This window comes from Falco punctatus (assembly GCF_963210335.1).
Source record: "Falco punctatus genome assembly, chromosome: 3".
In the NCBI taxonomy this organism is placed as follows: domain Eukaryota; kingdom Metazoa; phylum Chordata; class Aves; order Falconiformes; family Falconidae; genus Falco; species Falco punctatus.
Genome location: NC_137582.1, coordinates 49,363,010 through 49,435,098, shown reverse-complemented (window position 1 = coordinate 49,435,098; position 72,089 = coordinate 49,363,010).

Genomic DNA, 72,089 nt, shown 5'->3' with positions numbered 1-72,089 from the left:
CAGCAGCTCCATAATTTCTAGACTGTTACAGAAAGGCAGAGGGAGGAGATCAAAAGTTGCCTTATTGTACCATATAGCCTCTTTCATTTTTATGACAGTCATCGATGTAATGTAGCACCAAGGTACCTGGCGACTAAACAAGACAGGAAAATCTTCACCTTCTGTATTTCACGGGAAATGCTGTGCACAAGACTCCAGTCAGAGGGGCGGCAGCAGCTCCTCCTCGCTTTTTCCCCTTGGGCTGCACAGGAGGAGCCATACCTTCAGTGCCACTCCATGCATGCAGCAATGCAAGAGCAGCTTGGAGGCAAACACAGGTACAGAAATATGTCATTCAGTTTCCTTTGGTGCCCAAGTGATCCCTTTCTCCAGGGAAACGGTGGGGGTGACCCGTGATCTGGAAAAGTGTACTGTAAGATGAATGCAAAACTGGTTTGGAAACAGCCTGTGTTCATCAGCGGAAGGATGCACTGAGAGGGATTGTACAGGACTGTTCCTTGTGCAGCACTGATGTCAGTACACTTTTTAATCTGAAAACTGGGAGGGAATGTAAGTCAAATAATAATTCAAAATATTCTTCACAAATTTCAGAGATTTACTGAAATAAAAGGATGTAATTGGATGGCGACAGCTACATAGCAGTACACATAAAGCATGTACATAAAGTGCTGTGAAGAAATATAAACAGGAATAGTATGTATGAAATGTGAAGAAATCCTTTACTCAGCATGACTGAGGTCAAATTAGGATACTACATAAAGAAATTGTAAAAAGGCTAGAGAAGAATATGAAAGGGGACTGGAGGCCTAGAAAACACATTATTTTAGAAAATACTGGGTTTATAATCCAGGAGAAAAAAAAAAAAAAGAAGAAAAATAAAGATATTACACCAGCCTCCAAAATGTAAAAGAACATCAAAAATAAAAAAAAAAATGTTATTCTTAATTCCTGTGGCTAAAAAAAAATGTAGTCTTAAAAGCACTAAAATAGATTATCTAAGGTTAAGGAAACCCGGTACCTAGAAGCTTTAGATAAAAGATAAAACTTCAGTGAACCACTGTTTAGATACAGCCAGTTATTCTCATGCTGCACTGGCTTTCTCTGTGTGACTTCAGTAGCCCTGCTTCTTCTCAGAATTAAACTGTGAAATCAGTGAATTAAACACAGACCCACAAGGCATCCTACATGACTCTGCTCTCCTAAGCAGTTCTTTCATGTTTGCATGATCCCCAGTTTATCATAGATGCCATGTGTATCTTATTAACAATTAATTTCTACTGCCTCAGAACATCTGTACTTGTAATGCCACCTGCCCATGAAGATGTGAATGAGGAGTACCACCAGGAGAATGAGGGTCAGTTCAGAGTCATCTGTGGCCTGTGCATGGAACATCGTGTGGGAGGAGTAGATCCAGCAATTCTCTATCTCATTGACCAATAAAAACATTCTAACCCAGCTGCAACCTATGTATTCATGAGAGATACTATTTTTGTACCGGTAGCTTGCCTCCTAATGAAGCATCATGACCAAACTAACAGACATGAATCCCACTCTGTCATTCTGGAAGCTCTGCTTGATTATCAGTGACTAAAAATGCCCCTGTAATACAGGATATCCATATGTTTAGACATTTTGGGATTTTACATTATACTCAAACGGCTGTAAGTACAAGCTCTGGTGTCCACCTGTAGAATTGGGTGATTACTTACCCTCTGATGTAACAATGATACACCCCGACCTGAAAAAACATGGGTGAACAACAGAATTTTAACTGTTGCTGAGCTCCAACAGTGCAGCTGTGGTGAGCTTCAGCCATGTAATTATAAAGCAACACCCCAGCACTCCCAACAGGGTACATCCAGTTCTACAGCACTGTACCTGTTCAGTCAGCCAGTGGGTACACCTGCCTCTGGAACAGCCCCAGTAGGATGTAGAGCTTCAGCCCACTTTCCTACGAGCTTTAGGTAACTGTCCCAGCTCCTGCAAGGAAAGGGCAATTTCCAAAGCAGTATGCCAGGCAGCTCTGCATTTAATTGAAAGCACTGAAGCTTGAGTTACCATACACCTGAGTACCTTATAAAAGCTCCTCTATCATCACCTATTAAACAAGTCACTTTCCTCCACACACATCAATGTTGTTGTATGAGTATCTAGACCCTTTTTATGGGTATGTGGTAATGTATTCAACAAGCATCTGGGGCTTTCAATGTGCTCTAAAACTACAGAAAATCTCTGAAATTACTTCTTTGATTTTTCATACAACATCAGGTAAGAAAGCAATGACTGTGGTTGGAACTCCTCGCCTCACAAGAAGAAATTGGAGAGGGTGCCTATAATAGTTCCTAAGTCCAGCTCTGAGACTGTGAACAACTGAAAAGCATAACCGTCGCCCAGCCAGCTCAATCAATTCCATTTGAACAATACCACAAAGAAGGAAGCATGTTAACTGATATAAAACCAGGGATGCCAATTCATTAATATTATTAACTTTAACCTTTCCAATGAGGGAAGGAGGGAAGAGACAGAGAAAAAAGACCAAATAAAATAAAAAAGAAAAATATAAGGAGCAGTATGTTAGAAAAAGCTTTAGGGCCTTCTAATTGAGACATACGTTTGCCATGTGTCTATAGATATTAACAAAATCTATAAAAAGTCACAAGTGAGTCCATCTCATTTGAGATTGCTTCCATTAAAATCCAAGTTTGAGCAATGTCTTCATTCTGTAAAACCTGTATTTATGAGAACAAGTACAGATTTTATTGAATCAACCATCTACATTATATATATTGGGCATAAAATGGATGATTACCACATAACTTGGAGACAAATTTGAATTAAATATTGATTCATTCAAACTCTTAACAGCCAGAAAACAGCCCAGTTGTCATGGATCTTGAAGACTCTAATGGTTTAGATGAACGCTATAACACACATAAAGGCAGATTATACAGCAATAAAAAATAGAACACAGGGTTCCAGGGTTATTTGTTTGAAGTTGTAAAAAATATAGCAACAGCTGTAAGAAGTTAAAATCTAATATGTAATAGCTAAGTTTGAACAGTTTGCTGTTCGGAGCAGTGTTTAGCACTTGGATGAATGAAACCAGTTTCTAATCCTTCTGGTATAGATGAAATGCATCAAGTGAACAAGATTACACAGGGAAAAGGTGACAGAATTGATGTTATTTTTTAATTGATAGCATCATCTGTGGTGGATGGTTGGTGGGCAGTTTTGCTTTGTGCTTTCCTTAGAGCCTTGAGAACAATAAGCTTTCTGTCTATATATAGAAGAAAACATAGGTCTTTCTTCTGCCTTCCAAGGTGTACTGCAGATATCCAGAAATTGAAATAACTTTATGAGTTACAGGAACAGCCAGGTGTCTTTATCCTACACTCTTCCTCTGTCTGGATTAGTTCATTTTCCAGACACTACATAACAGAAGATTTGCATGTTCTCTGCTGTACTAAGCCAAAGGGGACAGAATGTGACCTGTATGAAACAGCCAGCTTCTGCATATCATGAGGAGCAAGAAGAGCTGATGTAAATACAACAAATTCAAATCACAGTGAAGCTGAGGTGAGATAAAAGGAGTCTGAATTGCTGACTAGTGTCTGGATGTAACTGGTTGGTAAATCTTTCTCAGAGCTGTGATGGTAAAGCAGCTAAATGAGTATTCTAGTAAACTGCATTCACAACCCACTATTTCTTTTCCCAGAGCACTTTCATCCAAAAATACATTGGCTTGGAAACAGCTTTTACTGCCTATTTCTGACTCACACTTTGACTTTGACTAAGGGTTGGGCTTAGAACCAGCTTCACCAACATTTATCCTTCCAGTTTAGAAGCTGACCACTGAAAGCTACCAACTAAATCAAATTTTCCAACGAGGTGATTACCCACCAGTCAGTTGCTTCATCTAGACTTTATTTCCATAGATTACTTGCAAGAACGTCAGATGGAAGTGTGTGAAAGAGAGTGTGTGAATTTAAACAGTCATCCAGTACTGCTGCCCTAGCCAGAAGGACTGACAACAACATGTCACAAGAAATATGTTAGCTAAACTCTGTCAGTACCTGAAAAATCTGTTCTTAGCCCCTAGGTGCTTATAGATCAACTATTAAAACATCTGCTGCAAGAAATCTGCTTTCTGAAATGTTGAAATTAGCCCAATTAGTACATAGCTCTGAAGCTACCTTTTTTTTTTTTCCAAATAGAAGTATGGACATATAAACCTTTATATCTTTCATGTTCTCCACAATTTTTTGGATATTGTGGTTAATTATTCCACATCATATTTTGGCTTAAATTCTTGAAGGGCTCTAGGATATGTTTTACTGAGTGTCTGTTCAACAGAACACCATCAAATTTGCTTATTATATTTAATCAGTTTTTCCCTAATCTGGTCTATGTGCACATGTAATTACTATTAAATGTATTAAGCTTTCTGTCATAAAAAAGATGAATCTAAAATATTTTCTATAGGTTTGTGCTTTTAACATTTAATATGTTAATTACATTAATGTTAAAGCAGTCTTTGGCAGAACCTGAAATGTTCAAAGCTTTTATATCTAAATTGATCAGAGTCAATTAATATGTTTTTACACAAAAACTGTTCAATTTTGAAGCTGTGTTCAATTGCACGATGTGAAATGGAGTATCAGAAATTCTACAAAAATATAAAGATGTGCAAGAGTAGTTATGGTTAGTGATTAAAATTTTAAGGGAAGGCAATGAAAGCAGAAACAGAAAGAATCACCTTATGCAGTCCTTTTTCAAAATTAAGCAACTAGGTGTAAAACACACAGAACTGAAATATTTGTCATTGGTTCATTAGCCCAATCACATTTTGCTGAACTGCATTATTTTCGGTAAGTATAAATGAAATGTGGCAGGCTTTGAATAAATTGATTTGCACTTGAATAACACGTTTCTGATGGTTTTTAAGTTTTAATAACTAAAAATCACAGTTTAGCTATTCAGGGTCATCAGAGAGAGGTTTCTGTTTTGAGTGACAGGTTTGCAGATTTTAATGCCCTTCAGAGATATTTCTTGAAATCTTCCAAATTTGGTTACTATTCAAAAGCCTGTAAAAAAGAAAAAAAAATACATTTCATCTGAAATAAATCAACATAATTAATAATACAGATAATCTATTAATACACATTAGAGCCCTGTGCAATAATAATAATTTTATGTATATTGTCAATTAACATAATTTATGCTTTTAAAACCACTGGAAATTTTAAAAACAGGTTTTAACTAAGTGGGGTTCTTTTATTTTTTTCCTCATAATGAAAATCCTTTTCTAACCATTACACTCACAACGTGATTCACATCAGCCAGTAAAATTGATCCCGAGAGGAATAAGTTGGACTTAAGTGATAAACATTTCATTACAAAATTATTAACCTGCTATTGAAAACATTGTGCACTCCTTGTCTGGCAAATGAAAGTAATAATATTTCTTTAGTAGGGGCATATTATTTTTATCTAAGGTTAAAATGCTGTCCAGAACTGACATGACTGAAGCTGAGGGCAATATTTACTTGGATCAGATTTTTATCCAAGGCATTTGCATACACATAAGAAAACTCCTGTAGATCATCTTCATCACTTTTCATTCTTGAATTCTCAAATATAAATTGGTTTTTTATATATATATTCAGAAATTTTTAATTTAAGTTCCCTATTTGGTTACAAATTGACATATCTGTGGGAATGCAAAATAGCCAAGATAGATCATCATCACTTTATTTGGGAAAAGAACAAATTGAGTAGCTGTCCTTACTCCTGCAAAACCAGCACTATAGCCTAACAAAATTGTTTTTCATGTCATACAAACCTTAAACATGGAAGTTTCATTTCTGTCATGGTTATCATTTATATTGGTATGTAATTTCAAAAGGAGAATCAAGGTATTCTCTGAGGGGTAGATGATACTTTAGACCTCAGAGCTGGGGGAAATCTACTGAGTTCTCTAAAAAAAATAGGAAAAACATTTATTGTCATTGTAAGAAGGTACATAAAAGCATCATTGGTAGAGAAAAATAGTGTAAAGTGTGGGAAGGAAAAAAGAAAAAAAAGCAGTCCCTCTTTCGCAGTTATAGATAGATGCAGAAGTTCCATCTTCTGGGATGAATTAGAGCATCCTATTTTGCAATTTTGGTATGCATTTATGTAAGTATATGAAGTGTCTTAAGTATATTTTGATGTTATGTTTGGCTTTGTATGTCAGGTTCTGCAGGTTTTGGGGTTTTGGTTGCTTGGGTTGGGTTGGGTTGGGTTGTGGTTTTTTTCTGTATTGGGCAAGCACTCGAAGGACAAATTAGCTTTATTCTTTTTAAAAAAAAGTTAAACAAAAAATTTAATAAATGCTGCTGTTTTCTGACACATTATATCCTCAGCTTTCATAGGAAAGCTGAAAGATCAGATTTCTGTCATCAAAATAAAGTGTACCACTTACACCTACTCAGAAATGTTTGTCTCCTCAATAGAAACATGATTTTGAAAGAGACACTTGGCCTTCAGTTTTAACAGGACTTTTCCATATCTTCATTTCGAATTAATAAATTGCTCATCAGTCTAATGTTATATAAATAAAAAGAAAAGACATGGCAGTAGGAGTGAATATCCTTCTTTCAATGAATAATGGCTTGAAACAAGGTGGGAAAAGGAACAGAGAAGAGATCTCCCTTACTGCGATCTCCTGACAAGCAAGACATCAGATTTATACCCATGAAGACAGATGACCTTGCTATAAAGATAAAACTATCATTTCATTTCAACTGGAAAAAAAAAAGTAAAAAAAAAGTTATAAAATAGGAGCTAATTAGCTTTTTATGTAGATATTACACAGCTTAACATTTCTGCAGTTCTAGTTTCATCCCTCTACCTTATCGCTTCATAGTCAGACCAAGGGGGAGGGGATGGCTTTTTTGTTCTTGAAAAAATAATGATTCCAGAAAAGACTTTGAAACCAGTGTTCTTTAATGCATCTGCATATGTGTGCACACATCCACAATGCACACAATTTATCACTTTTGTTCTCTGACCTTCCTCTTACACTTACCTTTGCATTTACAGAAGGCTTCACTAGACAGGCTCCAGTATTTGATCACTTCTGGAGCATGTTAAGATCAGAAGACATTTCTTACCACACGAGGTGCTCTTAACTGCACAAAAACCAAATAGTGGTCTAATTTTTTTTATAAAGTTCTCTCTCCTTTTCAAAACACTACTGTATTCAGTAACCTTTTGTGCTCACCATCAGGTTATGCATTACCTTTCAGATATCTGAAATCTAGTAGCTGGATTATCTAGTTATACTCCCTGATGGATTCCAAGATTGCATTGATTTCACAAGTTGATAAACTGGGACTCTGAAACTAACATGATTCTCAAAATAAAACAGTAATTTTTGCAAGGTGCACAGCCCAGCGATCATGTCTTGCCGACCCTAAATTTGCTCCCTGCAGGTACAGTTCAGATACCCCTGCACATCCTCCCTGATCCTGAACCCATATGAAGCCCTGCTAACACACACACAGCCTCATGTTCCAAGTCTGACAACATTTATTTGGCTTGGGTGGATCCCACTTTATATGCTGGGAAGAGAGTAAAAGTAGGGTTCAGCTCTCCAAGCTCTGGATGTTTGCAATACTGATTGCAATTCAGAAATGAGAAACAGACTTCAGATCATTACCCATGTCATTCTGTAACAGCAGGCTACAATCAAGAGACAAAGATAGGCACATCTTAAAGACAGCCTAGATGTTCCCACTGGTGAGCTAGGCAAGATGTGTCCCAGCTTGTATGTTTCTGCACAGTGCTTTCAAATACTCCCTAATGAAAACTCTGAGCCCTTGCTTTGCACCCATTTCACTCCTACAGGATCTTAACCTAAAGCAGCAGCCAACACATTATTGGCTTATTATTGGTTTCTAGAGGATAATCACTCCAAACATTGGATTTGCTGGTAATTAAATAATCTTGATTTCTCATTCCAGGCTCGCAACATGGTTTGGGATTAGGACACTATCAGTAGCTATTGGCATCAACATGCATCAATGCATATGCTAAAGGAGAAATCTACACAGACGTGGGTACGACTAGGATTGCTTTAGTCACAACCCGGAGTTGGGCCACCACCCCAATGAGTGGCAGAGAACAAATGAGTATAGCACAGCTTATATACACTTATCAAATCATTAGTTAACATCTGAAGTTTTTAGAAGTTTCCTTTGGTCTTATCAGTCCTGTGAATCCATCACCTGACTCTGTCCCAGCTGATACACCTATTTGTTTCCAGTCTCTGCCTCGGTTCCAAGGTTCTCCTCGGATCATGATCTTCTTTCTGCCTGCTTTAACTCACACAATCTGAACAAGCAATTCCTATTCACATATACTAATTTTTTTTTTTCTAGAAACACCTGCATTTCTGAGAGCACCTGTGTACACAAATTGATCATCTATTGTTTTTCTATTCTCCTACTGATTAACTTGTCTGGGTTTTAAACCAGCCTTGGATTAGGGCTATATAAGGGCAGAGGCCTTGCTATGCCAGTTAGCAGCTTCAGCACTTTAAATTTCTTAATTAAAATAATCTTAATTAAAATTTCTTTAACACACGTTGATATCTGTTGACACCAATAAGGCTGATACCTATTGGAAGGCATCAACACCTATCAGTACCTACGGGTACGCATACTGACAGCCGTTAGTGCCTCTGTGCAGGCAATGACATTTGTCAATGCCTGTGCCTCCATCTCAGACAGCAGGTATTTCTGGTCCGTGTTGTCCTGCCTTGTTTAGATTACAAGTTTTAACTCCTGTTAAAACTTGTCTCAAAAAATAAGAGCATATATTTCTTATTAACTTAAGAGTTAATAACTCTTATTACTGAATGCAGCTGCTTAATCTAATGAACAGACTTGCTTAAAAATAAAAATATAAAAGTGATGATACTTATAATAAGAATCACAATTTCTGTTTAACAAGGATCTCAGTTAAATTCAAAAATATTTGAAGGCATAGCGAGACATGTGAAGGCCATCACTGTTTACCATGATTAAGCCACTTTGATTGTCATGATGACCACAGAGTGGATCATCAAGAAAACAAACAGGAATGAGCTATTGTACATGACCTGTTCATGTAGGGTGTATCCTTTAGGGAAGAAAGGAACTATACTAACATACTAGAAAGCAGTAAGTGAATATACAAAAGAAACATAGTCAAGAATTAATAGTGGCCACTTTGTTGTTGTTGTTCATTTCTATAAAATAACTGTTAATTAAAAAGAAAAAATTATTCAGTCCTGGGTAATTCCTTTTCATGGTTGTTCGATCATACATTCCACACAATATTTTTTTTTTTCTTTTTTAAGAAGCAGTGCCTAATGGTATCAGTAAAGAAAAATAGTTTTCTGAGGCAACCCGCTTTCCTTTAGCAGTGCATTGTGCGCTGTTCATTTCAGAGCATTCACATCCTCTTTTCATTTCAGAGTGAAGGAAGTAATTTATTCCATTGTACATGGCTCTCTCCCACCCCTCTCACTCCTCTTTTGCCCTTTATTTTATTGAACTGTGCTCTGTATATTTCTATCTAACAGCCATAACAAAACCCCAATTGTCTCCTTTAATACGTTTGCCTGTCGTGAGAGCCGGACGTTGCAAACCAGCTCCCTGTGAGTCACCTGCCACACAAGAAATCAAGCAGGAGGAGGTCAACCTTTAAACCACAGAATGACTCAGAGTGAAACTGCCGATCACAGCTTTGCATCTTTTCAGGGCTTCAGAGGCACAGTGGGTCTACTCTAAATTTGGCAGTAAAGTCTACTAGAAGGTCAGCGCACTCTTGCTATGCATTCATTCTCTGCATTTTCCTCCTAAAGAAACTGCTTGTATTATTCCTCAGAACAATTGATGCTACTGTGCTCCAGATGATGGGCAGCAGGCAAGACACTAAGCAGAAAAGTCATCTCTTATATGCAGTATATCCCTATATACATATAAGTAAATTTTTTATATATATATATATATATATATATACACTCATATATATATTGCATAGACAAGGAATAAATCTGTGAGCTAATGACTGCAGGCCAGATTAAAACTCTGTTACAGTAGAACAACAACGATGAGTACTGTACCTGAATATCCTTGAGTGAGAACAGAGCAATGTGGATTCTGTTTTTTGACACAGGCTAGATGAAAAAATCCTTTTTCCCCCTGCATTAATCATCTGTACCCACCGACAGTGGCATGCAGAAAAATCATCATTTAGAAGGATAAGGAAATCTGTGAAAAAGACAGTAATAGAATTTTGGATTATGGCTTTGCAATTATAATGCACAAGAATATCTAAGCTGATTTCTCATTAAGAACAATTAAAAAAGAACCTAAAATTATGTTAGAATATTACTTCCAACTGATAATTTTTATGATTATCTGGGTTATTTTTCAGCAAACATTGCAAAGTGAAAATTACAGGCACATTTCTTACCAATAGTAACAGAAGATACAGTGGGGAAAAAAGAACATGTACAACATTGAAAACATATTGCTCAATGAAGGCAAATCAGAGATATATTGAAAAAACATCACAGTATTCTTTTCTTTTGATTGCAAAATTTAATGATTCAAGCAGAATGAATGTGAAAGTAGTTATTTTGCAAATGCCCTAAACAGTAATCCGTCATTCTCTGACAACCATGTTTATTCTAACTTTTCAAACTTCAGCAAACTGTAAGTACAGGAGTACACAGACTTGTAACAATGTAAAATATTTATAGTGAACACCTGGAAAACACATTCTATTTATAACATAATATGAAGTCTATAGTTACACCAAACCTCTAAAAATCCTCTGGAGACACTATGAAAAATCTCAGGAGAACTCATTCTTATGTTTTAATCCAGCAGCAAAAAAAGCATTAGAAATGCTTGTGACAAAACAGATTGCTGCATTTTGGCACCACCACTGTCCAATTAATTCAGTAATATTTAAATATATTTTTTTTACTTTTTGGGTTTTTAACAAAGTGAGTGAATAAGACATTTTTATATCTGTATGTATTCAGATAACTCTCACAATTTTAATTTCTGCCTGCGTTTTTGTTATCGTATGAAAAATGCAAGCACAGACATAAAACACACAACAGTTGCACAAGGGAACAAATAAGCAGATTTCCCAAATAAAACCACAGGGGTAAGCATTAGCTGAAATGAGCACGTGTAAACAAGCTATGTAACGCATTAGTGTTTGCCTGCAGCTTATAGACAACTCTTATGATATGCCTGTGTTTAGCATTAAGCATGTGCTAAACTGCTTTGGACTGATGGCTGTTTAAATAAAAAAAAAGTCAGTTTTATACCTAAATTTGCTGACTATAGAAACTCATTAAATATGCCCACCTTTAACCTGTCCTTCCTCCCCTGTTCCACTCCAGAGATCATTATTTCTCTTCATTATGAAAGCAGGTCACAGCACATAGAAGAAGGAAAATGGTTGGAGGGCAAGAGAGAGAGAATGCTGAAAAGTACTGAATGCCTGCTGTGAACTTCTGCATATTTGTGGAAGGACCCAGTCACACTTCAGTATTGATGTTCAGGCCCTGGGAGGCTGGAATTCAAACAGAAGAGGGGAACTGGAAGCATTAATGCATCTCAGGGCTTGGTCTGAGGTCTAGAACCTAGACCATGGGCACATATTTCCCAAAAGAACAGAAACACTAGGAATCTAAGCACCTCTGAACTCTCAGTTTTAAAACATTTTCTTGCCATGAAATCACAGAAATTAGAAAATGACCACAGATAAAAAGGGAACTGAAAGAGATATGGGAATATGATTACTCATCTTGTGTGCATACTTCTGTCACAAAAACTTTGATATGACACTCCATAGTATGGTGTTCAGTGTTTATCCTGTATTTTTAGTACTGATGGTTAAAGAAATCAACCCTAATGTGGTGTTCATATCTGACAGTAAAACTAACATCAGAATTAAGAACAAACACTTACGTGTTGACAGCTTATGCAAAACTATTGTTCATTTCAAAATAAAACAGTTTAATAACAGTCCCACCCTCATTTACTCTAAGTACACAGTTGTGGTTTTTGGGAAGGCAAAACGGTTTGTTTGTTTGTTTGTTTCCAGGAAGCCGATGACATCAGTTGTTCCTAAAAATGATCAGAGGCTCCATTCATCCTATCACCTTTCCAAAAGTACCCAATCACCTTCTTTTAGATATACAGTGGGAACTCAAATACCACATGATGCTGGTTTAACACTCAAATGAGATTGTCCACACGTGACAAAAGAGCTGGAAGACTGAGTATATTTCATCCCTGGAATCAGTAAACAGGCTAACACAAAAACAGGCACACCTGAAATTGCACTGGTGAATTAAAAAAGAGAAGCTAGGAACTGTCTCTGTTAATTACAGTTTAAAGAGCTTGGAGTTAATCCAGGTGTTTAACCACATGCTTAGTCTACCCTGGGCCTGAGCATTTCTGTGGAGAAGCATCCTGCTTTGCTGCACCCCAGCAGGTGTTTGCCTTCACCTGCAGGCACCTGTGAGCACAGCTCCCCATCACTTCTGGGGAGCGGCTGAGCCATTTTCCCTTGCCAGACAGGCCAGGCCATAGGAAGGGATTTTTTGACCTATGTCCCTTTTTCTGCCACAAAACAGACCAGTCTCAGGCCAGATTAAAACATAACCTGGTTTCTAGCCTGTACGTGCACCCACATATAGTCAAGGCTGACTAAGCGCTTCCCAAACTCCATCAAGCTGGTGGCAAAGGCAGGTTAAGATTCAGAGAAGTCCAGGTTGCTTCTCTAGTAAAGACATCGTGTGCCTGTGAACATCCCACTTTACTCTGACCCTGGCTAAGACAGGATGTGTTTTGTTTGTTTCTTAAGATTCAAAAAATAAAGGTATAATTTGCCTCCTGTTTTGTTCCTCAGTCTAATGTGCTGTTAAGGAGAGATGCTTCAATTTTCTTTCCACTGCTAATGAAGCAAGTGAGTATTTGGCTTGCTTCTTCAATCAGAGCTGTAATAATTAAAAGGAAGTGGGTTGAAAAATACAAAAGAGGGCTCTTAGAAGAAGATGAATGTCCTGGTATGTCCCAGGCCTCATTGTTTTGTAAACAAGCTAGTCAGATACTGGTTCTATAGGCTGAATTGCACAGTGAAACTGAGACAGTTTTGCTCAATATCAATACAACTACTTATATAGTTATTTCTTATTAAATGTGAGAATATCTTCATCAAGAATAGTTGTGTTTTGCAAGTGTTGTGCTTAATGTTTGATCCCTACGAGGGTCTAAGTCAATTCCATTTAAATCTGTTAATTCTGTTCAGTTAATTCTGGAAAATTAAATTGCTGGTGTTTCATCACTGATGTGATGAAAACTGTAACAAGAATTGCTTTGATATATGTAATCATCACACTGTAAAAAGAATGCTGGCACAGAAGCCAAACAAGGGACAGAGAACAGTTAACCTCAATGTCTGTAGTCCAAACAAGTAATGAATTAAATCTGATAGAAACCAGACTTTCCCCAGCTGCAGAGAGAGACTGAAAAAAAAAAAAGTATTTCCAAACCAAAGCAAAAGTTCAAAGGAGATTCAGAAAAGGAAAAATTACTTAGGCTTACAGAATTGCACGAGAAGCTTTGTAAAGAAAAAAGATTAAAGGTAAGCTTTTTTCTGCCAGCTGAAAAATCAGCTGTAGTCAGAAAAGGAAATCTGAAACAATGAAAAGACCACCAAGTTTATATACTTCTCTCAGTAATACTACATAAATTATACCAATACAAAATTCACAGGTTATACAAGAAATAGATTATAACTAAGAATCTTTTTTTTTTACTTATTTATTTTTGTCTTTACCTCTTACCATGAAAAAAACTCACTACAAAAAGTCATTAATATTATTACATCTTTAATGTAAAAATTATTTTCTGCTCAGTGCTTATTTTCATGACAAACTTTTATTGTGTTCTTTTAAAAAATAAAGTAAGCTTTCCTCCATAACACCAGGCTTACACTCAGCCTACTACAACTACTTTGGACAGCCTGGTAGTTTAAGTTATCTCAATTTCCTCTAAGTAAAGCAAGATTATGGGGACCATAACTACCTAGGTAAACAGTGTTTTATATGCAGTGGAAAAGAAAGGAGGAATTGGAAGATTATTTGAATTGCATTCTTAAAGAGGTGATCTTTCTCTCATAACATTTATGGGTCTTGTTACCTGCTGCAGTTTGCAAATTTACAAATGCAGAGCACCGGGTGGAAAGTTCAGGTTAAAAGGGTCCATATGAAGTGATATTGTTTTCAAAATCCAGGAAGAAGATAGAATACCTAGAGACATAGTACCCTGACAAGAGATTGTGACTCTAAAAAGGTCCCAGTCTGTTTCATTTTGTGCACAAATGAAATTAAAATTCCTCTAAAATGTCTGCTGCTATTTCAACATAATTTAAATGAGTGATCACAACCAGCTCCCACCAGCAGCTCTCAGAGTGCAAGTACCCTTTTACTTCTGTGTCTCTGCATGCTTTTTCTCTTCTTTAGAGACAAACTAGTTAGAAGAGAAAACCAGCTGTTCTTTTCCTCCTATAACTACTACTGTTTTGCAGTAGGACAGCAAGAACATGCAAAACAAACCAGCTAACAACTTGTACATCTTCCATGGATTTGCTGAGAAGTAGATATACAGCAACAGGGAAATTACTTTTGTTGACTTCTACATTCATAAATTGTTTTTTTAAAAGTGGCAGACAGCAAATTTTCTATTACCTCAGACACTGCCATGATATGCTTTATTTGTTTGCATATTCTCCTTTTGGCTTCCATTCAGACATATGGAAAAGATTTACAATTCAAAAATACAGGTTATCTTATACAGTGCAAATAACATACTTCTGCAAAAAGAACAACTGCAACCACATTGATAAGATTACAGAATAATACACTAATTATCTAGAGTACAAAAAAAAAAAAAGTCAGTGTTGTGGTTTAATCCCAGCTGGCAGCTCAGTCCCATATTGCCTCTCACTCACTGTCCCCCAGTGGGATGGGGAAGAGAACTGGAAGGGTAAAACTCGTGGGTTGAGATAAAAGCAGTTTAATAGGTCAAGCAAAAGCTGCACATGCAGCAATGCAAAGCAAAGAATTCATTCACCACTTCCCATCGTCAGGCAGGTGTTCCACCATCTCAGGGCAAGCAGGGCTCCATCAGATGTAAGAGTTACTTGGAAAGACAAAAGTCAAGAATTAATTCTATCCCAGCTGAAACCAGGACACAAGAGACCCAAACGGGGGGTGGGGAAAAATCTCATTTTCATATCTTTACTTGTAAATCTTTCCTCAAATTCATAAGTGTCTTCTTGAAAGAAACTTTTAAAAGAAACAAAAGCATTAGACTAAGAAGTCTGTCTGGCAATAAGCATATTTGTTTTTAGAAATCATGCAAATCACTCACATAGTACTTGACAGTTATGAACAAAGAAGGTCTCTGCTCCAAAGTGCTAAATGTCTAAGGCTCATTGGAAATAGTGCAAATATTTGTCACTGAATTGATACACAATGGAAAAAGCTCCTGTCATCAAAAATAGACTGTAAAATATAGAAATTTGTGTGATATATTGAAATTAGTAAATTTTACAATACAGCCTGCATCTTCCTAGCTTCAAATACTGTCCTTTCATGTTCTAATCCTTACAATGATAGTAAGATAAGATGAAGTACAAGCTAACACGTTACAGGAGGTAAGCAGAGCCAATGAGCAGGTTGAGCTAAAATGATACCACACTTGACAGTAGATTAAAAAAAATATAATCCCTAAGTATATTCTTGTTTCATAAGACTCAAGTAACAAACAAAAGAGGATGAGCTTCTGGCAGGATATAGAGACCTGAACGTTTATTAAGCAGTTCTCAGCACTGAAAGGTAACATAAAAGTGTGTAAATGTCAAGGTGCCAAAAGGCATGCATTGCCTCTGAAGGTGAGAGCAAAACTACCAGTAACACAATAGCAAATCTTATGGCAAAAAGTATATAAAACATCAAATATAGTTACAAAAATTGTAGACCACGTGACCCAAAGCAGTGATGGGACACAAAGCAGGGCAGCTTGGCCAGCCAGTCAGGCTATGCAATGCAGCAAAACACAGCAGGCACAACTGCTAGAAGTTGGAAATCAACAACAATGTTTTAATGTTGGGCATGGGACAGCTCAGTTCCAGCCTACTGATGAAGGAGACATGAAAAAGCACCAGTTATGTCTCCCACTTGTCCAGAAGGAACAAGTGATGGCACAGCAAGACACTTCAAGGCATTGATAAATGGCAGTTACAACAGGAGTACAAATATTTTGAAAACTATGTATTAAATATCAATTTCTTATAGCTAATTGTAACACACAAACTAGAATATTATTGCAGCTGATGCTTAGGGAGTAAAATTACATGCTTTTGATACTGGTATGTTAATCTGGTTCACATCTTCTATGTGAGAGCCTAGCAGTCTATAGAAGAGATGCCATTTTCTGGGAATCATTTGCTCTCTAGGTCTGTAAAGGCCTCCTTTTCCATCAATATTTGTACAAGCATAGATAGCAGAGGTGAAAGACTAAAGACTATGGGTCCCAGTCAGACTGTATTTAATTTTAAGCAGAGATAGTTAGTATGTGCTGTTTTCTATTAATGTGTTCCAATTATTGTCACAGGTGCCTGTAGCTGTTTACACGACCCGTATGGTTTCTAAGTACGTTGAGACAATGCTGAATTCACAGAGGAATTCATAGCATCTAAAATTCATTACTAGTGTTGATAACAATTCATGATCCTTTGTTACAGGATCCTTGGTCAAGAGGTCCTATATACCTCAGAAGATTTGTATGGGCAAGTATCTTCAAAAACTCCTATGGAATAAATGCTAATTTGGGCCCATAATTTTTACATTTTTCTTCCTGATTTGTTTCATGTTATTCTTCTTAAGACAGGCTGATATGTCACACACAGAGAAAATCACTGGTAACAATCAAAGTAAAAACTGAACCCCAAAATACACCAGTTCCCTAAAGAGCTGAAATGGCTGACACAGGGGGAACAACACGTAACTGAGGTAGCTGATGATACAGCCCTTTGGGAAGAGCATTCTTTTGTTAGCAGAATCCCTGTAAAGCAAGGATTAAACAATTTACTATCTCAGCATGTATAATAATATTCTGCAAGCCATCACCAGCCATAATTCTCAAATCTGTAAAGCAGATAGGAGATACATCAACACTAAAGTACATAACTGTTAAATAGAACTCTCATCTCTGGATGTCTTAGTTGCACCTGAGCTGGCGGGTTACTAGTTCATTATACCTCTTTTAAAATCTGTTTTCTGAATCCTTTTTTTTTTAAAAAAAAAAAATCACTTCTATTGTAAATATTTGCTTTCCTGTTTAAGACAAAAGGAGTGGGGAAGAGAGATAGCTGAAGTCTCTGTGCTTGAAATTAGCCCAGACCACCTGGTACCAAGACTTTCTACCCTCAGGGCACTTAAACACCAGCAACTGAGCAGAGAAGAGGGGGAAATAAAAAGGTACAGAAGGTTCATGAAAACAGTAAATGCAATGAGGCTTAGAAGACAGTGAATTACTGGTTGCAAATTAATCTTATCTGAAGGTCAGAGTAATCCTACTGTTTGTAGATCATGTGAAAATTGATTCCTGTTTCTGTCAATTTGTTATTCTAAGTATTCACTGAATGAGCCAAATAATTTATTTTCTTCTAATGCAATTTTGTCTTTTTGACTTCTCACTACATGCAGGGTCTGACCTGGACAGAACAGTGACTTCCTCAGAGGTAGATTGAGTTTTGGTTTGAGCAGTCTTTTTGTCCATACGTAGCTACTTCTGCTGTCATAAAGATCTTAGGCACAAACCTGGGTGAAATGGCTCTTCTTAGTTTGTGCTACGTTTACAAATGGAGAAAAAAGGTCTCCACAATTAAAAGGCATAATTTCAATAGTATTTTTTCAATATAGTAATAACCTGTTTTACTAATGGGCAAAGCTAAAAAAAAAAAAGAGGCTAGAAGAAGCATTAAAATGCTTACATACATATGTATATATGTATTTAATTTACATACACAGACTATATAACACAAAACTAAATAACTTCAATTCTCAAAAATAAAAAAGAACACTTAGAATGAAAGAGTCTTCATTTAAGATTAACAATGTTAGTTTTCTCTATTTTCATATGTTATGAATAGAAGTGCATACATTTTCTGTCTGCCCTGATTAAAAAATAATGATGATGATGATGATAATAATAAAGAACGAAACATCTGTATTTTCCTGAATTCTCTTCTTCCTCCTGACAGGAGGAAAGTAGTGAAAGAGTTAAAGTTTTAACTATTTTTCTCTTAATTGCTAAGTACTGAAAAGCAGACTAAAAAAAATCTTATTTTTGATTAAAGGTAGAGAGAGGGAACCCCTCCACAAAATTTTGTTGAAGGTCTTAATTTCAATGATATGACTTTTTAAAACATAATCATTTCATATAATGAAAACTCATATTGTTGGGACCTCTTGAGTACTGCATGGCACATACTGTCTGCTGCATAGAGTTCACCCTCATTTGATGTGGAAGTCAGAGATATGGTGGAGGAAGGTGGAGGAAGGGGAAGGAGAGGAAGTATGCCTGCTTATGAAAGGAGTTGGAATACGACCCAAGAGAGCTGATTTCTACTCTTGCCACCTTCACAGGCTTTTTTTTTAATGTGTGGTTGAGATAGAGAAAAGCATTTAAGTGAAGGATTGTACTGAATCTACATGGGCAGACTTGACTCATGCATTTTTCTGCACAACTGATTAGGTTTCATCTTCTACTGAATATGAGGACTATAAAGGTTGCATGTTTGGCATTAACAGTCAAAAACTACCACTTTTCAGGGCTTATAAACTACATATAATTGTATCATGCAAGCATATGCATCTGAAAGAATTTCTACATGTTTTCAGTATTATCCCGTATGAAGTACAAGAAAAACTATATCAAAGGACCAGCTCTGCAGATACCACTTAAAGTGTGATGTCTTGTATTTGCAGAGACTGGTTCAGAATAGGAAGCTGATTTAATTTAATAACTAGTCTTTGCAGCACAGGACTAGAAAAACAAGGCTTATTCACTGTAAAAAAAAGTAGGCAAAAAACAGATCCAGAAATCCCTGCTGTGCACATTTTTAATTTGCTAGTTTAAGAGATGGGATCTTCCTGACAAAACAGTGCAGTCCTACATGTTTGGACAAGAGCTCGGGAGTAGAAATACTCCTGCAGCAAATAGATAGCAGTTATTTTCCTTTGATAGACATTTTTATCTTTTAAACACACTGGGAAGGAATCCCTAAAGTCAAATAAACAAAAAGCTATTTACCATTTGGACTTATCAGTGTTTACCTGTAATATCACATGCTGTGGTTTATTTTCTATTCCACGGTGTAATACTGCTGCTTCATGACAGCCCAGACTGGCAGCATGGCTTTTCTGCCTTCAGACCTTAGAAATGTAATGTTTGAGTCTTACTACAAGGATTTCCACTTTTCAGACACTACCTACTAAAGGGGGAAATGGTATCTACACAGGATCAAATTTGTAATGAAAGAAAACTGATTTCTTTTCTTAAAAGCATCTTACTACCCTAAAAGTATCATTAGACACAGCTTTTGGTGGGGTGCTGTTTTCCTGAAATCACAGCCTAAAGGTTACCATGTGAAACAGAGAAACTTTTAATTTAATAGTTATATATATTTTGGAGTTTAATTACCAACATACGTATGAGAACTGAACTTGAGCATAGGTTCTGGTTATACAGTAAATAAAATAAATCTCTGACAAATCTATCAATATTTTCAACTTATGATTTCTGTAAATCAATCTGACCATTCTTCTGAGCTCATAAGAAAAATACTTGCAATCAGAATTACTGAACAACTTCGTTGACATGCTTAAACATTAATAAAACTATATGCCTTTTCCTACATCATCTCTTTAGACAATTTATGAGCAAAACATATTAAGCATTCACTCATATGAGTAAACAGCTGCTTCCTTAAGCCACCACAACATATATAATTTTTGTATAATCCCATTACAGAACAGTCTGGACTTGAAATATAAAAGTTGCCACTCTACTGATCTTTATAATCTACTTCCACCTCAAGAATTTACATTTGTAACAGGGAACTTCCTCCTCTCATTTATTCATGACCTTGTGAAGGCTTCACATAACTGAAAACTAGTTTATTTTTCCCAGCTGCATCAGTAGGTAAAATAAATGATATTACCTACTTGAATAAACTCTGTTATATCATTAGACCATCATGACCACAACATCCTAGTTGATTTTAACAAATGCAGTCAACTTGTAAAACTTCATGTTTATTGTAGAGGCACTTTTAGTGAAGGAAACAAAACAAGAGTCGTCTTCTTTGTAACTAAAAAAGCCCAGACATTGAGATTCATTAAAAATATATCCAGTTCTCACAGAATTAGTACTGCCCAAAGCTAAGACAAGCTGGTCTGCTCAAATCCCCGATACTTTGACAATACTACTTTTTTTTCTAATATTTATATTACTTAATGAAAATTTAACGTTTTGTTCAAAGCAGCAGGTTTATACAAAGTTACCTTATGCTAGTTGAAATTATTCTTTTCAAAAACCTTTCAACAATCTTTGCTGTGATAACAGGGTTTAGAGGACACTTAGTGCTTCACAGTGGTAAGCACCACATCACTTGTCCATAGTATCCAGAGAATGTAGGCAGGAATTTGATGTTACCTCTGTGGACTCCTCCTGCCCCATTCCTTCCAGTGTTATGGGGAACCAGAGGTGTGACATGCATTTGTCACCAAGGTCTTTACAAAGTCCAAATCAGTTACTACAGAACGAGGCGAACTTCTCCAGCACTTTTCAGTGAGGTATGGCCATTTTTGCACCAGCACAAGACTAACGCCCACCAAACAGAAAAAGGGTTCTACAGGATTAATCACAGAATGAGCTCACCCACATGGGGCAGAGGGGGTTGGTAGCAGGAAAATGAGCACTAGTCTTGACCAAAAAGAAAGAATGTGAAAATGCAGACAAGAACAGAGAAACAAGCAAAAGGACCACACTTCTCAGTGGCAGCAAACTGTTTACATCAGCTTTGCTCTACAGGGAAAAGAGCATTCCTGGCTAAGCAACAGATGGCAAGTGCTGGAGGACTGCTGTTTGCTGAAGTATGGCAACAGTTCATGGTCAATACTGGCTAGAAAAAGATGTATTTTGAATCACGGATCAGGACTTATTTTTTCTTATGCCAGTGAAGAAATATAAGTTTGTAAATAATAAATCAGAATTCATGTATAGATGAAATTGGGGATTAATTCTTAGGGTAAAAAGGCAAGTAGCTCAGCCATCCAACTAATTTTATGAAGATCTAGCTTTGTCTTAGCTGCACTTTATCAATTTTTGTTGTGCCTCAGATCTCCACTTTAAAAACTAAGTTGATGGTTTATACTTGACTGTTTTGTTAAGAGTATTTAAAACCAAATAAAAATTAAAAATAAAATAAATGGACCAGTATTTTAGTGTCTTGTGTCAATGACTGAAGAAAAAATCTAGAGGCTAATACATGCAAACTGAGCCCAACTCGTAAAGACTATTCAGATATTAATCACAAAGCACCAGAAACAGTCTTGATGACAAAGTAAATACCCTCTGACAAACATGATTTGAAAATCCTTCACTCTGCATTTCAAGTTTCCATGCAAGCTTAGTAGAAAACACATGACAAAAGTCTACAGACACTTCTGGAGTAACGGTATAGAGGACCAAAACTCTGGCAGTTCAGATAACTTGATGACTTTAGAATGGGGCACTGGAGTTGGCAACACCAACAAAATAGCATAACAAAAACGCATAAAGTGCTTTGCGATTTTCTGGTTGATTGCCTCCTGACTAGTAGAAGTTCTTAGCTGAATTACAGGTAGGGATTTGGAGATCTTTCCCATAGCACAAGAAAAGATCAAAATTGGAGGTGTTTCAACATGAACTCTGTCACAAGACACCAGACTCTTCTACAAAGCCAAAACATATCCTGATAACTTCTACCACCCCTAAGCCAACACATTTTCAGGGTCTGCTTGTTGGTTTTTTTTTTTTCCATTAGCAACAGTAGACAAGTTTTTGCTTGTTCACTGGTGTCTACATTGAAAAAGAAATGGAAAGCATAGAGAGGAATTTGTACCTGCTGGCTGTTGGGACACCTGAGGAGCACCAGATAGAAAAGTATAGTAGGAGGTTTTTGAGGGGAGCGCTGATGGTGTCATTTTTCAGGCACCTTTGGGTCTTTTAGACTATGGAGCCAGGAACTTGAGCTCCCCTTGGCAAGTCCTTTGCAGGGAGCATCCTTTCTGACTTGTGAATCCAATCATTATCATGGGCTGACAAGGAGTGCAACAAAACAATACGGTTTTCTTCAGTGAGCCTGTTTAATAAATCCCGGCAGCAAGCTGAAAGTAGATCATTTGAGAAATGTTAACATCTGAGGATTTTTTTTCTTTACAGAGATATAAAAAAAAAATAACCATATACTAGAAAACCTGCAAAAACTGTAATTTGTATGCCGTTAGAAAGAGATTTTAATGGAAAATTTCTACAAAGTAGTTGTTTTGCAGAGTGCCAAGCACCAAAAGCTTCGACTGAGATCAATAAAGACTTCTGTTACATCACATTTCAGGTAATTAAACCTTGCATGACTTCTTTGAGAATATTATGTGCTGCTTTATTCTTTTTCCTAGTTGTTTTCAGACTATCCCAATTTCCACAGAAGTTGGTTTTGTGGTATTTGTTTCTTTCTTCCAGCCACTCTAAGAAATTAGTTTTCAGCCTAGGGTTTGTTAATAAACAATTAACATCTCCATGAAATTTTATGTGGAGGAATCTAAAAAGTAAGAGGCTTTTTTTGCTGTCACTCGGTTGGATGAAAGACTTTTGTCCTGAAGAATAATTGTTGTCGAGTATCTAATGAAAAATACGAAAAATGAATGCTGTGCTTTCTATGTAGCAAAACGAATCTTTGAACATACATTTGAAATTCTTTCAAAAACAGGGACATTTTACAAATAACTAGCAATTGCCTAAAGAGCTAGGGATAATAAATGATCTAAAGAATAACAGTGATCCAGTTCCACAGTTTTGTTCATAAATATATTTCAAAGTCTGTTGTGTTGCTGAGTGTTATGTGGAAGTATATACATTCTTGCTACTTTGCATTTAAAAAGAGTAGAATAAACTATTGACTAAGTTAAAGCTGATCCGATGTCCACTAAGTTGTTGGACAGTCTCCAAATGATGTCAACGTCTGTTGAAACTGGCCTTCCATATTCAGTGGAAAATTTAAGAACCAAAGTTACATTTGTCAAGGCTACCACAGTGGCCAAGAGACTACCTCAGTTAGAGCTACTTACAGTCTTTTAAAATTTAGCTGACGTGACAAGTAACTTTTACACCTCAGTCTGGGTGTACCCCACACATATCACTCATTGCATACAGTCTACTGAGTCCAACCATAGCTGCACACTACGTCTGATGCATGTAAGCCTGATTTGTGCGCGCACACTACATGTGATATAGAAAACGCCAGCCCTTTATTTTTGGTCCTGCTGAAGAGGAGAGGCCTGAGACAGAGCACCTTTGAATATGGCGGCTGTTATCTGCTTCTGTTTTTTTCCTCAGCCTACACCCACCTCATTTTCTAAAAACTTTCATCTGACAACCTAAACGTGCACTGTCACAGATCATATTCACTCAGAGACAAAAGAGGCACAACCAATTTTTGTTCATGAAGTGCTAGGATGGCAGTGATAGAAAGGCATAAGGATCTGATGCAGGCAGACAGCTATTGTACTTGCCAGCTACCACTAGCTGCACAAGTCTCTCAAGAGAACACACTCCTCAGTTTCCCTAGAAAAAAACCGGGTAGGTATCCTGCCAGTGCTAAAAGAAGTTATAAACTTGGCAACTCAGAGATTATAAGGTAGGACATATGTCTCTTCATGCTCTTTTATTATTTGTAGTCTTCTTAGTTCATCTGTATCACTTAGAACTTCTCTTTGAAATTCAGTAGACAAGACTGTGATAAAAAGTATGTTCTGCTGAATGTATAAAATGTGACTTTGTGAAATATGCAGAAAACAAGTATTCTATGCATAAACCCCATCTATAACATACCAGCATCTGGACAGATTTCTACATTCCTAAATAATACTTTTTTTAAAAAAAAAAAAAAAAAAAGTAGCTTGAAATAAATGCTTTTAAATATTTAACCACAGATTTATTGGACTATATCTCATATATATGTGCATTAATAGTTACCATATTTTTCACGTAGAGAAAGACATAGGCTATGATACATCAGGATGCTAGGCTATATGAACTATGAAAGGTCAAGTCTGAAGTATTATTTGGTATTTGCTATAATCCATCGTTTTCTTTCAGGAAGTAAACAAAACCAAAACAGATCAGTTTTATCCAGTCTGCTGAGTTTATTTTCTATCCCTTTCTTATTCTCGGCCTCCAGAAATAATAAAGTAGTTATATCTACTGACATTTTTCTGGAAGATTGATCTTCTCAGTCACACAGATTTTGCAAACATAATACCAGCTTGCATTTATATAGCTCATTTCATCTCAAAGAATCCCAAAACCTTCTACAAATTTAATGTAGTGAAATATATATTCATCCCACACTGAACATGGCCATCTCCAGGACAGAGTACACTATGTGACTAACTAATAATAGTTTAAGACAGGAAGTAAGAAAGAGTATTGTATCACCTTAAAAATTCAAGTCAAGATTTAATGTGTCTGCATGGTATCAGTAAAACTATGCTCTGTATCTCTTTGTTTTCTGGTTAATGAAAGCTGAGGACCCTCCACAGTGTCTTGGAAAAACTCCACTGGACATTGGCACTAAGACTGTAAGAAAGGCGGTACTAGACAGACCAGGAGCTCTTTCAATGCTGTGTTTTGGACAGCAGCGTGTCCTGGTGGCCAAGGAGGCCAGTGGGATCCTGGGGTGCATCCGGAGGAATATGGCCAGAAAGTCCAGGGAGGTTGTCCTCCCCCTCTGCTCTGCCCTGGTGAGGCCCCATCTGGAGTGCTATGTCCAGCTCCAGGCTCCCCAGTTCAAGTGATACAGGGAACTGCTGGAGAGGGTCCAGCAGAGGGGTATAAGGTTGATGAGGGGGCTGGAACATCTCCCTTGTGAGGAAAGGCTGAGGGAGCTGGGCCTGTTCAGCCTGGAGAGGAGAAGACTGAGGTGGGATCTTATCAATGTTTGCAGATATCTCAAGGGTGAGTGTCAAGATGATGGGGCCAGGCTCTTTTCAGTGGCACCCAGCAACAGTGGACAGTGGGCAACAGGCACAAACTACAGCATGGGACGTTCCTTCTGAAGATGAGGGAAAACTTCATTGCCTTGAAGGTGACAGAGCCCTGGCACAGGCTGCCCAGAGAGGCTGTGGAGTCTCCTTCACTGGAGACATTCAAAACCCTCCTGGACATGGCTCTGTGTAACCTGCTCTAGGAGAACCTGCTTTAGTGGGGAGGCTGGACTAGATGATCTCCAGAGGTCCCTTCCAACCCTGACCATTCTGTGATTCTGCAATTTTGTTTCTGAGACCAATAACTGGCTAGAAAAGGAGTTACATAATCCTGTTTCCCTAGGTCTTGCTCAGCCTGAAGGAGAGTCAGGGAATTTCTGAGCCAAAATAATGCTTTATTTAATAACTCTTCACAGAGTTTTCCCTCACAGACTTGCCCAGTTCCTCTTCATACCATATGCTTTTTTATCTCTGACTCCCTGAGACAAGATGTCCCAAGCTTAATTTTAAACAATTTTCACACAATGAAAACTCTCAGAGTTCACTTGACCTGAACGCCAAACCAAGTAATAACTATCACCACTTTTTTTCAATGCCCCTCCCCTCTTTTATCAAATAGAACAGTGAACTCATTCCTTAATGACGTTCTCCAAAATCCTTACAATTTCAGAGATCTCTATTATATCTCTCATCATCTATCTCTTTTCTATAACTGAAAAATCATTTTCTCTTTATTAATTTCTCTCTAATTGTTGTTATTCTGTATTTTCTGCTGCAGCTGCTGCCTGTTCTTGCTATCATCTCCTGTTTTACCACATTGTTTTTAGATGGGAGGAATTGCACTTTGCTGGTTAGCTTGCAAGGACACCAGGGCTTTACCCAGTGGCATAATAATCTTTCCCACTTTGATGTCTATTTCTTATTTAGCATGTTTTGCATAAACTTGACCTGTTGAGAAACCTCCTAGTTATGAAGATGACATAAACATTTCGAAGAGCAGGTGTTATCCACTGTGGCTCTGCAGAGCTCCCTGTCTCAGGACAGGCACCAGATGTTGCACTACCCCACAAATAGCCAGAATCAGCACAGCTGTGTGAAAAAGGAGGTGGGGAGGAAGTCTGTAGCAAGGAATAGTGCTGGACAGTGTGTGTTGGTAATCTCTGAAACGGTGCCTGCTGCAGCCTGTGCAGGGTCAAGCCCTGGAAGTCAAAAATAAGAAATGACTGTGAGTTCCCAGCCATACCACTGAGTTTTCTCCCTCTATATATGTAAGGTCTTTCATCTTTTTTTTTTTTTTTCCACCCATGAAGACTTTTCTCACAATCACTTAATCATTTTTAGGAACAGCATTTATCATTTGTCATTTTCCAGAATGAAGAGATCACAGAGTACTTCAGGCGTGTTTTCACCAAAGCAGTGCAGACAGGCACTATCATTTGTCTGATGATGGGTTATTTCTCTGTATATTTAAACTCATCACCCTATTTCCTTCCTTCCCTGCAATATGCTTCTACTTTTCCTTTGCCTTACTGCATTTTATACTTATAACCATTTTGATGTCCACTTCTAAAACCCCAGCAATTTACATTTCTGATTTTCAAGTAATTTCATCTGACAAAAAAAACCCCTGTCCTTCAGGTTATTTTTTTCCAACAATATTCTGCTCTTTTCTCTGTCTAAACTGCATTATTTTTCTGTGTTCATGTTCCAATTAGACTGATGTACAACTCCAGCTGACATGTTCCTGCCTCTGCTATACGAATTTGTGTGCTTCCTCCGATATCTTTAACGGGCAAACAAAAAAAAAGTGAACTTAACATCAAATCCAGCCTACATTCCTCTCTTGTTTCCACTATCGCATGCCACTATGTAGTTTCATTACCCTTTTTTTACGTTTCTCTACCAGTATTCATTCCATGTTGCGGGTCTTAAAGTACCAGCCAATTTGGATATTTTATTTTATTTTATTAATATGATTCATGTGTATCGCCACAAGTGATGTTTTCCCTGCTAGGAAGAGTTATCTCTAGTACTTCTTATTATTTGGAAGGACCTCATGCATAACCTCATACAACCTTTCCATAGTAAAATAACATCACATTCAGGATTCAGGGTTCAGTAGGACAATTTTCCTGGTTGTAAGGATAGAAGTAGTCCTGTCAGAGGCAAATGCTCGGAGTAGGGGACACACCTAAATGTAGCAGTTTAAGACATTTTTTTACTTTAATATCAATGTTCACTTGAGAACATACACTAGAAATCTTTTTATACTATTCTTTGCACAGTGTCTTAGAAAGCCCTCTAACTATAGCACTATTTCAACCTTAACACAACCTTGTCTCATCCTCCCATACCGGAATCTAAAACCAGGAGAGGGAGGACAACCACACAGTACTGAGTGTTTTCCTCTCCAGAGCTCATTCTGGTGGTCTAGGGGGCAGTGATACTCATCTAAAGTCCCTGTGACTAGATGGAGCCACACAAAAGACAAACCCAGAGGTTTTGTCCAAAACAGTCTTCTCAGTCCTACTGTTTGCTGGCCTCCAGCTCATCCACTTACAACCAACCATGTGTAGGTACCACCATCATAAAAGAGATGTGCTAAGCATGCTAGTGGATATAAGAACGTTAAGGGAATAAGGATGCTAAGGCATATGTTATCATAGTTTCATTAATAGTCATCTCTTATTCGGGACAGTATGAGGACAGAAACAGTAGTATATTCATCAATCCAGTATATTTATTAGGGCAAAATAATCAACGAAGCAAAAATGTGAATACACTAAAAGTTAAAGCAAATTTAATAAAGAGAAATTTTATTTTCTAAAAACTTGACAACTTACTGATGTAGGGTTTTTTTTATATATGTTTATATGTATATATTGGAAACAAAGAGGAAGAGATACAAATGTTCTAAATAAATATTATGCATGTGCTTACAAAGGGCAGAGATAATAATAAGTTTATTTTGTATATGTATTGTTTGTGAATTAAGATGCTGGTTGCAGTACAAGCCACAGATACCAATAGCAAATCGCAGCCCTACAGTGTTCAAATACTCGTTTCTTTAAGGTGCCTGTTGGGCTTTCTCATGTTCTGTTAAACATCAAATTTGTTGACAAGAATGAGAATATGACTTGTTTTTATCTCCCCATCATAGGCAAATGCTGGGGAAAGGAGTGAAGTGGTTGTTTTTGTTTTAGTATATAAAGTGCTTGTATTTCTCTTAAAATGGAGAACAATGTGCTGATGATAAGACTAGAAGAAAGAGAAACAGCTGCACTTGATAGAAATTCCACATTCTGGTAATTAAATCCACAGTGTTGTCTGCCAGAAATTTCTCTTCTTCATCCCATAAAATCCCTGCCTTTCACAGGTGCTCAAATGCAGCTATACATACACAGCTATGGTGGCACCATCTGCACAAGTGACTTTGAAATGTTATTTTGCAGAAACATCACAGATAAAACAGGGTAACTCTTACCAGGAAAATATTAAGAACAAGATTTATAGCCTCATCATGCATCTTTCAGGTAGGGACACCACACAGAGCACCTGATGCTCAGCACAACAAATTAATCCAACCTCACCTCTGAACTTAGCTGCATATAAATTAGAGTGGCAAACCAAGAAACTGGAATGCTTTATCATCTGCTTATAATGGCAATTGGAATTAAAACTAATCATAACAATGAAATAAAGAGCTAGATAAGTGAAAACGGTAGAGCTTATGGGTTGTTCATATGCTCAGACTGTCTTTAAAGGGTGCCGTTCATTACATTATCCCCTAAATACTATTTGGAAAAAAGACTGACAGTTTTATTTTAACCATTTTAGATTAAACAAGTAACTATTAAACTTGTTTATCTGACAGCTCATGGTCACAGCTTGAATAAAGCTCTTCATTCCACAATTTCAGCTAATCTTTAGTTTGAAAGACAACATTGTATGCTAAATCAAAGAAAATCACAAGTTTCAGATTTCTTTTATCAAAATCCTAAAAACAAAAATATAAAATCTGTAACAGGATTGTTACTTAAATTTTAAAATGTCCTTTACTTTGCTCCTCATAAATTGGAGCCGATCAAAAGGGAAGGAATTCAAATTCATCCTCAGTACCTGAACATCAATATGGTGAATAGCTTTTGAAATATTAGCAGTCTACAGAACTAGGGAAAGAATTCAGATTAATCATTAATGCAGGAATGACCTGGCTTATTAGGGTGATGTATCTTGCACTTCCTCACTGGTTTTCTGCATTTTTCACAAGGGCGAGTTTTTCTATTCTTACTTGACTGCTACTGGAAGAGCTGATAAATCTCAAGAGATGCTTCTCAAGCACCAGCAGAGTCGTCTCTGACAACCCATAAACATGGCATAGTTCTCAGTCATTAGGTGAATCAAATTCACTTTTTAGGAGAAAAGAAAAAATAGAAAACACAAAAAGGACTAACTTTTTGCTTTGGGGTTTCTCAGATCCTCCCACGAAACTAGTAATCCCCCTAATAACAGGAAATAATTGTACAAATTTAACAGAGTTCAAATACAACATGGTTTTAATCTCATTTCCAAAAGCCATCCTTCAAAAACTCATTACCAGTCATAAGAACACTACTATGGCTACTACTGGTTTTGTAGCTATTTTAGGATTAAAATCCTAAAATAAAAGAACATCATGTATTACTTTTAGTAAATTACTCAAATATATTCTATAAATAACAATAAACCCTTTTTTTACTTGAGCAGGCAGTCTTTTGACATAAAAGTGAGTAGACAAAATCACATTTTTAAAGAATCACTTAACACTTAAATATCTTTGCATTTTGGTCAGCTTGTGCAATGACCTCACTACATGAATTTAAATACTACATAAAGCCTGTCTCTGTTTATCCTAGAAGCCTATGTGTTCCAAATAATACCTCTTTGGATTTTCTACCATGCTTTTTCTCAGAGGATACTGACTATTAATCAATGCTATTTAATTATTCCAGGTGAGCATATGATATTTTATTTGCGACCATATGTGCCTTCGACCTTCTTTATTGGCATGTTGAAAGATGCTTACAGCTAATTTATCACAACTTTTAAAAGTGAAGACTAAGGGTTTTTTTGAGTTTGTTTCTTGTCAAAATACATTTGTCAGATATAATGGCTCTTAAATCAGTTCAAAGAATGACCATCATTTTCAAGCATCAGTATCATGCAACTTTTTCAGGAAAGCACTTTAGTTACCAGAACTATGAATCCTATGGAAAGATTCATGATGCAGATATTACCTATATATGTTGTCATGTTTATAATTATTTGTTAGCTAGAAAGATTCTTTACAACACAGCTGTAGCTGAAGACCTTCATTGTCATATTAAACTATTTTTCATTAAAAGCATATTTTTAGAGAAGAAAAAGCAAGTTTAATGTAGAAGATGGTGCTGCCTCCAAAGTACTCAACTGCTGATTCCTCTCTTTTGCCTAAAACAGGTGGTTATCAACAACAAATGACACTGCAAAACATATGTAACTTTCAAAGCAATAGTGTGTGACTTCTTCGAAAGTCAGGTTGCCTGTTCCATTCACACCATCCTTGCTCCCTTGAGACACTTGATTCAGCCTTCCACCTCCATCCCTTCACCTGCTGTCATCTTTGTGGCCTGGACTCCAAAGGAGCTATTTATTATTTTGACTGCTAAATTAGCATAAAGAGCAATCTCCTTGTAAGCCAGGACACAAGACACCTTTTAATAAAGATTTTCCATATTACTATGAAATTAAGCCATTCCTTTGTCAGAAGCCAGTTTGCAATTTAGGGAAGTAGTTATTTAGAGAAATGAAAAGCTTAACCTGAGTCATCTAAAATAAAGCTCCCTAATGTGAAATATCATCTAGTGCCAAATAAATATTACCTTGATAAAATATTCAGGCAGGTTTGTGGGTTGGGTTTTTTTTTTTGGTGAAAGAGTAATTAAAATAAAATTTAATTTGTAAAATATGTACCATTTTCATTCACTACAAAACATTTTCCATCAAAATGTCATGTATGACAATGCCTGGTATCGGTTGCAGGACAAACAGGTCTTTATTAGACCTACTCAAGAAATCTGCAGTCTTCTCCATCTGCGAGATACCATTCTTGCATTGTCATTATTCAAACAGCAAGAGCTGAAACCAGTCTTAATGGAATATTCTTGAACTAGGAGGTTAGCCAGCTCTTAATTTCAGGAGAATATATTGTCTGACTTAAAGGCCTGAGATAGTATAGCCTCACAGCATACAGGAGTCTGAAAAGAAGAGTCTAATATAAAATCAGAAGAGTATGAAATATAAAACTTTTTCAAGACAATCAGAAAACCAGGGGGGCTTAATGAGATATAAGTTGCTGTATGGGTCAGAAGGAAGTCACTGGTCAGCTAGAATTTTTGTAGGAAGGAAATGCAAGGTTTTGTTGAAGTTTTCAGGCATGAATCTTGAGTCCTGGTTCAGACTATAAGGTTTAAGAAGTCCCCAAAGCTTGAACAAACAAACAAAAAAAAATCCAAAGAAACAAACCTAAACAAAACAATAAACCCCCACAAACCCATATAAAGAAGCCCTCCCAATTTACTCAAATGTAATCAATGAATATTTGTTAGCAATAAAGAAGTGGCTGGTGTTTGCAGAATAAAAGCTTTTCCATTTTATAGATTATGGGGTTTCCCTTGAGGAAAAGAAGCAACCCACCATATAACCCAGGCTGTACTCTAAATCTTTCCTGACAGCATTTTCTGTTCATAGCACTGCTGATGAATCTTGCCTTTCAATAAGAAACTTGGTAGTTGTCAAAACATAATTGGGTTCTTTTTTGGTAGCTGTGAAAGTGTCTGCTAATGCTAGATTAGAATCAATTCAAAAGACCTGCAAGGCTGAACCGTGTTAACCCTACCCTATATAACCTCTAACTAGAGCTACAAGAAACTGAGATACCTGCTTCACAAGGTATGGTTGTACAGAAGTGATGATGTCAATGACAACAAACAAAAAGGCTTCACAAAGGCTTTTGTCACATCTATATTTCATAAGTCAGTCTGTTCTACATTAATTTTTGAGTAGTCTATGCTTGCCCTTCTACAGCGTTTAGAGTAATGAATGCAAGTAGCAAATACAGAGGTAACTCATAACTGCTTTTGACAACCCTAATTTTTAAACACCCATTCTAGTCATATATGATAACTACTATGAACAAAGCTGCAAGGTCAGAGTGTCCAGATGCTACCAGCTTAACTGACAGCTTTGTTGTCCTTCCTCATGTGTTGGTAGCTTTGGTTTGATTTGTTTTGTGTTCTTTTTAAAATTAGCAAGTCAAGTAAAGAAAAAGCAGTTAATAATATCAGAATTATGAAAGCCACTTCTTTTATACAAATAATGTATTTTTATGCTTTACGTATACAATATAAAATGTGTATCATATGTATAATAACTTTGATATAAGTATCTATGTATTTTATAGTTATAAAAATTGTTACAATTTTTTTTAAGCAGTCTTCTAAACTCGGGCCTGTCTACCTTTCTAGAAAAAAACCCAACAAATTCTGTGCCTACTGTGCATCTCTGGATAAGTGGTATATATTTTTTGGGGCATCTATGTACTTGAAAACTATCTATAAGTACCACATAACAATTTCCCTGCTGTTTTAAAAGCTTTTGCCTGGAGGACTTGTTAAACTAGTCACATTTCAATTATCCAACTGTTAGGAATCAGCTTGGAATGCCAGTCATCTACTTAGATGAAATTTCTGCTTTGCTCAGCTTTTGTTGCCTGACCACGTACACATTATTTATTCTTTCCATATCTTATATCTCTACCACAGTAGCACTGCAATGAGGAAAAAATCCAAGCCTGAAGAACATACCTATGCTGTGGTATCGAACATCTGTGATACACACTTACAACCAATGTTGAACAATCTGTATATATTTTCAAGCAAATCAAACTAACTCTTTCAAGTGTGAAATTCACTTAGTGACCGGAATTAGAAAGATACTAACACCACATCATCAAGCAGTCAGCTGAAGAGCACTGTGGTAGCATATTTATGCACACAAAAGCAAGAGTGCTTTAGCTTTCAAACCTCCGGTACATTGGAGCCTTGACAGAAAAAGGAGTAGAAGGAAAGACTTTTCCTGGGAGCATTTAATTTTGATTCATTAGCACATATTCAGAAGTCAAAAGTGCTAGTACCTCTTATTTAAACAATCCAAAACTCTCCATGTTGAAAAGGCAGCAGGACTATAGACACTGCGAATTAACACCACATGCTCGGCACTGTACATGAGGGATGCTTTGTGTGAGCACCAGCCACAAGTCTGCTTATCACTGATCTAGACTAGGACAACTTATTTGCAAGACTGGTGGTGGTTGGATGAGGTGCAATACAGAACATTTTAGGCAACCATCTGATTTGCAACAAAGATCAAAAAGAGGTATGCATTTTACTTTCACATATATAGGAGAACTGCCTGGTGAAGAAAGCATGCTGCTTTTAAATCTGGTGAGTGAAAAAGGAAGTTACATGATAAAATTTCCAGCATATTTGATGAATATTTTATCCTTCTGTTTTGAAATATTTACAAAACACACATTTTTCTCCTATTTCAAAGAAAAATAAGTATATGGGGGGAAAATCTGCTAAAGCTATGTATTCCTCTGACAGCATCAATTTGATTATAGGTTTTATGCCAAAATTATACAGGATTACTTAGCAGCATAAGGGATTGCAATATGTCAGAGAAGTTGCAATCTAAAGCCACGTAACTTTTCAAAGCATCCATAATGGTCAGACCAAGTAAGAAAATTAAGCCACAACTAACAGATGCTTTAGGGTCACAGGACTGCTAAGAACACCAACCCTGTCACTGTTCGACATCAGATGCTGGAGAGATGCCAAACCTACAATAGGGGTCACAAACACCCTGAGGGCAACCACAGAATATGTCTCATATGCAAACTGGCAGACATGAGAAATGTCCAACGTGAAAGATAAAGGGTCATTACTCATATAAGACCCAGACTCCACTAAAAAGAGAAAAATACATTCCAATGACACATTCTGGTGACAAAATCTACTTGTACCACTGGATGACAGTCACAGATTAACCCGTGAACCTCTGTGACCTTCATCTGAGAGAAGTTACACAAGTGTATTTTGAAGCATGTCATAGAACTCTAGAATGGTTTGGGTTGGAAGGGACTCTTAAAGGTCATCTAGTCCAACCCCCATTGGACATCTTCAGCTAGATGAGGTTGCTCAGTCCCACCCAACCTAACCTTGAATGTTTCCAGGGATAATATGTCCACAGCCTCTCTGGGCAACCTGTTCCAGTGTCTCACAACCCTCACAATAATTTCTTCCTTATATCTAGTCTGAATCTGCCTTCCTTTAGTTCAAAACCACTACTCCTTGTCCTGTCGCTACAGGTCCTACTTAAAAGTCTCTCACCATCTTTAAGTATTGAAAGGCCACAATAAGGTCTCCCCAAAGCCTTCTCCAACCCAAACATCTAACCGAATGCTGTACCAGATACTTCATACTTACTCTGCATATAAACATATACCAGTTTTAAAGTGACAGAAATAATTTCCTAATCTACTTCACTTCCAAAGCTAGGACTCACCTTGATAAAGGAAACCTGAAGAACTACTAATTCTTCCAAAGCCACTGCACCAAATAAGCATTCTTTCAGTACAAGCGATTTGGTAGGTAAATGGGTAAACAGAATGACCATGCTCCAGCAGAGCTGATGTATGGCCCACATCCAGGGAAGCATTTAGTACAAACAAGATGATCCTAAAACTTATTCCTAGTTTGACAATTTTCAAACCTGAGCAAACCAGCCAACTCTTTTAGTAGGAAAATAAAAGTTTCTATGAAAACTTTTCACTTTGCATATGTCCTAGAAAAAAACTAGTTTACAGTAAACAAAAAATAATGCAACAAAAAAGCAACCAAAGCTGACCTGTTTTTTCTAAGGGGAAAATTATTTGGAAATTACTAATTACCCTGTTATTCCCTAACTCCGTGTTCCCTTTCTATGTTTTGCTGCTAAAAAGTCATGGAAGGAGATATAGGGACTTAGAAATAAGAAAGTATGTTTCAAAATTATTTTATTTGAAGAATCAAATCTTATTTTAGAGAAAATGTTAACTTACATTTAACTTAATGTAATTAAAAGTATACCAGTTCTGCAAATAATTAATCCGCCGTAATAAAAATGACCTGGCATGGCTTAATCAACCTAATCAACATGTATATACATTTATCCATATGTTTTTACGTATGTTTATCCTTACATAAACTCAGACACGCTATTGCTCTGTATTGAATGGATTGTAAGATTAATTCAGGTGTTATTTGTTTTCTTTTTCCTGCTAATTGCAATACATCAGAATAGCTAGTGAAGTATTGTTTAAAGTGGTGTGATCAAACCACAGGACAATATCATTAATCTAGATGGAAGTTTTTCAAAAATCACAGAATACAATGTGGAAAGTCAAGATTCCTTAGTCCTAGCTTCACTGTTATCGGATGAAATTTTGATCCATAAATCACAGGGGCATGCTCATCTCTGACAGTAGCTACTATTAGTGGATAGTTTCAGTAATAATGTAGAACTTTTTCTTTAAAAAAAAAATAGAAAAATTTTGCATGGTACACTAACTTGTCCCTTGAAAGATGCAAGTTCATGTGGAAAATGAAATTGTTTCTGCTATGGAGAAAGTAATTGCTGAGAAAAAGCTAGCAGTATGTTTGCAGGGGGATTTTTCACTCTAGTAGTCAGACAAGTAACAAAACTATTGCACCTCTGACATGTTCTTCCCATGAAGGTTACTATCAATAGGAAAAAAGCAAATATCTTATTAAAATAGAGTAAAATAACTCTCCAGACAACTCTGTAAAAGGTGTTTATCTCTCTTCTTTCCATGTTATTCTTTATTCTGGACTTAGTTTCATAACCAGACCAAAAAAACCACTTTCCAGCAACATGTGACTTGTAAACTACTTTAACAAATATTTCCCTTTCCCTTTAGATTTAACTATGAGAAAAAAATACTTGCTTGATTAATAAAAAAGAAAAAAAAAAGTAACTGGACAGCTTTACCTGCTTCATACTTACAGGAAAAAGGGAAGTTTGGTATATGTACTGTTATTGTGCCACCAGTATTTCAACAATGGGCAGACATCAGTTCTGTTTCAGATAACAGCACCTTCTTTTTTCCAGCGGTATGAGCAACTCAAACTGCCCATGCTATACTAGAGAAAGAACTCCTAAATAAATCACCACCTTCTGTTGATGCAGAAGAAATAGAAGCATCACAGACAGTGGAATTTCCATCAAATAGCACTTTTAGAAAACAAAACATAGAGGTACAAAGGGGTGATCTTAGTCATTTACATGCTTATATTTTGGATATATTGGGGGGGGGATAAAAATAAAATAATAAAAAAAAAAGATTAGGATGTCAAAACCCATTTTCTGGAATCCAGAACTTGCAAAGATGCAGAGCTGCATGAGTAAAAATAAGAGAGAAGAAAAGTTTGCATGTAGGGTAATAAAACAGCTAAGAAGAGGTCACAAGGCAGTAGTGTAGCAAAAGCATTTATTGTGAACATGAAGGAAAAGTGACTCCTTTTTGAAGATATAAAGGCCACTTCAGCCCTGCTTAATTGCCCAAATACTCCGTCTGTGGCAGATGAGAGAAACGGTTCATTACTTAACAAAGCTTATGGCATAAGCAGGAGGTAAAATACTGTGGAATTTGAACCCTCTTGAGCCTTAATAAGTGTTCACAATTAGAGTATACTTTGAATAAATTTTAAAGCAGGGATGAGGCCTGAATCTTACTAAAATTCCAACATATATAGTCCCACAGCATTCACAGGTGGCAAAACGATCACTTCTTTTTCCATAATTTTAGAAGGCTGCTCTGAGACATCTTTATTTCTTAATTCCCTGCCCCCTCTTTTACTACCACCCTATCCTAAATTTTCATCTTATCTGTTTCTACTTGAAGGAAGCACTATTTTACTCTTTTCTTTTCTTTTTTTTTTCTTTTTTCTTTTTTTTTAATAGAAATATGTGTGTGTACTTCTATAATTTAGAAGCCTGCTGGCTACAGGACTATTAAAACACATTGGATGTGAAAGAATGCAAAGGCAATGGCAAGCACTGCTGTCTGGTCCTAGGAAGGTCAGCCATGATAATTGGGCAGTGAATTCCCCACAGAAATACTGTTTTCAGTTCTACTGCATCAGCTCTTTAAACTCTTTATAGCAGAGATGCCTCAGAGGAGAGATGGCTGTGGAAAAAGTACATCCAGGTAGTACAAAGATGTCATTACCGTACAATAGTGACTAATTCCAATACAGTCTGAGGGATGGCCTCAAAAGGGGAGAAGTAAGTTTAAGTTTTATTTTTGCAGGAACTTGGAGTAATTGCTCTTCCTCTGGCTGTCCCCACTTGGAAAAAGCAAGAGAATGCACAGGGGATGTGGACCCGCTCCCAGGAAGAGATAAAGAAGGAGGTGGCTGGCAATACTATCATATTCACAGAAAATATGAAAGTTATCAGAAAGAAAAAGATTGTGGATATCAAAAGATTGATAGTTGCTGTATTTTAAAGAAGGTTGTTCCTTTACATTTCTGTCAAACAGGTTTTTCTTAGTCTCAGTCCTATGTCCAGTAATGTGGGAGATTATCTTCCCTGCGCTTGGCAGAACAGAGTGAGGGCAAGGGGAGACTTGAAGAGGATCAGTCACATGGTAGAGTGGGTTGTCTATTAAGGATCTGGTGTGTACCATATGGCTTGGGAGCCACATTCTTAACACCAGTGTTTTCTTCAGCTGTAGGAGGGAGAGAGGAGGAAAAAGGCAGAGTGAGTTGTGAACACCCTCAGGGGTGCTGCTCAAGGGCAGGCATTGCAGGTCTCAATGCTGTGCCAAAGAACTGGCTGGTAAGTTCAAAACAAGAAAAAGACTGAACTCTGATTGGAGTTTTAATCTTGACTTGAATCTCTGAATCAAGTTTTAATGCAGGGATGCATGAGTAGGGTCACAGTGAGATTACACATTATTCTTTGAGAAGATCATGAATTCAAAGCTTCAAATGCATTTCTGTCTCTCCACTTAAAACTTGGAAATAGGAACATGACAAAAATGCAGTGTCCTTGTTTCTTCCTTAGACAGTGAGAGATGATGACCAGCCATCAAAGAAATCATAGAAAAACTTTCTGTTCATAATCTTCACTTTTCCATGAATGTTATTAACTCTGCAATAGCTTTACAAAAAAAAAAAAAAAAAAAAAAAAAAAAAAAAAGCAACCCAAACAAAAAAAAAAGTCAAATATAGTCAAAAGAAAAGTTTACAAAAAGATTTGGTTTTACAAAGTTATTTTCTTCAGAAAACATATAGTAGCCTCAACTCAACTTGTGCAAGCAGAGGTTTCCAACAACCCTTTCTACAACAAGGCTTACTGTCCATAACTCACTGCCTCAAAGATCTCCTCCCTTCCTATACATGCATTTCAGTCAAGGCATTATCCGAATATTAATTCGATGATCAAAGAGTATCACAGAGTGATTTCCTAAAGGTGAAGGGATGAAAAGACAAGAGCTTCTATCTTTACATAAAATAGGATTTTGGAGGTTTGTAGGTGTTAGAAGGCTTGAAAGGCAGAACTCTTAAAGGGTTTTCTGCTAAGTGGACACTAATTTGATGTGCATTGTCTTGTTGACAAATGCAGCTAGTCACAGAAGCTGTATTTCCCTAACTGCAGAACCAATTGTATGCAAACGTCTCCATACTTTGTTTCAACCTCACTTCTTCATTATTAGAAAGCAGAGAAAGCTGAAAAAATAAGAAAAGAATCTTCCAGACAAACTTAGACATGGACTTTCAGGCATAATACATTAGAAACAGCCCTGTTGAGAGCACAAGTCACCTCCAGATCACCCTAGGTCCTGAACTCTGCCAGTGTACAAAACAAGTAGCGTACACAGGAGAACACAGAAGTGCGCTCGTTAGCAAATCAATACAGCAAATGGATAAAGTTCTCTGAGTAGAATTAATGATGGAAATCCACATCATTAACTTGAAATGGGATTTTCTATGGTCTGTAGTCTCAAGCTAGTCTTCAGATGTGCATCACTAGTTGTGAAGAAAAGATGAAACACAGTACACAAATTTTAAACCCATTATACCTACACCCAGCTATATCACTAATACTACACTTTTCTTCACTTTTCCAACATGGCAAAACACATACAAGCCACTCTTATTTCAAGTAAGAGGAATACCTAGCAAGACTTCTACTAATAAAATATTATCTCCTTTCATTATGAGATGGAGAGTTCAACACTATTTTATTGTTTATTACTTAATTATTATTAATGAATACTATTAGATCACTACCTGATACAGAAATTATGCTTATCCTTTATTCTCTTCTGTGCTGCTCTGGGAAACAGAAAGATTTTTGAGTAAACATATTGTTCTAACAAAGAATTTATTTTCACGTCACCACTCACAAAATCAGTCCATGCAATCAGTTCAACTATAAAGCTTTAACAACAACAACAAAAAAAGGGTGTGGGTGTGGAGGGGATGGGGGAGGAAGTAAGACAGAGGCAGAGAGAGCTGTCCCTGCATATATAAGGAACTATAAATTAGAAGCAATCTTTAATGCTGAAGTCACACTCAAGCTCCATTCTTGGATCCTGAAGAAACTGCTTTGAAGTTAAGATGTATTAGACCATGAGGACCAGAAGTAGGCACTGGAAAATGAAATTGCTGTACCTGAGTTATTAATACATCATTTTTCTTTAATGCAACTAAATTAATTTTTATATATATACAAAATGTGAAATAATCCCATCATTCTGTTAAAAGAATAAAACTACAGTAGTTACTGTAACTAGTTTTTTGCCCAGCTATAAAGCAAAAGAATTAAAGTTATCAGGAGTTTCAAAGTTCAGCAGCTTCACTACATTTCTGAAGCTGGCATAAAGTATATTTTTATCCAACTTTCAGTAATTACTTCAGTAATTCAGTCCTTGCACGATTCCAGTACTGTACAACCCTTCCACAAAAATTTGCAGCGCTTACATGATCAGACCACAAAGGAATGGTCTCTTAGCATCCAACCCCAGATACAGAAAAAGAGCAAATACATCAAACAAGATTAGGATTTGGTTATGCTTCTTAGCTACTTTTCATCTTATAGCCATTAGAAAAATTCCATACGGTATATAAGAAACTGTTAAGAAATTGCACTGTATCTTTATGTAAATTGTCAATGGTGCATAGAGCTCTGCATGAATGCTAGAGGTGAATGTGAAGATCTGCAGATCTGATGGAAATAAACAGGAAAAAAATAATAAATTTCATGCCAGAATCAAGAAAGAAGGAAAGGAACTGAAGTGCCCTAGATTTCAGTACTATAAATGTTAAGCAAAAGCAATTTCATACAAGCCAGCTATCAGTAAACTATCAAGGGGAAAATATTGTAAAGCTCTATTGCAGCAAATACCTTTCTTGCTCCCATTTTCAGGAAAAGTTAGCACAGCCCCCAGTGTCTGATGCCACAGTATGGGGAAAACATAAAGTCCTCTGTCAGTGACTACAGTTTTTGCACCATGAGCCTACCGGGAAGCCCAACTGGGATCAGGGACATATTTCCCATCTCCAACCACCATCCTTCCCTTCCCTTGGCCAAAGGCCAAAACAAAACCACCATACTCCAGCCTCCCAGGGACCGGGAAATAGAAGCCCTAGGTGAGATCCCAGCCAGGCAGCCAGTTCCAGCTGCCACCACGACCTTCAGGACCTGCCTCAAGACACCCAGGAGAGCACTCTGTGCAGAACAGACCTGACTCTGAACAACTCTGCAATAAGACCATTGGAGTTACAGATGTGGAGATTTTCCTTAAAAATTGCATGACCTTCACAGTTACTTCTCCACACTATGCAGCCACCCTACTGCATAAACAGGTTATCTATTAGTATTTTAATAATAATTATTATAATAACCAAAACATCCAGTGCATTAAGGCCCTCATTAGAAGTACTGTTCTACAGAAACCTTTTAAAACAGGTTACAGTAACTCAGCTCATCAAAATCAGAGGGTAAATCCAACTCTTGACTCTGTGTCCAGACTGTATCTGCTGCAGGTTTGACATTTCCACTTCTAGAAAGGCCACTTTGCCTCATGAAACTCATCTTCTTTTAATGTCAATGAGACTATTAATAAGTTATTGTTGATTCATCTCCCAAAGGGGCTGGGAAGTGAAATAATCGTTTGAGAGCAGCAAAATTCTGGTGTCTGCAAGGTATCATAGCAGAGATGGTCTTTTCATATGTAGTCTCAGGACTCATTAAACTAAAAGCTACTGCACATTGCCTGCTCCAGGTTAACTCTCCACACACATGATCTGAGGTCACTTTACAGTAAACATCAGACAGTTCAGGGATGGTATCTCTCACTGTCTTGTGCCATATATAAGGACAAGAAGAGGCAAACAGACATTTACCTCACAGAGCTGACAGGTAGTGACTCAACATTTGCTCTGTCTTATTTGGTTTCAATAAATGCTACAATGCACAGTGCAGGCCAAATTCTCTGAAGTTGTCAGCAGTTAGCAAGATGACAGTCAATCTCAAAAGTTCCTCCAAATGACTTCCAAGCATAGATAAAGAAGCAAAGAGTGAAGTCTTACCTGTGGAACGTTGCTAATCACAACTGAATAACAAAACAACAAACCCAAAACATTCTCAAAACCTAACATCTCACAAGTCATGAAATAGAGCTTGAACTTGGTCAAAACATTCCAGACAACCTGTTGATGAGCAGTAAAAATACGAAGTGAACGTACTTGATGCGCAATGAGTAACATACTGATCTTGCTTCTTGCCCTCTGAAGACCTCAAGTACAACTTATTCTGCATGTAACCAGAAGAAAATATATATTCAGGAAGGACTAGAAATGAAGGACAGGAAACTTTTTCCCCTCCCTCTTTGTATATTGACATAGGGGATTTTTTGTAACTCTCAGGCAGAGCAGACTCCTCCATGCAAATGATGTGAGGGTAGGGATTGCATCTGCTTGGATACATTCTTCTCCAAGGAGTAATGGTGAAGCAGCACTCTGTTTTAGCAGTGCTGGCAGCACTAGTATTAGTAACTAAGCAGCTGAGAGAAATACTCATGTGGAGTCTTTTAAGGAAGGAGATCAGAAATGCTAGCATTTTTACATCTGCTTTCAGTTATTCTGACAACTGTGATCAGAACTAGCAGTGCCATAAAGCAGAGAGAAATTAATGGTCAAAAATAAAGGCAATTCAGGCAGATTCTGTATGTTTTCCTCTACCAGATGTCATTTATTGGTAAAAACATGTATTGTGCTACAATGTATTAGTTCCTGAGGGGGGTGGAGGTGGAGTTGCAGAGTTTGTTTTTATTTTTGCCTGGATTTGCATGCGTGCACATGCACACACACAATTTCATACTTCGCATAAGGATAAATCCTTAGAAGTAGAAAGACAGGCATTGAACAGAACAATCACTTCTTCTCCCTAGGACACCTGGGAGTACCAACCATATTTACCTTATTTTCATTCATTTATAAAATAATTTATTTCATTTATTTATAAATACTTATGTCATGTTTATTTATACAAAGGGAACTGTGTCAACTACAGTGATTGAGGAACATCTTCCAAATTATCAATAAGGGTGTTTATTTACATATTTATATAAGAGAATGCAGAACAGAGCACCCTAAACAAACACTTCAGCCAAAAAACAGCTCCCATCCCTAAAGTGCATTCCAGGGCCAAGCAGTATCATCTTGCCGACAGACCCCAAGCCACAGTAACCAGTTCTGTCTCCAGTCTCTGGACTAGATGAGGCAGGGCAGGTCCACAGAGCCCTGTAGTGTTTCATACTCTATGAAAAGGGCAACTCCTCATTTCTAAGGTTTTGGTTTCTACTAATATAAAGCAGTGAAAACGTATTACAGGACAGCAAATCTATGTCTGCATCTGATCAGAGCAATGTGATGACTCATGAATGCCAGAAAAAATCTCACTATCTTGCACCACCATACAATTTACATAATTTTTTCATTTGCTCTCACATGCACTCTAATAAGATCATTTCTGCTTCAGCTTCCATAGTGGGAGTTCCCTGAGGACTGGATTTCTTTATCACTTTTGATGGCTGAACACTTTCAACCTTCAGCTTGCATCTGGGCAAAAGATACAGTGAAGAATAATAAAATAAATGTCCTGTCATCACTTAGTGATAAAGTGCAATGAACTAGTCATTGCATGCTTTTCAATTTTACAGAATACTTGGTTATGTTATGCATCAGAGTCTTTATCTTTTATATTTCTCATCTCAGTCATTTGAAAACCATTAGTCAAATCCCCACACATCTAAAGCCACTTTAAAAACAATTATTTTGAAAATAAATTAATTCTAAATTCCTTCTATGTGCTTGTGATCTGTCATGCCTTTCAAGTTCAAATGTCTTAAGTTTTACATACAGACACAAGGGTTTAATTTTAAAAACTCAAAAGGAGAGTCTGGGGACTGGGACTTCAATAAAGGCCATAATTGTCTTTTTTAAAGAACAAGGCATGGTGACAATTGCCTCTTGTTTCCTTGCTCACCTAAAGGATTCCAGTCATTCCAGTCATTCCAGTCAACCGAACCCTCAATCAAGCAACAAAATTCAAAATCAGAGTCCAGCTGAGTGGTAGAGTATAAATGTGTATCAGAAACTCTGGAGACAGAACGCATTGTAGAAAATAAGGTCCAGAGTAAAACTGAGCCACTCTGAGTAGAGTACGGAACAAGTCTCTTCAGTGCTGTGAGTGTGAATCATTTAGCCTTTGCCTTCTCACATTAACAGAGAGAGACACTCTAATATGAGGATGAGGAGACAAGACTCTAAACTTATGCATATTTTTCCACTAAACTTTTGCATATTTTTCAGAAAGAGGATAATGAGATATCTTCCTTGAACAAGTATTTGAAGGATATTGTGATCAAACTAACTCAAAATATTTTGGCCCTTAAATTTTGAGAGGTGGATATTGCTCAGATACCAAACAGCACATTAATCTGGACACTGACCTCAGAAATAGAGGTCTGTGCTCCACTTCCTCGCCTGACTTCTTCCATTCTAGCATGTGAAATATCTCACCCTGCCTCTCCATCCCGTCTCATGAAAAGTCTATGCTAGGAAAAAAAAAAAACAAAACAACAATTTAACCACAGAAACAAAGAAAGAAAAAAAACCATGAATCCCCAGTAAGTTGTACAAAATAGAATACTTGTCCTGGGGACACCAGTAACTTGAAAAAAAAGAGTACAGCTACACTTCTTTTCAGGAAGTCATCTGTCTAATGTTTTTGTACCAGAAAGCAATCTGATAAGAAACTAGAAAGCTTCAATGAAAACAGAATATATGTTGCTGCTATAAAGAGCAATTCTTCAATGGCAGTCATAACATTCATACTAGCAAATTAAGTGATCCTGGAAACGTTCCCAGATGCTTAGGCCAAATGGCCTGGAGCAGCCCATATCTATGCTTATGAGCTGCCTTAGCATCCAAAAGTAAGTGGCTTAATGCCCACTCCTTTCCCACTAGGAAATATCCTTGGAAAATTTCAACTGTTGAACCGTACACTGAATAATTATTTGTCAGAAGACTAGTTTAAATAGATCAGAAGTACATTCAGGAGTGATCCTTATCACTGTTTTCCCAGTGAAATCATCACACTACAAAAGGAACTTCTACACATGGTTCATAGGATTAGCCCATCCAGAGCACCATTTCCTTTTTGGTCTTTGCTCTTCAGAAGATGGTAAAGCAGCAGAAAAAGGTCTGAGAGGGGCAATAAGAACAATCAAATCTCAAGAACACAGTCCATGAACAGATATTTCAAGTGTCTAAGCTAGTCTAAAAGGAGACATCATTATAACTTACATGACTGACAGAAGCAAATTATGTTGCACTGCTATGGATAAATCATTAACTAGTAGGTGTAATTTCTGACGCAGAAGATTTTTAGGATGAACCTTAAAGAACAAAAGAAGTTTAAAAGAAGAAGATTGCTGAACATTTGTCTAGACAACAAATTTATTAACAGATGAATACCTGCCACTGGAGGTTGGTAAAGAAAAGATTAGGCATCTCCATCATTTAACAGTCCTGGCAAACTGGGGAGATCCCAGAAGACTGGAGGTTAGCCAAGGTGACACCCATCTACAACAAGGGCAGGAAGGAGGATCCAGGGAACTACAGGTCTGTCAGCCTGACCTCAGTGCCAGGGAAGGATATGGAGCAGGTCATACTGAGCGCCATCACACAGCATGTGCAGAACACCAGGGGATTAGACCCAGCCAGCATGGGTTTATGAAAGGCAGGTCCTGCTTGATGAACTTCATCTCCTTCTACGAGAAGCCTTTGACACCATCACCTACAGCATTCTCCTGGAGAAACTGGCTGTTCATGGCTTGTATGGGCGTGCTCTATACTGGGTTAAAAGCTGGCTTGGCTGGCCGAGCCCAAATAGTGTAATAAATGGAGTTACATCCAGCTGCTGGCTGGTCACAAGTGGTACTCCCCAGGGCTCAGTACTGGGGCCAGTGCTGGTTAATATCTTTATCAACGATCTGGATGAGGGGATCAAGTGCACCCTCAATACATTTGCAGATGACACCAAGTTGGGTGGGAGTGTTGATCTGCTTGAGGACAGGAAGGTTCTACAGAGGGATCTGGACAGGCTGGATCGATGGGCTGAGGCCAGTTGTATGAGGTTCAATAAGGGTGTCATGTCCCTCATTTGGGTCACAACAACCCTACACAGCGCTACAGGCTTGGGGAAGGGTGGCTGGGAAGCTGCCTTGTGGAAAAAAACCTGGGGGTGCTGGTTGACAGCCAGCTGGACATGAGCCAGCAGTGAGCCCAGGTGGCCAGGAAGGCCAACAGCATCCTGGCTTGTATTCAAAATAGTGTGGCCAAGGACAGTGATCATCCCCCTGTGCAGAGGAATGAAGCTGGGTTAATTAACATTGATAACATACAGCTGTGGGCTGGTTTGGGGGTGGGGGGGTGGCTGAAGTAGACAAGGTGCAGCTGTGGCTGCTTCTGGTAAGTGGTTGGGCAGCCAAGGAAGAGATGATGAAGAAGCAGAGAGAACATGTGCCCTGGGTGAGGAGAAGGCAGCAGAGGGACCGGCATGAAGAGTGTGTTGGTATGTGATGGTAAAAGACCTTGTTGCAGCTGGCTAGTTTGGAGAGTGCTGAGGCAGTTGGTGCCCTGTGTGAGGCCCCTCAGATTGTGAGACTGGGTGTAATGAGCAGTGACAGCGGTGACAGCTGTGCCGGGGGATGTTTGAAGTTGTGAACAGTGACGGCGGTGCCCAATATAGCAGAGACAGGCGGGGGGACAGCCTGTGATCCAGATGATATTGAGATAGGTGGGAAGAGCCTGGGGATGCAGATCAGACACCGGTAGAGGTGAGCTGTTGGGATCAAAGAGAAGGAAGCCTGATAGCCATGGAGTTAAGAGACTGAGGGTAACAGGCGATAGCAGCAGAGTACATGGCCAGACATGGCAGCAGCCCACAGCCGGTGGCAGGTCCAGAGCGGGTCCAGCCAGCCAGCGGTGATGGCTGTGCCGGGGGAAGGCGTGGGAGCAGTGTGATGCCGCGGACGGCTCCTGCCGTTGCTGCTGCTGCTCGGCCTGGTGGTATTCTTGCCAGTGTTTGTGTGCTCATTGAAGGTGTCTCCAGTTGTAGAAGAAATGGCCACCACAAAGACGTTAAGAAGTTTTTCAGGGTACAGAATGATGTGTTAGTGCTGTATTCTAGATCTGCTGCAAGCTCACTCAGGTTACAGCTCCCAAGAGGTGAAAGGACAAGGCACTATCAGTTCATCAGAACCCCCCTCTGAAGAAAACAAAATCCCAGATGCCAAGAAAGCAGATAAAAAGAAAGGTGATCAACCTGCAGAAGCTGAAAGGCCCAAGATAAAAGTGAAGAAGGAATATGTATATGAGTTCAGGGACAAGTTGTCTGAACTGTATGAAAAGTTTATTTGTAAAAAGGTTGTAATGATTGTTAAAAACATAAGGTATGAAATGTTAAAAAAAAAAAAAAAAAAAGGAATTGTAGAGGAATGAATCTGGGTTAATTAATGTTGACAAAATACAGCTGTGGGCTTGCTTCAGGGGCGGCGGGTTGGCTGATGTAGATAAAGTGCAGCTGTGGCTGGTTCTGTTAAGTGGTTGGGCAGCCAATGAAGAGAGAGCAGCCAAGGAAGAAGCAGAGAGAATGTGCGCCCTGGGTGATGAGGAGAAGGCAGTAGAGGGACTGGTATGAAGAGTGTGCTGGTATGAGATGGTAAAAGACCTTGTTGCAGCTTGATAGTTTGGAGAGTGCTGCGACACCCCTGTACTCGGCACTGGCGAGGTTGCACTTGAAATACTGTGCTCAATTTTAAACCACTCACTTCAAGAGGGACATAGAGGTGCTGGAAAGTGTCCAGAGAAGGTCAAGGAAGCTGGTGAAGGGTCTGGAGCATAAGTCTTATGAGGAGAAGCTGAAGGAATTGGGGTTGTTTAGTCTGGAGAGGAGGCTCAGGGGGGATCTTACTGCTCTCTACAACTACCTGACAGGCAGTTGTATGCAGGTGGGTGTCCATCTCTTCTCCCAGATAAGTGCCTGTCACACAAGAGGAAACAGCCTCAAGTTGCCCCAGGGGAGGTTTAGATTAGATATTAGGAAAAATGTCTTCACTGAAAGGATGATCGGGCATTGTGGAACAGGCTGCCCAGGGAGGTGGTGGAGTCACCATCCCTGGTGGTATTTAAAAAACAGGTAGATGTAGTGCTTAGGGACATGGTTTAGTGATGGACTTGGCAGTCCTGGGTTAGTGGTCAGACTTGGTGATCTCAAAGGTCTTTTCCAACCTAAATGACTCTACGATTCTATGATACATTCTTTGGGAATTATTTATGTAGGGTCAGTGTTACCTGTAGACCAGGTGGTGGACCATACAATCTTCTTCACTTCTACTCTACCCCTAGTTCTTATGACCTACTTTGTGCTTTCTTCTCCAGATTCTTAGACATAACAGTTCAGAAAAGATACAGTTAATGTCACTGCAAAGCAAAAAGAAAATCTATACCTGTACATAATTTTCCCTTATTTTCATTTGGACTTAAAACTCCAAAGCATATGGCAAGAAACAAAGAAAACAAAAATGCACTTTTTTTTTTTTTTTTTTTTTTTTTTTTTAGAATAATGCAGTAAGTTAGGTTTGGTTTGTTGGGTTTTTTTTGTTTGGTTTGGGGGTTGGGTTTGGGTTGTGGTTTTTTTGTTGTTGTTTGCCTGTTCCTTTTTTAAGAAAGTTAACTTCATTTAAGTTTTTTAATTCTCCTTTATAGTTTAGGGACACTGACCTCCCAGGAGACAAACCATCTGTCCAACAATGGCAGCACATATCACCTGTACAGTATCATCCTATTTCAACAAAGTTGAATAAACAGAATGAATTACTGCTTTTTTTTTTAACTCCCAAGTCTTATGGGGACCAAGCGTATGTTGAAACAAGGATTAAATTAACAAGAAAAGTACCATCAGGAAACATTTCCAAGTGCATTTGAAGTTTTTCTGAGGGTATAACAGAGCAAAAATGCCAAAAGACACATTTTATTATTTATATTTCTGTGTAACTCCTTTCTCCCTTTCTAGCCCCACAGACAGGCCCTATCCACAATGCACACCCTTACTGAATTGGACCAATTTTGTTTCTTCTGCATGATTCTTCTCTATTTTGCAAGTCTTTAGAGGGTCACTGGGACTTTTCTGAGCTGAGCTTGCTTGACCTTCTCTATTTTGCCTTATTTCTGTTATTTCTAGCTACAGCATTGGTCTGCAAAGCAAGTTTCCTAAGATTTGCATCTTCAGTGCTGTATTAAGGTATCTTTAGGGTAGTCCATTAAAACTGAGGAATTCCATTCCTGTTTGCATAGCAGTTTAACTGATTGTCTTTACGTCTCACCCTTTCCTGTACTTGAAAGTCAGATGAACTACCCTTGGTGAACACGAGTTCCCAACATTTCCCAGCTCTATCATTATTACACTGGTGCAAAGATGGGAGACAATTAAGTGCACCTGGTTGAAGCTGAACACATCTCATCTCCTGCTGCCCAGCAGCTTCTTAACTCGTGGGCTGAGCTAAGGATATTCCATCCAAGCATACCAAGGGGTTGGAGGAAAGCTGAGGACAATTGAGAAAAAACAGTGACCCACAGACTTGGAAAACTGAGGGACTAGGATGACTATTTTTACCCTGGATACCTTTCATGGAAACATTTTTCTTTGGCCAGCAGCCTGACTGCTTCCAGGAGAGTAAAAGCTTTATAACGCAACTTCCAAAGGCTGTAATAACGTGCCCCCCCCCCCCCCCCCCCCCCCCCCCGCCAAAGTCAAACAGCCAACGTAAAACCAAATGTTATATACAGTATTGTTCTTGGAAAGGTTTTTGGATCCCTTGGCCACAGCCTTGAAAAGTCTCAATAATCATGCCACAACCCAAAAAGAAAATATAAATTATTTGATAAACAGTTCTCATCATGTAGAAAACTCAACGTAAATCAGGTGTTAGGCCTTCACAATGTTTTCTGTATACACTTCAGACATGAAAATTTATTTTATAAAATATTCTCTTTGTCATGTTCTCTTTTTTAAAATGAACATACTGGCATCGGTAGAATTAGAATCAAGTATCAATTAAAGGTCTGACCTTGAAAGTGTTACAGAAGAAATGCCATGAATATATTAAGCATTTTTCACTTATCTCAGCAGTCATGATACTATGAATTATGTAAAAACTAGCATCAATTTTTCAAAGCAATAGATGTGACTATGGTGAAAACAAAGTACTTACGTTAAATGAGACATGCAGTTGGTCCAAACTAATATGATATAAACAGTCTTCATTTGAAATATTTATCAGATAGAAAAGATTCCATAGCTACACTTTGCAGTATGCATTTTATAAGCAATCTTTTTCCACGGTATTTAGTGTGGTTATTCTGATGCTAAAGTTTCAGCATCTTGACAGCCAGGACAGATTTCACCATTACTGGAGTCAGGCCGCTAATGTATCTGTGTTTGTGTAAACTATGTGTATTTCACAATTTCATCCAATTTGCAGGAGACCAGAATGACAAAAAAACCCACAACCTTCTGAAAATGTTGCCACAGAACCTAACTTTTAAACTCCTTTTAAGAGTTAAAGAAATGTTGAACAACAATCTTAATTTTAAAAGCCCTTTTTGTCACCAGTAGTTTACTAAAACACTGAAAATATTACCTAATAGATAGCAATTTTATATCAGCATTTTATGCAATAGAAGTCATGTAACCACCATATTTTCTCCTTTCTTTCTCAGAAGCACCATCTCACATCATGTTGAGGGCAGTCACAAAAAGAAAACGGAAAGCCAAGGGTGTGTGTGGAAATAAGGTGTCTCAGAAAATTTCTGTTTCCTTCATGGATTAGTTTGTGGCCTGAAAAAAAGCAAGACCATGGTAAAATCTTGGTGTCATACCTAAAATGGCCATTATTAAAATAATATGCATTTTATTGGATGTTAGGAAAAATTTCTTCACCAAAAGGCTTGTCAAACATTGAGACAGGCTGCCCAGGGAAGTGGCTAAATCACCTTCCCTGCTGGTATTTAAAGGATGTTTAGATTTGGCACTTAGGGACATGGCTTAGTGGTGAACTTGGCAGTGCTAGGTTGAGAGTTGGACTCAATGATCTTGAAGATATTTTGCAATCTAAACAGTTCTGTGATTCTAAGTAACCAATTTTGGTTTAAGATTTTGTTATACCTTGGAGTATGTTCCCCGGCACATATGAGAGCAAGTAATTTTCTGGAGTCATTTAGAATAACAATTTCACTTTCAAAAGTACTTTGGGCATTTAGAAACACATTATCTCCACAACTTAGAAGTTGTTATTCAGTGACTACAGTAATCACAGATATTTTATCAAAAAATAATTTATCATTTTTCAAAAGTAATTATTTTACTTAGGAGCCAACAATAGCAAAATACACTAAAGTTGAAGACACATGATTCATAGAATCATACAACGGTTCAGGTTGTAAGGGGCCTTAAAAATTATCTAGTTCCAACCCCCCTGCCATGGGCAGGGACACCTTCCACTAAACCAGGTTGCTCAAAGCCCCATCCAGCCTGGCCTTGAACACTTCCAGGGATGGGGCATCCACAGCTTCTCTGAGCAACCTGGCCCAGTGCCTCACCACCCTCACAGTAAAGAATTACTTTCTCATATCTAATCTAAATCTACCATCTTTCAGTTTAAATGACACCACACTCTGCATTTGTAGTATAAAATAATACAAAAGCTTGCTAATAATTTGATTAGATTATGTATTGACTGATGACACTGTCAGGAGTTACATGGAAAACATACAAATATAAAAAAAAAGAAAAAAAAGAATTATTCTATTCCATTAGGATAAACTTGAGACAATTTGGGATAGGATCCTAAAGATTCACTGAGAAACAACAAAACTGTAAAACTTTAAAGAAATTCTAAGTCAGAATCATATGAAATACCTCTGCATCAAATATTGTTTTATCAAGAATTCTGGAAAATAGGTGATTTCTAAGCTCAGCTCTAGACATAAGTGTTTCACTTAAAAAATCAACTGCGTATCTGCATATCTATACATATTATATACAGATATACTAAATGTGCTTGTGTATACATATGTATAAAGTTATACATGTATATAATACAAACATGTTTATACAATATACAGTTATGTATAGTCCCTATGTAACAGATACTCATTCAAATTCAATTACCTTTTAGCAGCTGTGATTTACAAGGATTGTTTAGCCCAGAAAAGAGAAAGCTCCTGGGAGGATCTTATCAATGCATATAAATACCTGAAGATGTTTTGCTGCAAAGAAGTCCAAGCCAGGCTCTTTTCAGTGGTGCCCTGGTGACAGGACCAGAGGCGATGGGCACAAACAGAACCACACAGAGATTCTCTCTGAATGTCACAAAACACTGACTGCAAGGATGACCGAGCACTGGCACAGGTTGCTCAGGGAGGCCATAGGGTCTCTATCCTTCAAGATATTCAAAAGCCATGGTCTTGGGCAACTGGCTCTGTGTTGCCCTGCTTGAGCAGTGGGGTTGTACCAGGTGTTCTTCACAGGTCCCTTCCTACCTCAATCGTTCTATGATTCTGTGATTTAAATGTCTTTTGCAGTTTCAAAGACAACAGACATCTACAGTACAATTCCTATCAGAAAGAGGCATAGATCCATCAGAATTATATTTATGGAGGATATAATTCAACATGGAGATGAATATTTTAAAAATGGATCTAGATGTCAAAATTTTGAGAAACGTCTGAACTCTAGCACTGATTAGCATCCTCATAGAAATTTGTAACAATATGTTTTCAATTTGAGGAAGCGATCATGTTCAGTGTTGTTAGAACACTGAGGCTACATGCCTAATTAAGAATGCAATTCACAGAAAAGTGGGGCAATAAACAACTTTAATGGCACATATTTGTGTAATTAATGATAGCATTGATTTTTCAGTAGTTTAGCTTTTGAGCATAAGGCAGCTGGTCTACTGTTATGTATAGTTTTAGCATAGTGCTAGAGGTATTCATCATGAGCAACAAGAAAAATAATTAGTTTTGAGACAGAGGAACTGAGGCTGTAAATATTGAAGTAACGACACAAGGTTTTAAGAAAATGCCTGAGGGATATGTAACAGAAATCAGCTTTATGGAAATTCTCATCCCAGAACATGTTCTACTTCTTGTGGTATGCTAAGTGCTCTCACAGAGACTCAAGGTAGAAAAAAACCTTCCAGTACATATCTGGACAGGTATCACTTAGTTGCTAAAGGACAGACACTGCTACCCTTATAAGACTATTTTTCATCACTCAGCCCTACAGTCGCTGGGCCCAGGTTGCACGATCACTACTATGTTACTGAGCACTACCTTAAGATCCAGCAATACTAATCTGAACTAATCTTACTTGTCACTTTTTATATTACCACAGGAAGGAGGACAAAACAAAGCTTTGCATGTAGAGAATAGACCTGAATTACAGTGCAGCATATGATGATGGTCAGAATCACCACCCATCCATGGAATACTTGTGCTCATACCCTGTGAGTAGAGCCACCAAGACATGGTTCATGTAATTTTGGCCCAAATTTAGTATTTTGTCCACTTTTTTCAGATGGTCTAAGAAAGAAAGAAAGAAGGAAAGCACTCTACTTCTGCTAATGTATTGTTACAGTAAAGCCTTGTTTAACTTAGACACACACACAAGCTATTAGCATCCTGGGAAAAGCAAAGACAAAATGAGTAAAACCTCATTAATCCTCTCCACCAGTCTGTATGATGAACATAACAGATTTATGAAAGTTAGTGTAGGAGAGGCAGGAAATGTTTTAAAAGTTGGGTTTTTTTTTCTCTGTGCAAGCACATTGGATAGAAGAAAGGCTCTTCTGATTAAAGCGAACCCTTGAGATCATAAGAGAAACAGTCATGACACTTCCTACCAAACTCAAGCCAATATATAATGTTGAATCTTGACTTTTCAGGTCATGTGACACTTGCTTTTATGGATTTGTGGAAACATTAAAGGAAAACCATAAAGAAGAAATGAAATGAAGTCCTAGCTTGGTTAAAATCAAAGGTGAAGTTCTCACTGATTTTGGCAGAGGCAGGATTTCAATCCCAGATGTCTGCTCTGCCTTTGGTGTATTTTCTTCAACATTTGTTGGACTTAATTACACATAAACTTCAGTTAAGTTAAATTTGAAGGCATATTTCATGATCTTAAGTAATTTAATTTACTGTTTATATGTTTGGTAGTTGCAAAGTGCATTGGAGATGTCATTTATGCTTGGACTAGACATTTTTCTGATTTTTTTTTTTTTAGTTTCCCTTAAGCATCTACACTGAGCCATGTGTAACCTTCCACAGTTTTGGAAAGCACTGTCTGTTTTTTATGGATGAATTCTTTAACAGAAAGCACTGATTTAAAGACAAGTAGAAGTTACAGCTAAATTCTGGACAGGGTCATAACTTGGAAGGTAAATGAGCCTTTACAGTCCAGACTGACATATTTAGGACCTCAGGAGCAGCAATAAGGTTAGAGCAGGTATACAATGAAGGCAGGGATCAATAAAACATAAAAATAGGATAGAGAAATTACTGCTATATTGTAACAAAGCATTCCTACACAGGGAAAAAGCATTCAATTTACTGTCTGTAGTTAATATGTGAGAGAGAAATACAGTGTAAACAGCTGAAAAATAAATGTGTGCATTGTATAGAAAAATATTAACACACATTTAGTGGTTATATCACAAAACTGGATATCTTTTTTTCCCCCTCAGTGCTGTCTTTCATTGGAAAAAAAACAGTGGAGATGGTGCCATTGCTGCAAAGAGCCAACTTTCATTAAAATTTTTTGAGTCCTCCCTGGGAAGTTAATGAACGAATGTATTTTAGTAAAAATTTCTAATGGAACATTTCCTGGTATTTATACGCCTTCTTTTATTTATAATTATTATAATTTCTTAGATAAAAAATTAAACATTTTACAGCTGGTGGTTCTCACAAGATTAACTCAAGGGACTGTTCTTTCCCAATAAAACGGAGAACCTGAGTGCTCAGGTCTAAATGTTGCCTCATAACCCTCTGGAAGGTTCCTCATCTTGCTGGGTCCTGATATTGCCCCTCTTCTGTTATAAGACCTGTTACATACACCCACTGCAGGTATGCTCTTCCCCACATAGCCAAAGTGTGATTCTCGTGCCTAACCACAGGCAAGAAGTGCCATTATGAGCATCCCAGGCATTCCCACAGGACTGACAGATCAGACCAAAGAATTACTGGAAATCTGCACCTTCCTCAATCAGGGTTTGATGATCAGGTGAGGCACCATCAGGCACACTCATGGCCTATGAGTCACTTCCCCAGTTTCTCAGTAATTTCTCTAGTTGCACCTTCTGGAAGCTTTATATTTGTAATGGCTACATAAAAGCTACACACTGAAACAGGTCTTAGGCAATGAACTGTGAAGGGCAGTCCTCAGCTGCCCCAGTAATGCATTGCAAGTAAAGCAACAAACAAAACTCCATGAGTAGAAATAATTAATTAAAACAATTTTAATAAATAATAAATTCAAACTATCTTTTTTTTTTTTTTTACAACTACAAGGGTTGAATCCAATTAGTACATTTTAGCAGGTAGTTAAAACAGCTTTGTCCACTAACCAAAAACCACAGTGGCAGTCTTCTTTTAAATAAAACAGCTCTTCCATAAATAAATAAATAGAAATTAAATATTAATTAGCCACTTAGTAATAGATCTCATTTCTAATAAAGACTAGTTACTAACTATCTGAGGACTATAAAAAAGAAACTGATATTACCAGTGAGTGACAAAGTTGTTTGAATATAGATAGTTGTTGCTATTCTGGATGCAATTCTGAGCATTAAAATTACCTTCCTCAGCCCATTCTCCTACTCCCCCCCACCCCTTTTTTTTTTTTTTTTTTCCAACTTAGGTTGTCCTGCTGCTGTTTTTTCTAAACATATTTTCTTAAAATGCAAAACTTCATTTTCATGCTAAGCAAGACACAGTTTATGGCATACGAGAAAGCTATGTGTTACACTTACAAAATCACACAAAACTATACCATGCCAAGGTAACTTTAAACAAGGTTAACGAACTTCAACAGGACCTTCCATTCAAAAGGCAGTGCTTATCCTAAGGCATGTCTAGGTTTGGTTACCGGTATGAAATATCTACGTGATTTTAACATTACTTCCCAAAAAGCAAGCAAGAAAACGAGGTGTTAAAAAAAGGTTAACAATAAAAAAAAGTAAATGTTTGGTCTAGTTTTTACTTTAAAGAGAACAATAAGTTTTCTTTAATATGAGGTAACCACTAGCGGCATCCCACTTTCTATATACTGAATATAAATGATTTTTTAAAAACATAAAATTTTTAAGTAAAAACCTTTTTTAGAAAAGATTTCAAGCATGTAAGAAGGCATTCTTGTATATCTCATTAGAAACTGATTCAGCTCTATTTATGGAAGAACTACCCAGCACAAATCAATTAGTTCACCAAAACAGAAATTGTTTATTCTGAGTTTATGGCAGTCAGGTAGTTAGCATACATGGACCCATCTTTTCAGAACACACTCGCACTCTATTTCATCCCAGCCTGGAGAAAAGGATCCAACAAAAGACATGCCTGACAGACTGATAGCAAAGGTTGAACTTCATCAGCCCTGCTTCCAAGAAACAATAAGGTGTTTTCATTACATAGCTCCAGTAACATAATCTAACATCTTTGCAAACAGGCAGGTCCTTAGTTTAGAGATACTTAGAAAACCATGTGTTTTTCAGGTCCATTAACAACTTTGGAAATAAATACAAGCTTATGCATTACTTACATACTTCTCCAACAAATTAAAAACAGAAAACGGAAAGCTATTTCATTCAAGATGCAGTTAACAAAGCACTATCTAGAAAGTAAGACTTAGGTAAAATGAACTGGAGAATACTATTCAGTAACTAATTTCTTATGAATATACTTATAGCTGTTCTGTTATGAATTCATATGCATTTTATAACCATTTTATTTGCACCATCTTCATTTTCATTCTCAGAGATAATTTTCCCCTGAAACATCTCCATAAGCAATAAACACATGATAAATGAAAAGTTATCACAGCTGAAACTGTGGAAAAGTTGGTGCTTTGGAAAGGTGCCAGCTGTGATGAATCAGTTCAGACAACTCGCACTGACTGATGTTTCTGTCAGAAGACACTACTCCAGGGTTTGCTTTGTGATCCAGCGGAGATCAGAAGGCACTATATGGTCTTTTAAAATACATTAGGATCAGTTGAAATATGTCTAATGTTACAATGAAAACTAAAAGAGCCACTAGAGATTAAAGCATGTATTCTGAATACCATGCTGTCCTTGGCATCAACAGGCATTCTGCACATGGAATTGGGAAAATGTCTTTACATTATTTACACAGTTTTCAAGCTGATCTTAATATAAAACTGCTAATGGTGGTAAACTAAAATGATGCACTATTAAAAGTGGTAACTTTTAGTTTAATTAAGTTCATCAGACCATGATATTCACTGAAATACTGTAAGCATCCTGATTCAAAAGAAGGAAGCAGCAGATGTACTAAACTAGAATGTCATGTAATGTAAATGTAACCCGCATTCCTCATATCTTTGTTAACTGGCATATATTTTCACAAAATTTTCACAAAAATTAGTATTATAAAAATTTAAGCAATGTGTCTGGAAATATTTCACTCTGCAGTGCAACAGCTTCTTTTGTAGAAATCTGCTTTATTAATACATTTTCACTGGTATTTTACTGCTGTATAGCACATGTTTTTTTGAGGAATAAATCTTGTTCATAGAGGTTTTTTTCAGCAGATAATTACACAGATGGCTTTCAGTAACAGCACTTTTTCATAACCAGATGATAATGTTTCCATTCTATGACATGTACCTGGTCTGGATGCAAGTCTTACTAGAGTAAAACATACTTTATAACAGATGAAAGAAGAGGAATGAGAAAAAAAAAAAAAAAAAGGAAGACATAAGAAAAAGAAGAGTCTTGTCCTCCTGATTTTACTCCATTAACCTTCTAGACTGCCAAGCAAATTCTTAGGTTTTCACGCTGCTGCTTTTGTAGTACCAATAAAGTAAACACACCATAAATTGAATTCACCTTAGTGTGCATTTTTTGCACTGAACTGTATTTCCAAGCTCCAGGTGCTTTTATTGCCAAGAAAAGAAAATTTTACATTTCATGAGATTAAAAAGGGTCTGAAAAAAAATAGCTTGAAAGGTATATTACTTGATGACTCTGCCAATTTCGTAGTTCAGTTATTCGTCCTTTTTCCATTGCAGCATGTAATTCACATACATGAAGTTGCACAATTCTGTTTCACTCTCCTTCCAGTCTCCTTTCTCCTAAAAGTACTTTTTTGGGTATTCCCAAGTGAACATGAAAAGTCTCTAGTTCCTTTGAAAATTCATTTTTATTACATTAAACTTGATTATCTCAATTAATTTTTCACTTATATTTCAAAGATGGGTATGCCCCTAACATACAGTAAATAAAAATTACAAAATTCATATAAGAATAAAGGTGGGTTTTTTTTTATTTTAAAAACCATTTCTAAGTCCAAAACAAGTCTTACACAGTCTTAGAATTCAGAAGCTTATAAAGAATACAATCTTGTCTGATCTAGAATATCTGTTCTGAGGTAGTCTCTAATACAGAAATCTAACAGGATTGATTATGCTGCAGTCCAGCCCAACTAATAATTTTGTACATCAGCCTCTAGCTTCAGAGCTGTAATAAAAATGTTTATGAAACCAATGCAGTCTTCTCTGTAGGAAAAAGTAAAATTTATCACACAGATTTTTTCCCCCTTAAAATTATATTGTCAGAGAGAAAAGAGGTTCTCTTCTTCAACAACCAGAGAGTGAACTGGCAGAACCAATGGGTTCAGTTCAGAAGCAACTCTTCCAGCTCACTTTTATCAACTGCACTAAAGACTTTTAACATTGAATGTGATGCTATCAGCTAAGCAGGTTGATTGTACTGATAACAATTATTTTGTGGTTTCTTAATACAGACATATTTTAAAGTGCTTCTTGAACACTTCTAAAGAGATGGTGAGATTGCTAAAACTTGGCAGCCAATATATAACTTTCTTTACTAGATAATTTGGTCCCCAACTTGCCTGGGCTCTGCTTTATTCAGCTCACTAAACTATTTCACTGCAACATTAGACTTATTTATGTATCACAAGCTCTTTAAATTCCACTGAATAGAAAAAGGAAGACTTTTTCAAAGCCTTATGGATGGCCCCAAAGTGGGAGGCTTGTAAATAACAGCCCTTCTCAAGGCTGATGAAGTAGCTGTGTAGTCCTACCAGCTCAGAAGGTAGTAATCATCTTCTTCATGAACTGCTGCTCGTCTCTAATGTAGGGCTGCGTGATACAAGGAGGAAAACCCTCTGAAATAGTATAGAGCTTGCTAAGGCAAGCATGGGACTAACTGAAATTAGCATGATGTGGATGTGAAAGCAAGAATTTCCAACAGCAATTTTAGCAAAATTGCCCATGGCTGCATAGGGAGACTGATCAAGTGGATTAATGATTTAGCCAAGAAGTTGCTCAACTTTTTGATCTGCAACTGGAGTGTAGAATGGTAAATTTATTAGGAATAAGCAACTATTTAAGTACAAGATCAAAATGAAACAGCTTTTGCTTTTAAAACAAATCCAGAGAGTTATAACAGATCACAAACTGGAAATTAATCAAGTAATTGTATTATTGTTATAAATAAATAAATAAACAAACACACACTGAGATATCTAAACTGCAATGTTTTGTGCAAGACATAGACGTTAATTCTTCACTCTGCAACAGCTATAGGTTCAACTGAAAACACTAAAACTTGAAGAAAGGTGTGGTCCAAGAGAGAAAGTCAAAGAAAAAAAACCCACAAACACAAAAATTATCAGAAAATTACCTTGCTGGTGAGCTAAGAAATATGACCCATAAGAAAATATTGGTAAAATTAAGATTACTTAATTTCAAAATAAGTTTGCGAAAGGATGGGATAAACATATAAATATATAAAATGACTGCTAAAATGTGGAGAGAAATAAAGTCCATCTCAAAATTGAAGAGAGCATTACAAAAAATGACCTCAAAATGCAGCAAGAAAATTTTACATTGGAAAAGAAAACAACATCTAATTTTAGGATTTTCTGGAATAGATTGCTTGAAGGACTTTGGAATATTAACTGCTAAAGGCTGAAACCTCTGCATTCACCAGTATGTGCTGGGGTCTGAGCAGCTGGAACTCAGCCATCTAGAAAGGGACCTGGGGGTACTATTGCATGTCAAGTTGAATGGGGCCAGCAATGTGCCCTTGCAGCAAAGACAACTCATGGTGTCCTGGGCTGCATTACACAAAGCACTGCCAACAGGTCCAGGGAGGTGATCCTTCCCTCTCCTCAGCACTGGTGAGGCCACACCTGGAGCAGTTCTGTGTCCAGTTCTGAGCCCTCCAGTACATGAGAGATGTGGACATACTGGAGAGAGTCCAGCAAAAGGCCACTAAAGTGATTAAAAGACTTGAGCATTTCACCTGTGAAGAAAGGCTGAGAGAACAGACTGCTAGAGGAAATGCGGCTCAGGGGGGAATCTTATCAATGTATATAGATACCTGAACATATTTTTCTGCAAAGAAGTCAGAGCCAGGCTTTTTCCAGTCATGATCAGTGACAGGACCAGAGGTGATAGGCACAAACTGAAACACAGGAGGTTTCCTCTCAATATCAAAAACAACAAAAAAAACAACATTCTCAACATCAAAAAAACACTCTGTGACTGCGAGGGTGACCAAGCACTGGCACAGGTTGCCCAGGGAAGCTGGGGAGTCTCTATCCTTCGAGATATTCAAAAGCTGTTTGGACATGCTCCTGGGCAAGTGGCTCTTGGTGGTCCTGCTTGAGCAGAAGGGTTTGACCACATAACCTCCGTAAGTCACTTCCTACCTCAGCCATTCTGTGATTCTCTGAAAACAAAGGATGAGATAAACATCTATTTGAAATTATCTAGACCAGATAAAGTAGATTTCAAAGCACAGAGAAATACAGATAAGTTTGAACATTATTCTAATGGGATGTCTGTTTGAGAGGTGGAAATTGTTCTGATTTTTTTTTCTTTTGTTTTGGTCAAAATAATTTTTAAAAGGCAAGTAATCCTGCTCTTTCTTCCTTTTAATGGCTGCCTCAGGTGGAGTGATCTCTTTAGCACACCTGACTTTTCACTGTGCTCATTTTACAGTTCCTCTTAATTTTGCAGCTCTGTAATTAAGACATGGCAAAAAGCCAGTAAATGGCATTGGATTCTTTTTATAAACTGTGGATTTTTCTTGAGTGCTGCATACTTATCTACCTCCTACTCATATGCCGTAGGTGTTTTATTCCCATACTCTGCGTATGGGAAGGAAACCATCTGTATTTATCAAAGCCTGTCTAATTCAAATATCTAGTGGTACTACTAACAGTTTCATGAAGAGGTTCACTACAGCAACAACCTTTACTCTTCTTTATGTAGCGAGTGTACACAGCCAAATCCTGCTTATCATAAGGTGAGCCTAACACCTCCAAAAATGTTCATATGACTGAGGTGAAAAGAATTCATATTTATCTGTAAGTAGATACAAATTATTGTGCTTGTCATGAAATATCCATACATCCACAATAAACTGATTTTATGGAGGAACACTTCTGCTTCACTGTTTTTGCAACCAAAAAGTTGTTTACTATTCCATTAACTCCAGGTCCAAGAACATTATGCAACCATTAAAAAGCTACACCTCAGACGCATTTCTAATGGGCTGGTATTTATAGACAATAAATAGGGCCAGTGTTTCGTCGCAGTAAATTACACATGAAACAGTTTAGCCATGGGAGAAAAAAAAAGGCAAGTGTCACAAATTGCTAGTAAAACTGCCAGAGCTCACAGCCTGCATTTTAATCAAAATATACTTTATTTCATAATAAAAATTGATTAAAAATGTTTAACTAAATGTTTAAAAAAATGTAAAACTGCTGCTATAAATGACTTTTGGCATGCAGATGGCAAATAAGAACAGCTTTTCTGCTTCACCTTTGCCAGAGAAAACCATGTTTTAAACTAACAGTGCTCAGCACCCTGTTATCTAACTTGAGGGAAACAGCAGCTGAGAGCTACCAAATAAATATTGTGGTTTAGACATTGTGGTTTTGTGTCTTTCAAAAAGTAAATTAAGCACAGAAATTTTGGTGTTCCACTTTATGCAAGTATGTGTAAGACGTCTCTGCTATTCAAGAGGGTTTTCAAATGTGCTCAAATACACTGTATATATTTTAAATTATTTCTGAAGAAAGAAAGCACATCCAGTCAAAAAATATTCTGTCACCATTACAGGCATAAATCTTTTTATAAAAGGTGATGGAATGCATGCTTATTATTTTGCAGCAGAAACAACCAGAATCCACTGAAATTTACACCCTTCCACTGACCTGAAGAAATGCTGAATTTAGCCCTTATATTTGACTTTGGTCTTCCAATCAGGTGCAGTACCATCCCATCCTTCAGCATATGGAACAATAAAGCATACTGGTGCAGAAGAAACCAAAATGACAGACCATGCCAATGCATTACCACACAGTTCTTGCCTGGAAAAATAAATCCTGCTTCTTGATGTTTGTAGAAGTCAGTTTATGGCTTGTACTGCCACCCTTATAATGGCATAGCTGTAAAGTGTTACTAGTAATGAAATTAAATCCTTCTATCATCTCAAGGCAGTACGTCTAACCTGTAGAGTCTCAATTCACTAGATTTCACCTTTAAGGCAGAAAAGTTGTCACTCCACACCATTGGAAATACTACAAGGCTATAATCTGCTGAGAGTAATACACTAAGGAGCAAGAATAATATGCTAAGATTGAAAGATGCATTCATTGCACTTTGTTAACAATGCATAACGGCTTGTCATTTAACCCACATGCCAACTGAATTGTACACAGTTCTTACATAATTTATGACAAGAGAAGGGAGAGAATTTCCAGAAAATAACTACTGTGTTCTGCTAGGAGTTGCCAAACATGGGTCTCCTCTCCACTCCAAGGTAATGTGAGACTTGCCATCTGCCAGCCTGCACTATCTTCTTTCCATTCCACTTCAGTATGGGGATTTTTTGTGCTACTGATTTACACTGATTACCTCAGTTGCAAAAGAGGTAAATCTGTCTCAGTCAATCTACATGACAAGCAATCCTTTTTTTTTTTTTTTTTTTTTTTTTTTTTTTTTTTGTGTAATTTATGTACTAAAAACTTTATTGACCTTGAAACTTCAAGAAAGGTGTGGGAACTCCTTGCCAACTTAAAGCCTGAACTAAAGATGAATTTCCATCATGTTTCTGAATACAAATGTTCAGGGTCAAATTATTTAGACTTGGGTCTAACATTACTTTTTAACTGTTTATATATGTTTGTACCCATATACATATACAAACAGACCATACAGAAATACCCTGTTTGTAAGGGTTACATTTTGCTGGAAAGATGTCTTCCCCAAAATCTCTGTGGTCTCTAGATGCTTTAATTTAAAAACCTGGGTTCATCTTAGAGTTCCTTAAGGAAAATAACATGTATTTATTTACTTACTTATTTTTACATTACCAAGATTTGTAATGTTCTATTTAATTCCAGAACCTTAAATTTTAAGGTTAAAAGATTTTATCCTTAAAAGATTTTGTTATTCCTCCTTGGACCACAAAATCTGGTTTTTCAGAGGCAGAGGCATCGAGGCTGGTAAAATGAACATATAAGGGAGAAAAAAAGACATTTAAAAACAGGTTCTTTCTATGGCGCATGTTCCTAGGGTAGATCTTTACTGTAGGTTCTCCAAGCAACTCGGAAAACAAAGGAGGAAGCTAACAGCTTCATCTTTCATAAATTAGCCTCAAGTCTGACCATATTATAAAAGAAGGGAAGTCTTACCCTACTTTTCCCTATGCAGTCTATTGAAATGTTCCTGAAAAGGTGCATAAATGAGTACGCAAATCCCTGTGCTATTGAAAGAAACCTTTGGTCAGCCACACTATGAAGGGATAAGGAGGCTTCTGGCACAGCCTCCTCCCCCACTTCCTTCGCTAAGGCCAAGAAAGGACCTTAAGAGTTTAAATATACTGCTGCAGTTAGCTAAGTACACCAGTATATTTCCCAAAATGAAGTTTACAGTTATGTCATACCTACATTTTCAATGGAAAAGTTTGCTTGCCTCCTTCTGTCCACGGTGACTCAGATACCCCAGGGTTATCATCTGAAGTCTTCTTAGAGGCATTTTCCTGTTCGAGTCAATGAAAATATAGTTCACTGAGAATTCAGCAAAGACAGCAGGACAGAATCTGGTAATGAAATATGAATATTATTAATTTTAGAGGAAATTATTTTAACATGGGTTTGTTTTTTCTTAAAAAATTTCCACTGTTTTTAGTGTGTATATATATAAATGTGTGTGTGTGTGTGTGTGTGTGTGTGTGTGTACATGTATGCATGTATAGACCCATACCTTTCACATATTTGCCTATGTGGTTTGTTTTAATCGAAATGTGTGGAGAAAAAATGATGGCTCAACCTATGATTCAAGGGTTTTAATCACTTCAAAACTCTGATGCTACATAGAATCAATAAAATACCTCACAGATGAACTATTCACATGACCCAGGGGAAAGTCTTTAGGTTTATTCTTTTTATAACAAGGAATGTCAATAACAGAAAAGAAACATTTCAATAGAGTTTGGGAATATTTTCAAGGGAATTGTTGCATATTTGTACCCATAGACTATATGCAGAGTTTAGAATGAATCATGTTTACAGCTGCCTTTGCAGGTAACAATGCAAGTATTTAAGTGAGTTATTTTCATCACTCTCCTGATTAAACTGACAATTAGTTTTCTAACAAACCATTAAACATTCATCAGCCAACAGAAATGCAACAATTATGATGCACAGCAGTTTATCTTCCACTGGATGGGTTGGAACAATATGCCTGTATTTCTAATTAGTATTTTTCAGTACCTGAAAAGGTACAATAAAACATGTAGCAAAACCTTATGATACGGTTCTGTTACAGGGAAATTAAAAACAGGGTATTATAGAAAACTTTGTCTTATTCATGTAGTTAGCCAAACTGACCTTTTGTATTCAATTATTCTTACTGTCAAATGCTAAAGTTGTGCCCTGTACTGACACTCAGCTGAAATAAACAGCATAAAAGTCCCAACTGTATGAGTAGATAATTGTTCATCAGTGTCACGAGCAAACTACTTCATACAGGATGACTGACTTAAAATACTGAATCCCCCATCTGGTGAGATCTAATGAGCAATGGTGAAGTTTGAAGGTAATGAAGCAAGTTCCTTTTTGGCAGATGTTACTTGACAGCTGCATCTTGGGATCCCAGCAGCACTACTGCTGCTTCATATTAATATACACAAGAAGATATTGCAATGAAGCTTGTGGAAAACAGAGGATCCTTTTCTCTTCAATGGGCTGCATTTTATGTCTCTCATATCTAATCCACTTAGTAGGTTTTGATTTCAAAAGACTGTTCAAAGTTTATTAAATTGTGTTTTTTCAAAAGCTTTAGCTCATGCTTTAGCCCATATGCCGTAGGTTGAATGCCTGCAGCAAATAAAATTGACATAAAACAAGCATGTCAAGGTGTTTGTTTTTATTTTCTTCCCCTAAGGCAAAAGGGAAGAAACATGGTTTTGGGTCACAATTCAGCACATGCATCATATGGCATACACATGCCACATAGCATCCACAGTGAGCTCCAAAAAGCTCTATTGCATCCTGTTCAGCAGCTTTTCACTCTCCCAGGGGAAAAATTCCTGGTGCTGCTACCTGAATCGCAGAAGTGCCCCCAAGGTAGGCTGCTCTTAAATATCAGGTGCACCACTGCATACTCCAGGTCTCAAAAGGCCAGAGTAAGGCAGCTTCTGGGCTGAGAAACCATCTGAAACTGAAAACAGGAAAGGCAAAGGTGTCTCTTCCAGGCACTAGCTCCACCAAAAAACTGTCCTATTGACCACAGGAAGCCTACTCCACACTATCAGGCCCAGGATATTATTGTTAATCTCTTCAGCATTAAATAATATACTAAAAATTCAGAATTACTTTCCTTCTTAGGAAATTAAATGGCCACAATCAGTTTGTGTTTTCTCGGCCTAATTATTGCAGCGCGCTTGAGAATCCCAACACATACTACAATACATATGCAAAGCAGTCAACATGAATACTTTTGTTTGTTATATACTGAATATCAAATTAATACTAAGTTCCTAGCTTGATCCTCTAAACTCTTAGAGGGCTTAAAGTGGGATCTAAGATAGAGGCAGTCTAAGTTGTAAGCCCTTCCAGAAAAGTTATGATCCTTGGTGGCAATGACAAAACCAATGGGAAGTAAATACTGATGGAGGCCAGGGACTTTCAGCAGCAGAATTTCCTTTTTTAAAAAAGCAGAAATTTGCATGTATTCAGATTAATTGTAATCTCAACCTTATTCTACACCTGTTTAAAGGATTTTTAGGGTAATGCCCAATGTGAAACATTTAGAATTCCTGATGAAAGTACTCTGTTTCCTGGTCCCTCTCCCTCATATCCAAATAGCTTTACCTTGTAATGGAACTTACCAGCTATCTTTATATGTTATGGCCAAAGGACTTTTTTTCTAGAAGATGCGTTTATTTTTGCTTTAGAAACTTTATGGAAATCCTCCTCCTATCAATCAGCATTGGTAGCTCTGTTCTACTCTTTTTACATACTAGGAGTACATCTTCAAGGACCCTGCTATTTGTGTCCACTTACACAGCATCCTATGGACTTGCAGTTATCCATTTATTTAAGAAATTTGAAAATTGTTTTACAGATTTTCTCAAGGGGATTATTAATTATTTTTGCTTTTAAAATAGAGCACTTTTGTGCTTCTCTGAAATACAAGCAGCACAGAATTATCAAAATAAATGTTAACTTTGAAAGCTTTAGGAGTGGTGACATACTAGGAAAGGGAATTGCTAAACCAAAGTCTCTCAACAAGCTCTTCTGCATAAATACATTAAAATCATACATTTATTTAACCTTCTGCAGATACTTAGATTTTGAAAGTACCTGAACAGTTACAAGTTTGCATAATTAACTTTAAGGTTTACATAGATAAATAACAACTAATAGGTTGGAACATATTAAGTGACATATAAACATGAAGAAAAAAATACATTATGAAGTTCACAGAATTTCTTTTGTATGGTTTAGTATATTTTAATCTCTATAAGAATCAGAAAATTAAAAAATACCCATGGAGAGTTCAGGTAGGCACAGTTATGCTAAGGTTAATTAGTTACCATCCTCTCCATAGACAGCTCCCTTTTGTTTTTCAGATATTCACTCATACAGAGATACGAGAATGCTTTTGATGATTCCTTGATTAAGAGCCAACAAAGCAGGGAGCAGAGAGAGGGCCAAGGAAAGCTTTTACTTTTATAACCTAGAACATAGCCAGGATCTACAGCTTCAGACACAGCCAGAGAAACAGCACTCAGGAGCCCTGGCAGAACCCAACAGATAGTGGAATAGTAACCCAAAGCACCTCCCAAGAGATAATGGTCCCGTTTTCCAAGAGGAAAATTCACTCATCACCTAATGGTGTGCAGGTGGCCAGAGATGCACTCTGCACCACTGAGCAGCTTTAGGTATACATCCTTCCTAAGACCTCTTCTTGCTGCCCTGAGCACAGCTATCACCAAGACAAAACACCAGTCACTGCCTTTGCTCAGAAAAGAGCAGGACTTGCTAATAAAGTCTTAAATCCCTTGTTCATGCAAATCTGTAAAATTATTTGTGCCAGGGCACTGAAGTCCCAAGCCAGGAAGTATCATAAAAGAAAGAAAAAGTCCTTCATAAGAATAATGCCTCCTAATAGCCACTAAGAGACAGAACAAAAAGAATTGAAAAACATTTCTAGATTTTATATCTGCCAATATCTCCTTTAGACTAAAAGGAGAAAAAGCACATTTCTAATGTATGACTTCACTTTTTTTATCTGCAAGATAAAAGGGTGGCTCAGTTGAAAAAGATCTGATGCTTTACTGCATTTCTTTTCTGATAAAATCCTTTAAATACAACCATTTGCCTGTTCATCTATCAAGGGAATTCCAATGAGAACATTCCGTTCCTTTATTTTATTCCAGCACCTTCATAACAATACATATGAATCATAGCACGCATTACACTGCAGTGCTGCAACTTTGAGTTCAGTTTTTTCACTTTCTTTTCATGGTGAGTCTACAGGAAAGTATTCTTCAAGTGCTATCTCACAAATTAATTACTACCAAAGATTTGCTTTGTTTCTCTTTCTTTGACTTTTCAGACTTCAAATTTCTATACCTGCTTTTGAAATGTTTTATGAGAAGTATTCTTGTATAACGCTAAAAGTCAACCTATCCAAATTATTTCTGACTCAGGGTCTATTATATTCAGTGCAAAAATTTCTACCAGAGAATGTATTTGAGGCCCACTCATTACTCTTTGTGGCAATTATGAGTTCTACAAGACAGTATAATCATGAACTCAAAAAAATCTCAAAGGTTTTATAGACCATCAAAACTTTCTTGCTGATCTCCATCTGTTCCAAAGATAATGAATACTCTTTTCTTTCAAGCACTCTGCTTTATCAGCATAATATTTTTTTGCCATCGCAGATTTTATCTTGGATTTCTTGAGAAGTGTGGTTTGATTTTACTTTGGTTTGATTTTTTTCTGTTAAAGAAAAGGGACAGGAATGGCTCCTGGCCCAAAGCTTATCTGTTGCTTGTTTTCTTTTTCCCAAGCCAAGCATCTGGTCAATAAACAAAAACTGAAAAAACCCCAAACTTAGGCAATGTTGGCAACCTTAATGCCATAACCTCTGTGGTGACAGCTTAAAGCAGCTGCAGATGACTGCCCCTTATATAGCAGCTTCATTGCCTGCAGCCCTTGTTTCAAAACAAAACAGGCTCAGGTACTCCAGCCCAGCTGGATTTATCAGATCAGGTGGAGCACCGTGCTGGTGCAGCTATTGCAATCCCAAAACTGCTACAACCATCGAGCCCTGCCGGACACGTACATGCAGTCTGCAAAATACTTTATGTATTTCTCTTAGCAGGCCTTCTCTTACTAGGCCGGGCAGTACAAGAGCACAAGCTGCCCTGCACAAACCAGCTCAGACCCAGCTCAACAGTTGCTGGGCCAGGCCAAGCCGAATAAGCCCAGCCAGACCTGCACTGCTTCCATGTAGAGTCACCTGGATGTGTCCGCATCACTCTGCCCACTGCCTGTGAGATCACAGAATCAATCTGCGTGATTGAATGTGATAGAATGCTGTGGAATTGAAGGGACCTTAAAGATCACCTAGTTCCAACCCCCTGCCATGGCAGGAACACCTTCCAGTAAACCAGCTTGCTCAAAGCCCCATCCAGCCTGGCCTTGAACACTTTCAGGGATGGGACATCCACAGCTTCTCTGGGAAACCTGGTCCAGGGTTTTACCACCCTCACAGTAAAGAATTTCTTCCTAAATAGCCTCTCTAAATCTACCCTCTTTTAGTTTAAAACCATTCCTCCTTGTCCTGTCACTACATGCCCTGCTAAAAAGTCTGTCCCCATCTTTCTTATAAGCGCCCATTAAGTACTGAAAGGCCACTGTAAGGTCTCCCCGGATCCTTCTTTTCTCCAGGCTGAACAACCCCAACTCTCTCAGCCTGTCTTGATAGGGGAGGTGCTCCAGCCCTCTGATCATCTTCCTGGCCCTCCTCTGGACGTAATCCCACAGCTCCATGTCCTTCTTATGTTGGGGGCCCCAGATCTGAACACAGTGCTCCAGGTGGGGTCTTACAAGGGCAGAGTAGAGGGGGAGAACCACCTCCCCCGACCTGCTGTCATGCTTCTTTTGATGCAGCTCAGGATTCAGCTGGCTTTCTGAGCTGCAAGCGCACATTACTGGGATATGCTGAGCTTTTTGTCCACTAAGTCCTCCTCAGGGCTGTTCTCCACCCATTCTGTGCCCAGCCTGTATTGATACCCACATGCAGTACCTTGTGCTTGTTGAACTCCACGAGGTTCACAGGGGCCCACCTCCCAAGCCTGTCAGGGTCCCTCTGGATGGTATCCCTTCCCTCCAGCATATCATGCCCAGACGGGGCATTGCCTGAAGCTGGTGAGATGCCTGCAGCTCCAGCAGGAACTGGTGCATGCTGAAGGTACACCAGTGCTGGCACTGGTTCTGCAAGCCCATTTGTCACATGGGGTTGCTCTTCTGATGGTGGAAACAGGACATGACTAACACAGCACTCCTGCAGAGACATGCACAGGTTCTGCACTCTCCATGGCCTCCACATTCAGCTATCATGTATTTTAAGATGTTCTTTGCGAGATTATCTGAAAAAGATGACAAACTTGAACTATTACAGATCAAAGACAAGGACATATACCGTATGCAAGTAGTTCCAAACCAACAAAGACTACCTTGTTAACTGTTCCGTCTATTTTATGCCAACAGACCTACACAGTTCTCTTCCCACAATTACTAAAAGGTATACTTACACTAAAAAGTATGTTACAAACCCAGATTTTAAAGTGCTCAAAAGAAGGCACAGAGCATTGTTCCTGTCTCACTGCTGCCTAAATTAAGATTAAATAGTTTGTTCAGCACTGCAAAAAAGATGAGGGGCAGAGAAAGGACTTCTTTTCTGATTCAGAATTAAATGCTCCATCCACTGAACCGTGCCATATGCATCAGCTTATTTTATTTCAGATACACTTGATCACTGAACTGTTTCTGGTTTGTCATTTCCTTTGGAGGCACAGAGAAACCGAAATGAAGGGAATAAAACAAACAATTGAGGAGTAAAGCAGGCAGTAACATAAAAATTGGGGTGAGCAGTGCTCTGAGAATAAAGGTTAAGTAAGGAAAGAAAACAAAGAAAACCTGATGAATGTAAAGGGAACAGTTTAGCTGCCACAGCACTAGCTGTACACAGAGTACATTACCCTGGCCAAAGCTCAGGGCTTATGCCATTAGCTTGCTTTCAGATCCTGAAAGAACAATGTATTCCTGAGAGATTAAGAAAAAAACACATCACATACCATCCCAGGGATAATTGTTAACAAAGGCCATCCACCTGTGCTGTCCTGATAAAAAGTACTGGCATTTCCTACCATCTCAACACTTCTATGTCAATGAAGAAGGTGACAAGCAAGTGTTCCTGGGCTCCTGGAAGCACTCATTCAAGCATGTAAAGTGCATCTTTAGAGCAGAGGCTGCTGCTTTCTCTTCCTGAATAGATGAATTTGGGAATTATCCGTGAAGATAACAGGAATACATGATCAGCTCTAAATTTGCCAAGTATTCTCACCATGGTGATGGTCTAAATTTATTCCAAGTTACAGTAGTATCTTAATCCTTCAAGTAGCACCTAATTTAATATCCTGATTCATTACCTGAAAGAAGCAGGAGAAAGCAGTTTTTGAAAAAACACAACTCTCAGACAGTAGCAATAAATGACAGTCTCAGTAGATTTTTCATGCCCAGGTCTCATAAAGTAATTTTTTAAAACAGACTAAGGAGCCTTTTGAAATCCAAATAAGTTAAGAGGGATACTGCAGAGGCTGTGAACATTTTGGTCGTCACTGAAAAAACCAACCAACCCAACAAAAAAACAGAGAAAATTTTATACCCTACAACTTTGCTCCAACTCTCCATTCATATTAAAAACTCTTTCCTAAGTGAAACTGAAATACACTGTTCATCACAATCTGTTGGGTCTGTTGGCTTGGGTTCTCTTTAGAGGTTTTTTCTTT